This window comes from Ambystoma mexicanum, chromosome 12 (assembly GCF_040938575.1).
Source record: "Ambystoma mexicanum isolate Mex_15411 chromosome 12, UKY_AmexF1_1, whole genome shotgun sequence".
Lineage (NCBI taxonomy): Eukaryota > Metazoa > Chordata > Amphibia > Caudata > Ambystomatidae > Ambystoma > Ambystoma mexicanum.
Genome location: NC_090936.1, coordinates 1,015,406,352 through 1,015,478,440, shown reverse-complemented (window position 1 = coordinate 1,015,478,440; position 72,089 = coordinate 1,015,406,352). Strand labels below are relative to the sequence as shown.

The following is a 72,089-nucleotide window of genomic DNA, read 5'->3' as shown; positions in this document are numbered from 1 at the left end:
TCCACTTTCGAAAGCCTTGTCTGCAGGCTTTCTCTCTCTCCTAGCCATTCTCTTACCGTGGCTACTCTCTACCGCCACCTGGGCCCAATCACCCCATTTCTCTCTGAGTGGGCAGACCTATCCTCCTCCCTTCTGTTCTCAGCCACTCAACTCCTCCTTCTTGGTGAAATCAATATACATCTAGACTCTCCTTGTTCCTCCTCTGTATTCTTCTATGACATCTGTGATTCCCTCTCACTTTCTATCCTCCCCTCTGGCCCGACTCACTCTGCAGGGAACACCCTTGATGTCTTGATCTCCCCCTCTCCATCCCTCTGATCACTCCTCTTTCCTGGAGCGATCACTCTCTCCTCTCCTCCCATCTCTCCCTCTCTACCTCCCAGGCCAAGCCAACCCCAACACTGCCACCTACCTTCTCAGACATCCGGTCCATGAAGCGTGTGTCATTTGAGGCTTTCGCTGTCACCTTCTCTCCCACCCTCCACCCCTGGCTGACTCACATCCTGACACAGCCCATCCTGACACAGCCCTGTCTATGCTCTACTCTTCCATTTCCGATACTCTTACTCTCACACTAAGAAGAGAGCCCACATCCAACCCTATGTCTCTGCGGCTTTTAACAACTCAGCCGAACTCTTTAAAATCTGCAAGGAGCTGGCCAACCCTGCTGCAGTTTCTACCTCTCCTGTCGTCTCCCAGGCCCTTTGGATGGCCCTTGCCTCTCACTTCATCTCAAAAACCCAGGACATCCTGTCCCCCCTCTCATCCCCTCCCCCTCTTCACCCCTCTCCTTCTGTGAACTGGCCCTCCTACAGCCACCCCCACCCCACACCTTCTCGTCCTTTCCACTTTTCTCCCCTGGCGAGGTCTCTAGACAAGTCTGATCTATGAAAGTCTTGTCAAAACAGGTTCCTCACTGTTCTTCCAAAACCATCAAGGACCACATTGATACCCTTGCTCCTGCCCTGGCTAATTTCAGCAACCATTCCTTCGCCTCAGGAGCCTTCCCCTCCCCTCTGAAGCACTCTCTTGGGCACCCTCTTCTAAAAAAAACCACAGCTGACCCTTCTTGCCCGGCTATCTCCATCACTCCTTTTCTGGGCAAACCCCTGGAAAAGCTGGCCATCTCTCAGCTTAACCTTCACTTCGATTCTGTTTGTTGTCTCCATGACCATCAGTCTGGCTTCAGAGCTGACAGAAGCACAGAAACTGCTCTCCTGAATATCCGTGAAGATCTGCTCTCCAACCTTGACTCTAACATCCCCTCTGTCCTCATCCTACTCAATCTCTCTTCTGCCTTTGACACAGTCAACCATACCATCCTGCTCAACAGCCTCTGTGACAACCTGGGCATCACTGATCAGGCTCTTGCCTGGCTGACCGCTTTCCTCTCTGACCGACCCTCCCAGGTCCAACTTGGTCCTTCCTTTCATCTACCTCCCTTTCTACTTGCTTTGTTCCCCAGGGATCTAACATCTCACCCTGGCTTTTCAACCAATGCCTGGCAACTCACGCCCACCACATTGCCATTTTCTGCTCCACCTTTCAGTGCTATGCTGATGACACTGAACTCCTTTTCAGGCTTTCCTCTGCCACCTCTTCTCCTTCTCTCATCTCAGACTGCCTATCTGCCATTTAGGAGTGGTGTGCCGCCAACGAGCTCTGACTGAAAGCCAGCAAGACTGAGATCCTCCTCATCGGCACACCTTTTGACTCTGAAAAGTCAAACTTCCTACTGCACCTACTCAGAGGTATTCCGCCTTTCCTCCCCTTCCCCCAGAAGCTCACTGTCTCTCGAGCCCTAGTACTTTCTAGGTTGGATTATTGCAACAGCCTCTTTCTAAATCTACCTGCTTCTACTCTCCGCCCTTTGCAACTTATCCAGAACAGGGATGCAAGACTTGTCCTGGGCCTCAAGCCCTGGGATCATATCTCTCCAGCCCTGAAATCTCTCCACTGGCTCCCAGCGTCTGCAAGGATTAGTTTCAAGACCGTTTGCATTGTCCACAAGGCTTTCTGGTGCCGGTGTCCAACATACATTCAGCTGTCCCTCCGTAAATACCTTCCCTCCCGAGCTCTTCGCTCCTCCACCTCTAACTAACTCAGGGTCAGTCGTTTTTCAAAGATTCAAAGAAACGGTTACGGAAGCACCTCAAGACCTTCCTCTTTGCTTTTGCCTTCTCTCCTCCTCTCCCCTGATGTTCTGTTCTGTCTCGGCATTGTGCACCTGGTCACCTCCTGACGTTTGGGCCCAGGTACCTGCTCACCCTGCCACCCACCCGCACTGCCTCCAATCCCTTGCACTGGTGTCTGTATCTGTAACCCTACAGTGCCCCCCCTTTTTTCTTCTGCACATATCAAACACACCCTGTCTGTTGCCTTAAACCTAGCACTTGCCACCTGCTGGCTGCACTACCACTGTTTGTTGCTTTTATTTATTTATTTGTCTTATTTATTTATTTGTATTCCTTTTTCTCAGCACTTTCCACTTCGAACCCCCCTCCCATGCACTTTCCACTTTTCCCTCTCCCATGCACTTGTGCATACTCAATGTCACTGGGCCTAGTAAGATTGCTGTTTCTCCCTTGTTCCCCTCCCTTGCCTCGTAGCGCTCTGAAACACTTGTGTACGAGCGCAATACAAATAAAATATCAATATCAACATCCAAGGCATTATGTATCATTCATCGAGCCTTGAACGGAAAGTTTTTTTTTAGCCATACCGGATAAGTTGCAACGTTATTGTCCAGGGCGTATGCTTAGATCTATGGATGTGGCGCAATTGAAGGTTCCCAGTTACCGTAGAGAACGACTGGGAGGCACAGTATTCTCTGTTGCTTGTCCAAAGCCTTGGAATGCCTTGCCATTGGCTCTACGGCACCACAGAGTTTCATCCTTTTAAGTGCAGATTAAAAACCTATTTGTTTGCCTAACCTGATGTCTTCCTTCTGGTATCCTATTGAGCCATGATGCCTTTGGGGATAGTGCATGTTATAAATACATGATGATGATTGATTGATTGAAAGTCTTGAACCGATTTATCTAACGGAATAAGGAAGGGAGACAAAAAAGAAGGTTGAATAAAATGCTTGATTGTCCTGAAAAGTTCCTTTGGTTTATTACTTGCTTCTGAATGTAAGAGGCTTTTGAGGAAGTATTCCCTTTCTTGTAGGCTGACTGTGCGTTTCAAGCTATCTTCAAGCAAACAGTACTGCAATGACGTTCTCAATTTTTCTCAGCTTTCTTAGCTTCTTTTTTTAACAAGCAGTAAAGGTGGTCAATACCATGATTTAGAGTATATTGTAAATACCTGGCAGGAATACTATCACTTGAAGTCATTTTAGTTTAACCACCAACAAGGTTCCTCATCAGATACGAGTCAGTTTAGTTCAGGTAGGTCAACGGACAGTAGGCGTCGTCCAATTGATAAGGTGACTTTATCACATCGCGAGACACAACCTATTGATATAGAACCTCCTGGCCCATCTAATTTTGAAGAACAAAGCACAGTTTCTTTTTTTTAGAAAAAAAAACAGACAAGGGGGGCGCTTTTGAGCAGCCCGAAAATGGCTGCCTAGCCACAGACCTCTGTGTGGAACAGACACAAATCCGGTTATATCAGCGGTCCGCATCGGCACAATCGTCTCAAACTGGCCTGGATTACTAATAACACCCTGCTCGAGGCTCAATCTTAATCCTGACTGTATCCAGACTTCGGGGGACCCGCAACGGCTGGCAACTGGACGCAGCCTGGCCGCGCGTGTGGACCCCGGTGCCGCCTTGCATTCGCCCTTGGTCTGCCCTCTGTTGCCACGGCGAGGGGCTGCGCCCGCTGTCGGCAGCGTGCCGGAACTTTGCCCGCTTGTTCCCCGTACCGCATCTGTGAGTGTGGCTGCATCTGCGGCCCCCCCCTTGGGCCCGTGGCAACTCGGCTGTCTGACTGGGCTGTGACCAGGAGGGTGCAGCTGCGTCCGGACCGGCGCCGGCGGCTGCCTCATCTGCACACTCATCGGTGCTGCGGGCCGGCCCTGCCGCTTTGGAGACGGCATGCCTCTGCTGGACAGTGGACCGCCTACTCTGGCGCGCGCCCGGCGTTCCTGCTGGTGTCAGGCCCCTCGCCCCGTGGAGCCATCTATGCCTGCCGCTCTCGGGTGCTGACGAACCCAGGAGGTCGCACTCCGCGAGCTGGGACCTGCACGCTCGTGGGGCAGGTGAGGAGCTGGGGAGGGATTCACTCTGATCCACAATAGCTGCCTGTACGGCCGACTCCCCCGCTGGTCCTCTATTCATCATTACTCCTTCCCTAAAGTAAGCCCAGCGCTGCAATTGCCTGTTCCATTGGGGTGTGTGCGGGCTGAGTGGGGACTTGGCCTGCCTCATCAATATCTGGCCCCTGCTGACTGGATTGGACCGTGGGGGGTGTTGCTACACCTCACCCCCCAGCCCCAATATCTACTGAGGCTTGGTGGGCTGGCAGGGCCCTGGGCCCCATCTGCTTCTGTGCTTGACTGCCTGAGGGCCCACAACCTCGTTTTCTCAACGATCAAGAGCTGCTGGGCTATTAGATAGTAAATCTCTGACACTACTACTCATCACTACTCCATTGGTGGGACAGCACAACACATTACTATCCTTGTGTATCCGACGATGGAGGGCTGAGGCAGCTACTGGCCCCATTGGGTCTTCACTGCAGCCCTATTAACATCTTAACCTCAAACTCCGACGCTGCCCACCCCTCGTCCCCCTATTTGACACCCTATTGCCCCGTCCTGCGCTTGCTAGGCACCGTCACGCCGAGCTACACCCCTGCTCTCCACACCGCATCAGGCTTCGCCTACTGGGGCACCTCGTACTGCATCGAACATGTCTAAAAGATCCTGAGGGGCCAATAAGGTGGGGGCCATGGACAAGTTCACGAAGGCAACACCGAGAGCTGAGCCGGGGTCTGCGTCCTCCATCCAGGAGGAACCCAAATCCAAACCTCACCCTAGCGCACTGACCCCAGATCTCACTACGGTGATGGAATCAATGGCCAAGAACTTTGCCTCCTTCCACGAGAAGCTGGACGATATCATCGCCAACATTGCCTCACTTAAATCACGGGTTGACCAAGGTGGAACTCGGATCACTGAGGCAGAGAACAGAATTGGCGCGAATGAGGATGGGCTACACACCCTCCAGGACACAGTTGCCACCCTAACCCGAGACATGAAGATCGTGAAGGCGAAGTGTGACGACTTGGAGTCCCGCTCGCGCAGGAATAACATATGCATCATTGGGGTCCCAGAGAATGCCCTTAAGGGGTGCATGGAGGTGGCAGTCGAGAATTTACTTAAAGATCTACTGGGTAACTCTGCCTTGTCCCCATACTTCACAGTCGACCAAGCCCAACGGGCCCTATCACTGCACCCTAAACCGGGAGACTTCCCCAGGCCTATCATCGCTGGAATCCTCAATTATAGGGATAGGGACCTTATCCTCCGCCTGTCACGTGAGAAGGGTGACCTGCGCCTCGACTCACACACCATCTGGATATTCCCTGACTTCTCTGTTGGCGTGCAACAGGAGAGGCGCCAGTTCCTCGGCGTCAAAAAATTGTTAAGAGAGCGCAACGTCCCCTATGCAATATTGTTCCCGGCCCGGCTGAAGATTACCTATAAGGAAAAACTGTCCCGGAGGAAGCTGTGAAGTTCATAGAGTCTCAGATACCACTCCACAATCCAACAGGGGACTCCAAGGACAACGACTGAGCACTGGCTTGCTAGATGACATGTAATCTGGTCACTAACGTTTGCTTCCTAATGTGATGATGGTAATAACGACTCACTGGTTCAACTACGCATATGTACTTGATTCCTGCGGCCGTCGCACCTAGCTGGCTCCCTCCCGGAGGCCATTATCTGCTCCTCCCCCTATACTGCTCAATTTGACACTGGCTTATACTTGATTCTAAGTTTCAACCAATTGGTCTCATGGCGCTAGGGGCCGACTGTTTATGTTTATGTTGCTCAATTCTTCGATCAAGCCCTGTTTTTGCTACACTCAATGGTGTTGTGTAATATGCGATTGCTATGTGTACCGCTGACTCACATACCACCCTGGTACTTAATGTTTCCCAGATTGTTTATGTGTCAACCACACGGCAACAGCGCGCCCCGTTGCGGTTGCAATGTTCACTCTTGTAGGGTTGTTGTTGGGTGTGGGTCCCTGTTGGGCCAGTAGCGTGGTAGATCCATGTTGGGATTTGTCCGCTAACCCCTGTTGTATGGGAGGATTTAGTTCAATGGGGAGGGGTTAGGCTGGGAACACTACCTGCCAGGAAGGGGTGGAGGGGGAGAGGGGTGACGATGGGCGGGAAAGTTATATTGGAAATGGCGGAGGCAGACTGGCATATCACGCTGCATCAGGGCACCCTCAGAGTGGCATTATTGGCTGTAAACACATTCTACGACAACAGTGCTGGGATGTGCTCTAGATGACTGAAATGCCCACTACCGTAATGTCCTGGAATATCCGGGGTTTGAGTAATCACACTAAGGCCCGGAAAATCATGGCCTATGCTCTCAGACACGGTTGCAAAATATTATTTCTACAAGAAACGCACTCTAAAGGCCCCCTGGCAATGAGTATGGCACCGTCATGGGGTCCCAACAGATATTCTACTTCCTATTCTACTCGGGCCAGAGGTGTGCTGACAATGATTCATAAATCCATTAAATTCGTACTACACAAGAGCTACATTGACCCCGAGAGTAGATACGTTATACTACACGGCACAATTACTAACAGAGAATACCTTTTAATGAGCACATACGGTCCCAACGTGGACTCCCCCAACTTTGTGGACTCAGTGGCATCTATACTGCTGGGATATGTGGGGGTCCAGATCATCTGGGGAGGAGATATGAATTTTATATTAGACACTAAGCTGGACAGAACTGGGACCGCTCCCAGACCACTGTCGGGCACAGCACGCAGGCTGCTGGTACATGGCGCAATACTTGACATCCGAGACGTTTGGAGGATACTACACCCGTAATTACGGGAATACACCCATTACTCCTCCGTTCATGATAGCTCCTCCAGAATTGATCTGTTCCTGGTGTCAAGCGGGATGATGGGAAGGGTGGGGGGAGCGCAAATACTTACCTGTACCCTTTCAGACCATGCCCCAATCACCCTGTCGCTGGAATTGGGGGGACCTGCACCAACATTTAACACATGGCGATTTAAGCCCGCCGCCCTACAAGACATTGTGTTTAGGGCTGACATCCTAGCCGACATCGAGTCCTATTTTGAGCACAACACTCCTCAGGCTACTAGCATTGTTGTCCTTTGGGACGCTTTCAAAGCCTACATCAGAGGAATGTCCATATCTAAGGAGGCGGGAGTACTAAAGACAATAAGAGCAGCCCTCAGCCGCTCCGAGTCCAGACTACGAGAGCTGGTACGGGAACATCCAACATCGGTCGACCCTGGTACGATTGCCCTAATTAGCGAGGAACTTCAATTATTTAACAAACACACCACCAGGGAGGTCCAATATTTTAGCCATCCACAGGCTGCACTGAGGTATGGAGAGGGCGATAGACCGGCAAAACATTGGCTACCTTAACTAGGGGAGAGTGGGGTCATGCCCAGATTACTTGTGTCAAGGACGGTCTGGGTCTGGCGCAGTGGTCGGACCAGCAGATACTGGACGTCTTCACTGACTTTTATACAGAACTCTATTCCCAACCCCCTGAACATAGTGAACGGCATATGAGGGATCGCCTTGAACAGATACCCACGACATGTATCTCTCCCGCAACCAGGGACCAACTAGAATCCACGATCCTACCAGACGAAATAGTTGATGCCATATCGAATCTCCCTAAAGGTAAGGCCCTGGACCCCGATGGGCTCACGGCTGAATTCTATCAGGAACATATAGCTATACTGGCCCCCAAGCTACTGGAGGTATGGGACGAGTCACTCTGGGTTTCTGCCCTCCCCCACCATTGCATGAGTCTGTCATAACGGTGCTCCTTAAACCTGGTAAAACTAGTGATGAGTGCGGCTCTTACAAGCCCCTCTCGCTCATGAATCTGGACACCAAGATCTTCGCCAAAGTAATAGCGAACCGCTTCCTTCCAGTTATGACATACATGGTCCACGAGGACCAGGCAGGCTTTGTACCGGGGAGGTCCACCTCCCATAACATTAGGAGGCTGCTCAACGTCATGGCACGAATCGATCAGGGCTCGAATGCGGTCACACTTGATGCTCAAAAAGCATTTGATATGGTATCCTGGAAGTACATGTGGTTGGAGCTGGAGACGATGGGCATTGGCCCCAACATGATTAGATACATTCAATTATTATATACCTCTCCAGTAGCCGGGATCTGTGTCAACTCCCTGATGTCCACTCTGATCCCGCTCTTCAGAGGCAACCAACAGGGCTGCCCATTCTCCCCGATTCTCTTCGCCCTGGCGATAGAGCCAATGGCAGATCACATCAGAGCACGCCACTCTCGCAAGGGGATACGTCTGAAAGACACCGCCGAGATCATATCCCTCTATGCAGATGATGTATTATTGTTCATCATGGACCCCGCTACCCACCTCAATCCAATTCTGCGGGACATTACTCGCATAGGCGCCCACTCCGGATTTACAATCAATTACTCCAAATCTGAGGTCTTCCCTCTCACTTGTTGCACTCAACGACCTGCCACTGAATACCCACTCGGCTGGTCACCCAGCAGGATTAAGTACCTGGGGATCCATGTGTCCCTAACCAAAGACACATTGCTAGCGGACAACTACATGGCCGCAGAGCACCTAGCCAAGGCCAAAATGGTGCGTTGGCACTCCATCCCATTGTCACTTGCTGGGAAGCTTTCACTCATCAAGATGGTATTGCTTCCCAAGTTATTGTACACATTTAGTAACATACCCATCATGCCAGGGAGGGAATACTTTACAAGATTGCACAAACTGTGCACGCAATTCCTGTGCGCAAAAATGGTCAGATATGACGCTCCAATAAGAAAGAGGGGGATTTACTGCCCCTGACCTGACGCTGTATTGGTTGGTGGCACAGGCTCAATACATCTCCTATTGGTATCCTCACCCCCATGTCAAGCTGGAGATCCTGGCAGCAGCAGACATAAATGTAATGACACTAATATTACACCAGCAGTATGTACCTGACTCGCCCATCGATCCAGTCGGAACCACCGTGCATGCCTGAAGCTGCTTATTTAGTACCATGGCTGAACAGCACCCGTACTACAAGTGGCTCCCTGTCTGGAGGATCCCCGGGCTGGAGCCTACACATGACATGGCCCTGGCGCGACACTGCGGAACCCTGGGCTATCACGCACTAACAGACTTCTATCCCGATGGCCAGTTCAGAACCCCACAGACATGGAAGCCAGGTCATTCAGGGTCGGCACTAGAATTTCTGCAGTTCTATAGGCTTCGTGCTGCCTTCCAGGCCACCTGGCCAGGTTTCCCCAACGAGCCCCCGGACTCCCCAGGGATTGCATACATCGCTAATTCAGGTGGAGCCTGTGGTGTTGTCTCTTCATTATACAAACTGTTACTGACGAGTGCCCCGGCCCGACCCACCATGGCGCATGATGAATGGGCAAATGAGCTGGGCTTGGAGGTTTCTAACCACCCACGGGGGAAAATGTGTTTGCATACTAATAGAGTCTCCCTCAATTTTTGCTACCGAGCCATACAATACAAATTGTTGAATAGGCTGTACTACACCCCTCTCCGGATCTCTAAATTTGCTCGTACCATCCCGCAATCCTGCCCTCGCTGTAAGGCAGAGAACGCAGACCATCTACATATGTTCTGGGAATGCCCAAAGCTGGCAGAATTCTGGGAAAAAATTCTAGGGACATTATCTGAGATCAGTAACACTATTATTGACCCTGACCCGAAGGGAGTCCTATTTGGGGTCTGGAAGGCTAAAGGGGCTAAATGTATGGCAAAATTTCTAAATATAAGTTGTATAGTGGCCAAGAAATGCGTTCTTCAAAGTTGGAAGAGTCCCTCGCATTGCTACATAGATATGTTTTTGGAGTGTGGACTGGAACATTGGAAGATTTTTAAGTGTTCTTACAATATCCGAATACTAGACATCCAGGTGTTTGGTTTACAGCTGTAGTGGATAATAATGGTATACATTATTTGTGATGTTTTTTTTAAATGGGAGAAAAGCCAGCTTAAAACAACCCTTAAACACAAAAATAACCGATAAAAATAATATATTGCACGCAGCAGGTTTTCATCCACCTCATGTCCTGCAGAGTCTACGTATTCCCAGTTTATACGGCTGAAAAGAATTGTTTCTGACAATCATGTCCATGACATTGAAATACCACAAATGCAAGATAAATCTGTTGAGAGAGGTTATTGCAGTGTGATGTTGACGGATGCTAAATTAAAGGAAAATACTATGTGTAGGGATCCATTACTAAAAAAGATGGTTCCATCATTGGTTCATGTACTTGTTTATGCATGTTAGAGTGATAAAGTCTGTAACACGATCAAAAAACATTGGAACCTGTTCTAGAATGTTGTGATGTTACATAAAGTGTTCCCTAAACCACTGGTGTTTGCATTCAGTAAGAAATGTAATCTGAGCAATATGTTGGTTAGAACAGACATTGGGCCTCATTACAACTCAGGCGTTAAGGGTTAACGCCGTCGTTAACCCTTAACGCCTGATTCCGATTTTAACGGCTGCTTTTAGCAGCCGTTAAAACCCATGGCGCTAAACCGACTTGGTGCTAATTACGCCACCGTAATTTACGGTGGCGTAATTAGCGCCTTCCCCACTCCCATTATGCCCTATGGGGCAAAAATGGGAATGGGGAAGGGTAACATGGGAAATGGGGATTTACCGCCCCACTCACCTTGGAATGGGGCGGTAAATCCGCCATCCACCATGGTGTAAGCATAGTTTACACCATGGTGGTAAAGTTGGCGTACTTACCGCCTGGGTCATAATGACCCCCAATTGTGGCATATAGGCATATGGAGACTACAAGAAAAGGTACATGTTCCTGTCAGTCATGTGGCGATTGTAAAAATGTTATAAAAGGAGATGTCTTTCATCATCTGTGCACTGGCCAAAAATGTACTTACATTCACATGCGACTTGTGACACACACAGTCTCATTTATGTTATCATTTGCCCTTGTGGTAAAATGTATGTAGGGATGACTGCCCAGAAATGACTACAAACACGTTGCAATGAACATAAGAGTAATATAAGGACTGTGAAACTTAACTCATCTGTTGCAAGACATTTCTCTGAGTATAATCCTTCCATTGCACAGACAAGATTTATAGTGCTAGAAAGGGTGAGAATTGGTCAAAAGGTGGAAATATGGAGCAAAAAAAGATTATTGCAACGGGAGGCCTTTTGAATCCACAAACTAGATACTTTCTTTCCAAAAGGAATGAATGAAATGTTGTCTTTGCATTGTTTTCTATGAGTTCTTAACTGAGGTAGCTTGATAACTGTACTAGTTTAGGAGTAAAGTGATTTTCATGTATTTTCCTACTTTGCATTTTGATTTAGCTTTCAAGTTGTTTTTAAGTACTGGCTGGTATCCTTTAGCGACTTGAGATTCGATATATGTATAAATGTTTTTAAATCTATTGGTTTTATTTTAATTTGAGTATGAGTTTGTGATTTAGTAAATGTGTGTTCTGTATACATTTTACAATTATTAGGGTAGGTATAATTGCTGTTGTATGAGAATAGGATGTTACTTCTTTATGACTATGTATATGAAGTTCCCAAGATGCCTGCACACCGTTAGTTTCAATTCACTGTCTCTAAATTATTTGTATCGGAATTCACATTGAGACCCACTTTGTCTCTTCCTCACTGGGTATAGGATTATTCTTTATTTCTGCAACCACTCCTTCACCTCGGGAGCCTTCCCCTCCCCTCTGAAGCACTCTCTTGTACACCCTCTTCTCAAAAAAGCCACAGCTGACCCTTCTTGCCCAGCTAACTATCTACCAATCTCCATCGCTCCTTTTCTGGGCAAACCCCTGCAAATGCTGGCCATCTCTCAGCTTAACCTTCACTTTGATTCTGTTGGTTGTCTCCATGACCATCAGTCTGGCTTCAGAGCTGCTAGAAGCACAGAAACTGCTCTCCGGAACATCTGTGAATATCTGCTCTCCAACCTTGACTCTAACATCTCCTCTGTCCTCATCCTACTCGATCTCTCTTCTGCCTTTGACACCGTCAACCATACCATCCTGCTCAACTGCTTCCGTGACAACCTGGGCATCACCGATCAGCCTCTGGCCTGGCTGATCTCTTTCCTCTCTGACCGACCCTCCCAGGTCCAACTTGGGTCTTTCGTTTCATCTATCTCCCTTTCTACTTGCTTTGTTCCCCAGGGGTCTAACCTCTCACCCTGGCTTCTCAACCAATACCTGGCAACTCTCGGCCACCGCATTGCCATTTTCTGCTCCAACTTTCAGTGCTATACTGATGACACTCAACTCATTTTCATGTTCTTTTGGGTATAATAGATGACCCATTTTTGTATGTTTTTTTTAGTGTATCAGAGATGACTCGGTTGTTTTTTTCTGCATTGGGAGTGCAGGCCGCTTGCGGGCAATAACATAGCTTTACACTATGGGTTTAAGAACTATTTTAGGATTTCTTTGGTGTTTATTGTAGTTACTTTAGTCACCTTTTTCCCTTGGTATTTAAGTGAGTGGTAGGACTACCTTCGGTCTGACTGAAACCTGCGAGCTGAGAAGATGAGCTGGTTAGCTCTGAGCAGTTACGGTAAAGCGTGCTGCTGATACACTATGGTGAAAGTGTTCATTATTTTTTTATTGGCGATTGTAAAAAATGCGGAAACGCTGGTGGAATATTGCCCTTCAGTAACACAGGGGATCAATCAGGAGAGAGAGGGATTGTTATACCAGATATAAGAATTCTGGAGAGGACTCTGATTCTAATTCATTTTAATCAATCTTAAACCCTGTCTTGATGAGGACCGAATGTGGTCGAAACACGTGTTGACATAGGGGCAACTGAATAAATAATCAATCTTTCATTTGGCCTAAAATTATCAGAATCAAGTCAAGTAATTCCAACCAAGGTGGACAGGCGCTATACAGGGGTGACACAGTGTATAATACAATGTTTATTGTATCATGCTGACTTTTCGATTTTGCCGTTTATTTTTAGCCCATTTTCCATGTAGTTTCAAGATTTCTGTGTGGCTATTTCATCATATGATTTACCTACCTACAGGTGAGATTGGTGTAGTTGGACTGTTTGTGTACTAACTTCCACACTTAATGACTTCTGAAATGTTAGGATATTTTTAGGAGGTTTTTTGTTTGATGGTGACTAACACGTTTATTCTGGTTTTTCTAGTGCTATATTTTGGTGGCCATTAGGATATAGACATAATGCACATGCGGTAGAGTACTGGTTTACTTTATTACAGTTAACCCTTATCTCAAGTCACCTTTCTTTTTTATGCTTTGGTTTGTTTTTACTCATCTACTTTAGAGTCAGTCATTTTTATCCATATAATTTAAAATATACAGACTACCATACGTTTTGTATTTTACCTACATAGTTTCTCTGTCAAACCTTAGATGACATTCCCTGAAGACGAGTTGATGAACTAGAAACGTGTTGGGCCTTGTCATGTCAAATGACTTGTCATCTTTACTCAGCACATTTGTGTGCTCTGTCAATTACATTAAATACATCAGAGTGATGTTTATTGGATTAGTTACATTTTGGCTTTCGAGTGTGTAATTTTAGGGTTTGAATTCACTCAACGTTTTTATAAATGTAAGGAATCCTTCCCAAATATTTTCAATTTATTTGATACTTATGGGCAGTGTGCAACAAGTGTCTACAGCAGTCCTTAGGTGTAGCCACTTATTGGCTGGCCTTGCAGCCATAGACGACACAGAGCCAAGGGTGTCCATTACCTTCTTTTATTATTCCTCTACAAAACTGGTTTCACTTTCCCCTTGCCCCTCCCTTTCTTCTCTCCTCCCACGCCCTCACAAATTCACGTGGTTCGTCTATGGCGTGGCTTAACTCTATCGTGCCCTGCAACACATCCCCCGCGCTTATCATGAAAGTTCTTGCCCACAGATTTGCTCAATCAGCCGTAGTGGCCTCTGCACCATTCGATGTGGTCTACCCATTGACTCACGGGTCTCTCACGGTCTTTCCCCCATGTCCTGTCGATCTCCATACGCTTGGTCCTCCCTGACTTTCTGTTCTTCCTCTGCTCTGTGGTTTCTGGTACAGATTTGTGGAGCCGGCAGAATAACGAGGCGCTTTGAGTTATCTCACGTCCCTCTCCTTTTGCAGTAACCATTGACCCTTTGATTTCAGTCATGAGGAATGGTGCTGGATCATATCAGGAGTCTGTTTTCTTTTGTTGCCTTTGCCGTACCATGACAGGCTCCCCAATTGGCAGTTGTCGTTCCTTTGCTCCTCTTCGCTGGTCCGTCCATTCCTTGGCTTTCCTTTTCTTCCCAGTGTCTATCTCTCTCTTATGTCTGCATCTTGCTCTCCAGTGTAGTTCTCCAGTTGTATTGGGTGCGTTTGCGGTTTGTATGTTATCATTATCTCTATTGGTGTCTTCCCTGTGGCTTCATGCGGTGTGTTCCGGTAGCTTCTAAGCATTTGGCACACTGCTTGGGGAAGGGGCGTTTGGCCTAGAAGAGCTTTCTGTCTGGTCCTCTTGATGGTGGACATGAAGCACTCCAAAATCCAGTTGGTATGTGGCCACATGGGTGTGATTTGTTGATGCTGAAACCCTAACTGCTTTGCAAACTTCCGGAATTCTTGTCCTTGGAATGGGGGCCCATTATCTGTCTTCACAATGTTTGGCACCAGCGATTCGCTGAATAGTTCGTCTATTACTCCTACTATATGGTGGAAGGCTGTGGACTGCACATGTTTGACTATTGGGAATCTCAAGTATTCGTCCATTGTTATTAGTAGGTGGCCTTCTTCTTCTAAGGGACAGTAAAAGTCCATTGCTACCCAGTGCCAGGGTCTTCTGGTTGTGGCACTATTTGGAGGGGGCATGACGGTGCATTTGTTGCAGCTTTTTTGGCAGGCTTGGCAGTGTGTTAAAATGTCCTCAACTATTGTGTCCACATACGGCAACCATACTTGGTTGCGTAGGATCTTTTTGGTGTTTGCAACACCTCAATGTCCTTCATGTGCTATGTTTAATATTGTCTTTCTCAGGCATTTGGGGACCACTTGTCAGTTTCCTGACAGAAGGATGCCTTGGTGGCTAGTTCGCCTTGTATTTTGGCTATCCTTTTTAGCTCTTTTCTGTCCACCTCCCCATTCTCAAATGGTACCTTATGGTAGTTCTTCCTCCTGCTCATGTTGGTGAGTTTCACAGCTGCCTGTGTGGTGTCGTCTGCTCTACTTTTGGTAGCAAACAGTGTGATGGTGAGCGTTGTTGGAGTGCGTTCTCCGACAGGTAACTGATGAAGTGTTCCGCCTCCCTCCCCAACGTTTCTTCACCTTGCCCTTCTGGGTGCCGAGATAGATAGTCTGCCAGGTTTGCGTCCCCTCCCGGTTTGTGGATGATGCAGAAGTCATATTCCTGGAGCCTGATGCCCTATCTTTCAATGCGTGGAGGCATTTTCGTTTTTGGGTCGCCGAAGATGGAGATGAGTGCCTGATGGTCAGTTATGAGCATGAAAGGTTGTCCTATGACAAAGTGGTGGAATTTTTCTCATGTCCGTACGGCTGCCAGGCTTTCTCGTTCTGCTTCAGAGTATGCTCGTTCAGTGGAAGACAGAGCTCTGCTAGCATACGCAACGATATGCCTCTTCCGCTGATCGTCATGTTCGGTTTGGGCAAGTATTGCGCCAAGACCCACTGGGCTGGCGTCGACCGTTATTTCTATTTTTATCTCCAGATTGAAATATGTTAATTTGCGATTGTTGACAAGCTCAGTTTTTATTGCCTGAAATGCTTCTTGGCAGGTCTTGTCCCATACGAATGGCGCGTATTTCTTTAGTAGTTGTCTTAATGGGTCTGTGAGTGTGGCATAGTTGGGAAGGTAGCAGGCACAATATCCTGCCATGCCCAGGAACTAACGTAGTTCAGCTTTTCCTGTCGGGGAGGTTAGGTCAACTATTGCACTGATCTTCTTCGGGTCCGCTTTTATCCCTTAGTATGAAAAAAATGTGTCCAAAGAATCTATGGCTGTCTATGTTGATGTCGCATTTAGACCCGTTTAAGGTGAGTCCCGCTGTGTTTAGGATTTCACACACCCGTGTCCGGGCCTGATTGTGTTGTCCTTGAGAGGGGCCAAATATGAGTATGTCATCGCTGACAGAGTCCACAGCTCCAAGGTGCTGGAGTAGCATGAACCAATCTACCCCCACTACAGTTTTGGAACCTACAAGTCCAAGCTTACACAGGCCTCCGCAACCCCAGGAGGGAAAGAGGGTTAGGATCCCAATGGCTGGATGGGTATGGGGGTTCAAGGGAAACCGGAAAGAGGTGTGGGGAGAAGGAATGGACAGGTAGGGGGAGTTGGGAAAGAGCTATCTAATGCACACCTCTACATACATCCCTGCCCACACATATGACATTCCCCCACAGTGAGCACACACAGGAGCATAACGTAATAATGCATTCATGAGATAAATCACATAACAGTAGAACACTTAGTTCTGGATTCTGCTGGTCGGATTGTACCCTGTTGCTCCTGCAGCTCTTAGACTTGGGTTGTCTTGTGGTAGCAGAATAATGGTGCAAAAAAGCACCACGGTTAGTGACCAAGAAAACAATTGCTGCACTTGGCTTCACACGTGCCTTCTTGATTAGTAGTCAACAGTATAAGAGCACACACAGTTAGTCTGTGTGCTTAAAACATGCAGTTCTTCTATGGTGGCCGCACGTGGCTAATTAACATGCATCACAGTTGGGGGCTAGCTGCATGTAGCTACTGGCGTGCAGCGTTAAGAGCTTTAAGAAAGAAACAATTCCCATGTACTTCCACAGCTCTATGCCGCTTCCAGCAATGACTATGGTAAGTTACAAGGTAAGTAGCATGGTACGGGGGCGCTGGTTATTGCTGTAATGCGCTGCAGCTAGGGCATTAGCAAAACATGCAGCGTGACTTAGCTCCGCCTAGAGCAGGGGCCAGTGAATGGGTGGGGCTGGAGACCCCTGCGCATTCCCTTGCTCCTGCAATGCAGATGAGGTGCTGCAAGACTTATCTTAAGTGAGCGGGGGGCCGGGATGGCTATCCGGTAGAGTGTGGCCCCTCATGTGTGGTTCCTGGGCTGGAGCTGCTCACGGCACTTCTTGTCAGGTCGGTGTCTTGAGCACAAGTCCTGTGCCTTTCGTGGCACGCATACGCGTAGGCAAGTCACACCCAGTGTGGCTTGCGGCAGTAGTTTCTGGCCCAGGTGCTGCTGGGAAGTGCAGTCTGATAGGCTTTAGCTCTGCAAGGAAGGCAGAGAAGCCTACGAAGTGGCTTTAATGTTGCCTGATTGCTCTTCAGTCTGCTTCCACCATTACTGGTGCAAGACACAGTCTGCCTTAACCCCTTCCTAACCCTGACAGTTGCTGTAATTGAGCGCAGTGGGTACTGGTGCGATTAGCCTGTGGATAGTTTTCTGGAATATTTCTGCCGCGGAGGATATTCCAAAGTTGAGCTGCATATAGCGGAAGGGTCCTGCATATAGCGAACGTGGTGATGGGTCTTGAATCGGGGTGAATGACCAGCAAGTGGTATCCCTGGTTGAGGTCTAATTTGGAGAATCCGTTTGCCTGGTTGAATCTGACCATCAAGTCCTCTATATTTGGGTCTGGGTGCCTTTCTCTTTGGATTGCTGCATTTGGAATGCGCATGTCAACACAGAGGCGTGATCAGCTGTTTTCCATGGGGACGATGACCAGGGGCGACACCCATGGCGTTGGGTCACTTACCTTTTCAGTAATGTCATTGGGCCTCATTACACGGACGGCAGTAAGGGTTTACCGGTACCGGTATTTTACCGGTACCGGTAAACCCTTACCGCCTTACTACGAGGTCCCTTTGCGGGTTGGTGAATTTAACGCCTGCTTTTTGCAGGCGTTAAAAACCAACCCACAAAGGGACCAAGGAGCTAATTACGGCACCGCTATTTGTGGTGCCGTAATTAGCACCATCCCCATTCCCATTATGCCCTATGGGGCAAAAATGGGAATGGGGAAGGGCAATGGGGGAAGGGGGAATTACTGCCCCACCAACCTTGGAATAGGGCAGTAATTCCCCTTTCCGCCAAGGCGGTGCCGGTATTTTACCGGCATGGACCAAGGTGCTAATAGCACCTTGGTCCACCGCCGTCCATGTAATGAGGCCCATTGTCTATTAGGATTTGTAACTCTTGTGTCACTTGTGCTTGCAGGTGGAACCCTACCCGGCGTGGGTGTTGAGGGACTGGAGCTACCCTCTGGTCAATGTGGAGGGAGATCGCCTAGTCTTTGAGCATGCCTACCGCTTCGAATAGTGCAGGGAACAAGGATTTGATTGTGTCAAGTGACATCCTTTTGTGTGCCATCGTATTCACTTTGTGTGCCCCCCGTTGGGAGACCTTTGACAACTTCTGATTGGTCATAGTGGATGTCTATCAGGGTTAGTGCCCGTGCTGTGTGATAACTTAGTAGGCATTACCCTGCCGAGGGGCTTTCTATGACGTGGATGGTTGTAGGTACTTTCTGTCCTTTGTGATGCAGATTGCATTGGAATTGTCCAATGGACTGATGTGGGTGTGCTGCACCCCATTGGAATATTTGAGCTTGGGACGGTTGTAGTGGGTAGTCGTCTTTGATGGCTTGGTATAGGGTTTCGTTCATCACATTCACAGTTGCCCCCGTGTCTACGATGAACTCATGGTTTAGTCCTCCAATTTGGACATTGACCTTCTAGGCTGCACTGTCGTCTGTCGCCTCCCTAATCAGTCTTACGTACTCTCTGCTGTATCTGTCTTGTGGCTTGTACCTTCTCTGGTTTTGTCGTTCACTTTCTTAATCCTTGGGTGGGTTTTCATATGGATCCGGTCCATGGCTGGATTGTGGGTTTGGATATGGGTCCATGTCATAGTTGCTGTTGCAGTTCCAGCTTGGCGAGATTAGTGCTCTGTTGGACTTGGTGGGTAGTCATAATCTTCAAAGTATTGCGGCTGGGTTTGAACTGCCAGGTCTTCCATCGCTCTTACCATTCCAGCCTGGGGTTGGAATGTGGCCGTGTTCCTTCCTAGGTTCAATCTCTAAGAGTACTGATCTGGATATGTCCTGTAGCTGGACGTTGGGTTTTATCTTGTCGTCTCATTGTTCTGGGGTTTGTGGGTGGCCTGTAGTTTGAGAGTGCAGGGGTTTTCTCTCGGCACATCGCTTGGAAATGATTTTCCTGGCCACCTCTTGCACATTTGTCCTATAGCTGGGCATTGCCCCCTGTGAGGGTACTCAAACCCACATCGGTGGCACTGTCTTTCTCCTTGGGGGCCTTTGCTGAGGGCTTCTGTGCCCGGGTCTGAGTAGTAGTACTTGGGTTCTGTTACCTGTAGTTGATATGTTCTGCATCACTTCAACACTGTCACTTTTCGGAGGGTTTTCAATGGCTGCCGCTTGCAAGTCTACTCTCTCGTAAACTCTGGCTAGGTCTGTGCTCTCTGGTAATGAGAGGGGCTTTTTCAGAAGATGTTTCCTGGAGATTAAGGATGTGCACCCTGCTATTATTTTCATTCTAATTGCCTCTTCGTCAGAGAAATTCGCAAAATCACAGTGAGTTACCTTTCTTTGCAGACGTATGACGAATTTCCCAATGGTTTTGTGGGGGAGCTGCGCACACTGATTGAAGTACGTTTCGTAGTATCTATTGGGTATGATGACTAACTTGATGTTGATGGCTGCTATCATTTGGGCATATGTGGTCTTGTCTTGCGTCGGGATGGTTTTTAGGATGCTTTTGATTTCTTTCCCAGCCAGATTGTCAAATATGTCTGTTTTGTTGGGCAAGTCGTGATCTTCTATGGACCTCATGAAGTCTTCAAATTCTTCCATCCATTCCTCCCATCTTTGACCCTGATCATGGTGCAGTTGTAGCATGAAAAGGTTGGGCCGTCTGAGGAATGCTGCCCATGATTTAGTTCCTGCCACTGCTCCTGCCCCTATGGGCACTTCTGTGTTGTCTTCCATGGTGCCTCAATGACTCTGCCTGGCTCTCGTGGTGGCACTTGTCCTTAGTTAGCGGTGTTTCGGATGCAGGCTGTGGGCCTATGTTTATGTAATAATGATGGGCCTCTGGTATTGCTGAGGCCTTCTGTTATCCTTTCTCCTCCTTTGCTTTCCCTCTGTTGGGCTTGCCTTCTCCACCAGAGCATTTCCTTCCCCTTGTGCCATTCTTCCTGTGTCCTCCTTCCTGTTATTGCATTTGTTGGTGGCTGTTGTGCTGCCTTAACTCTAATTAGTCCCTCCTTGCTGGTGCCCCTGTGGTGCGCACGTGCCGCCCTCCTCGTGGTGTGATTCACTCTCCGGTCACTGTTCTCACCTTCACTCGATGTGGTGTTTGACTGGCCTGCCTCCTCCAGGTCCTTTCTCTTCCCACGTGCTGTTCAATATTTTCTTTCAATTTCCCCCACCACAACAGTGCCATCACGCGCCGATCCTTCTTCACCGCTGAGTGACCTACGCCACTCCGTTTTTCCCTCATGGCGCCGCCATGTGCTGGGCCTTCTTCTACGCTGGGTGCACCGTGCTACTCTGTCTGTCCAACATGCCATGGCAACTGATATCGCTGCGATCAGATGTTTGAGGGTGAGCGGGCTCATGAGCCTTTGTTGCCAGTTGTACTGCTGGCTGGTCCTGTGACCATACACGACATGGAGCCAAGGGTGTCCGTTCCCTTCTTTTATTATTCCTCTACAAAACTGGTTTCCCCTTACCCTTGCCCCTCCCTTTCCTGCCACCTCCCGCGCCCTCCCGAAGTCACGTGGTTCATCTACGTCATGGCTTAACTCTTTCGTGCCCCGCAACACTTATGCTGTTATGTTATGTTGGTCTCTTTGCTCTGTCAGACCTGTTCTTGTTAGCACCCCGTACATTATCATTGATAGTAAATAGCAGTGTATTTTCCGTTTGCTGAATTTGGTGAGCAGGTACACCCTCTTTTGTCTTTGAAGCAGAGGCACATGAATATTATTCAGCTGAAGGACGTCCTTAACCAACGATCAGATCGAAGAATGGCAGGATTTGTTAGAAACATTTACTCGGTAGCACGGAAATTGCACTTCTGTGACGATATATTTTACGTGTGTACCAACTATACAGTAACCTCCTTTTATCTGCAGTATAATGGCAGCAGATAAGCAATTGTGATGAAAAATGTTTCTTTTTGTACAATATGGATTGTTCCATTGTGTAGAACTCTTCATTGCCCTCAAAGTGGTGCGTGGGAGCTAATCAGGCGTCTTGGAGAATACGCGCAATAACTAATGGTAATGGCTTACATCCAAGCATCCAGAGCCGCATGGCACAGCCCCGTTGCCATTAGCCTCTCGTGGCGGCTGCTGTCGGTGGGCTCGCTGCCCAGAACTTTCTGTCTGCAGCTCTCTTCGCTCCTACGCCATCACATAAATGAAAGAGAGGCTCCTTCTTTGCTAACAGGGCTCTGCTTTCTATTCCCTGTGGAGGCCATGTCTGGATGACTTTTCTGTTTTCTTGACTCACTAGTGTATGTTCCAAATGCACGGCCATGCTTCTGTTTCTACTTTCTCCGAATTATCAACTGGGCACTCTTGTCCCATGCTAATAGCCTTATTGCCTACACATGCAGGCTATTAATGGCCTTCGGCCCTCCTTAATGACCCTGCATCACTCAGGACACTTAGGGCCGAATTAATGGAATTTTTGCACGGTTGAAAGTGACTTTGCACTGCTGAAAAGTGACTTTGCACTGCAGACAGAAACTCTGATTCATAGTGTATGTATTTTTGCAGTGCAACGTCATGTTGTACTGCAAAAATGACTTTGTACTGACTTTGCACTGCAAAAATACACTTTTCAAAGTTCCATGAATCAGGGGGAGTGCAAAGTCACTTTTTAGAAGTGCAACGTCACTGTAAACGTGCAAAAATTCCATGAATCGGGCCCTTACTTGGGCCTGCAGTCAGTATAGCCCGAAGGTGATGCTATAAGGCTTCGTCATGAGAGCAAAAGTATGGCAAATCATTGCAAACTGAACAAGGGAATATGCGTGGAATTTAACACCTAACCAGCATGAATTGTTTCCCAGAAATAATTACTAGCATCTCACCTGACAGTATTCAATTGAGTTCCTGGAAGTGAAATGTTTCATCTTGGAGTAATTAATTCAATGCGATAATCCACTACACCTAATGTGCCAACATTTGATCAGTTAATAGACCGCCCTTTGATTAGCATAGTCTGAAATAAACCTGTGGCCTCATTTATTCCTAAGAAACTAAAATTATGAATTATGCTTTGTATCTGTTTTTTACTATTAAAAATCGGACATAGTTAATTACTTTTTATATCTAGTTGGACATTTTTTATAAACGGTATGGAACAAATCTTGTTTGCTGTCACTTCTGAGCCTCTAACTGTAGCTTAGTTCGTCAATTTTATATGTTTAGTTGACGTCAAATTCCTTGAATGTTGGTTCATGGTTCACTGGTTGGTTCAGGAGGGACCTGTTTTAAATTGCTGATAATAAGTGCATGTAAAATGTGTCATGCAATGTGCTTGCTAAGTTCACAAAGTATGTTTACATTGCACAAATGGAAAGGGAGGTGACGACAGGCTGAAATGACATCATCTTAATTTAATTGTGCAAAGAATCGGAGAGGCATGGGGCAGATGGCACGTCACATTAGCATCAGGAGTGAATGAGGCAGAAGTCTGGTGTGACTTACACGCTGGAGCAGTCTCTTGTATGGTGTCATTCTCCATGAACTTTTCAGAAGCACAGACTAGACAGGGTGAAAGACATCTCGCACAAGCTGCACGAGAAACTGGGATACGGACGTGAACGAGCTGTGCTGGAAACTGCTCGGAAAATTGTGGTTGGATTGAAAGCCTGACCAGACCATTAAAGGACTAATATATCAGGATTTGGATAGGAGAGGAAGGACAGTGTCTCTCTCTCTCTGCTGGTGTAATACATATCTGCACACTTGTAGATGGTGCTTTATATCTGCACATGGATGAAGTATTCCCAGTGCCAGTTTTTGCAGGCAAGGAAACTGAGGCTGATCCTTCACTCTGTAACTGACCGGCTTAGGACCAAACACCCTCTGCTGAGGGAAAACATTCCCAGGGCCACTCTCCTTTAACCCATAAATCCATATTGGCGATCCGATAATGAATGCAGTGACTCTAAAAGAGATTCAAACTTCCAGCTTTGCTACCTCGGCAAAGTGGACAATTGGTTTAAATTGTCTGCAAGGGGACGTGCAACACCAGAGATGGAAAAAAAAAGCGCTCCTGGGTTTCAGGCATCACCCAGTGAACAGGCGTTAGCATAAAGTGCGCTTCAAACCTAATTCTCACATGAGATGCTCACTACAACTTCTTGTCCATTACATGAGACACAGTATGCTTTAAGTATACAGTTATTGTCAGATATGGATGTTTGAATGGTACCTGAGAAGTCAAAAGTAGCTCCTGGTAACTGTTGGTGTCAAGAAAACGAATCTCTTCTAGGCTAAGGGCAGGAGCTAAATAGCACACATAAAATGCAAAGCGTAGACAGGGTAGGGCCTGAGCAGTCATGGCCCCTCCAAAATCTGCAAATGTCCACTCAGCAGCACTGTGTGGGCATTTACAGAAGGTTATCTAACTGCGATGGGCCCAACTACATTAACTTCAGCCCACACTTGTTAGACAATCCTGGCTACGTCTCTGATTAAATGTGGTCTCTGAATGCGCAACGAACAACACCTAAATACATGATAAAACAGAGACTAAACCACAGCCATCCAGATAGCTATTTTTCCACATATACCCTAATATAACAAAGGACGTTAATAATGTCTGCCCAGTATCAGTATGCATTACATTAGGAGTGCACAGGAACACCATTTGTGCGATTTGTGGTCCTGCTGCCACTCCCTGACCATAGACACGATATGTGGCAGCAAACTATACTTGGAATGCACTTCCACACCATATATAGCCCCTCCCATTTCATCCCCTTTGTCCTCATCCATCACACGTGATGAAGCCGCCATTTTGAAAAATGCTTCCCTGCTTATACAGATTGCTAGTGTTTGGGATTGCAGCACTTTTGAAACAAATATGCTTTTTCTGTGTGTGTCAGCATTGCCTTGGTCTGTAGGTGTGAACCCATTTCACGTGGCTTTCCTGTGCACACCCATTTTGTGTAAGGCAATCTCATTAATCATACAATTCCAACCCTTTGGAGCAGCTTGGACAAAAGATGCGGGAGAAAGACTGATATGCAAATAGAAATTCCTCCTTCTGAAAAGTACAGTGAGCAAAAAGCGATGGCTGCAGACTCTCAAAGTGGGAAAAAACAACAGAACATGTTATCATGCCATGTTCTTTCTAGAGAGGGGCGCCTGCTACCTTTTTTGTATTTATGCAAGGAACTTGGGGTTTGTCACCCTAAATTACCGGGGGGTACCCAGACGTGGACCCCTTGCTCACTGTCCTCAAAGAGGCACAGCTCCACCTCAAAGATGATGAGGCCCAACATGGCTGAAAGGTGTGTCTGGGGTTGCTGTTGTTACTCTTGCTCAAACGAGGTTTGCCTGACATTTCGGTGCTGGACTGCCCTTGTGGGCGGGACAAATACTGATATGCAAATGGCTATTCCTCCTTTGTGAAAGGTACAGTGAGCAAAAAGCGGCTGCGGACTCTCACAGTGGGTAAAAACCACAGAACAGGTTATCATATCATGTTCTTTCTAGAGAAGGGCGCGTGTATTTATGCAAGGAACTTGGGGTTGGTCTCCCTAAGTTACCTGGGGGTACCCAGATGTGGACCCCTTGCTCACTGTGCTCAGAGAGGCACAGCTCCACCTCACTGATGAGGCCCAACAAGGTTGAAACACGTGTATGGGGTTGCTGTTGGTACTCTTGCTCAAACGAGGTTTGCCTGACATTTCGGTGCTGGACTGCCCTTGTGGGCGGGACAAAGACTGATATGCAAATGGCTATTCCTCCTTTGTGAAAGGTACAGTGAGCAAAAAGCGGCTGCGGACTCTCACAGTGGGTAAAAACCACAGAACAGGTTATCATGCCATGTTCTTTCTAGAGAAGGGCGCGTGTATTTATGCAAGGAACTTGGGGTTGGTCTCCCTAAGTTACCTGGGGGTACCCAGATGTGGACCCCTTGCTCACTGTGCTCAGAGAGGCACAGCTCCACCTCACTGATGAGGCCCAACAAGGTTGAAACACTTGTATGGGGTTGCTGTTGGTACTCTTGCTCAAACAAGGTTTGCCTGACATTTCGGCGCTGGACTGCCCTTGTGGGCGGGACAAAGACTGATATGCAAATGGATATTCCTCCTTTGTGAAAAATACAGTGAGCAAAATGCGATGGCTGCGGACTCTCAAAGTGGGAAGAATCCACAGAACAGGTTATCATGCCATGTTCTTTCTAGAGAGGGGCGCCCGCTACCTTTTTTTTACACACCCATTTTGTATAAGGCAATCTCGTAATCATACAATTCGAACCCTTTGGAGCCGCTTGGACAGAATATGCACATTTGGCAGTAACTTATTGTGTGCCTGTGCTGGTAACAGATTCACAATTATGTGAATACAGCACACAGTGGTGCAAGTTTTATTTTCGCCCATTTCAAAGACATTTCAGGAAAACCTTGGCTTAATGAATGACCCTTAGAAGTATGACCACACAGACGTCTTTAAATAAGGGCTATTTTGTTTGTGGGAAATAATACATTGGGCCTGATTCAGCAAACTCCGTTCAGATCAGGCAGTGCAAACCGTGCTGCACAACTCGGCACAGAAACTACACAAAGCCTGCATCCTCTAGCCACTAGGGGGATTTCCACATTGCAGGGGGGTCTGGCTGTGCAGCACATATTGCCTCTGCCTGCACGCTCAATGATATGCTTGAGACCGGAATGCTGCCAATGTAGCCTTTCAATTGCTTTTCAGGCCATCTGCTGTCTGTTGCCACGGGTGGTCGAAAGAGCAAGCAGGGGAGAATAGGTCAGTCAGTGGTAGCCTGGCGTACAGAGAACGCTGGAGATTTCCAGATGAGCCCTCACACCATGGGCATCTTGAGTGGCATGAAGTAAAGGATGTGTTACAAAGCTTCCAGTATGTGTTAATATGGGGGTTGGGGGGCACGGTGAAAAATATTTCCAGGGCTACTTTTGGCTCCCAGTCCAGTCCTGCATACAGTGTCCAGAACAGGACTAACACCCAGTTGGATTTCTTTTGCCCTAAACGTACTGCAACTTGCCATAAGTAAAAGCCTATTGGGGCCTGTGCTGACAAGGACAGTCTGCAGCTAAATGCCATGCCTTTTCCCACTGTAGCATTGTGCGCACAAACTGATCCGGCGAGCTTAGCCACAATCATTGCATGGGCAGTAGAGTATCAAAATCCGACTCGATGCCATTGCAAGTTTGGCAACAATAAAAAAGCATGCTGTGTGGGCAAAAGAAACAGGCATTCTTTTTACATTTCTGAATTGATCTCAGCAGGATTTCCATTCTCAATTGGATAAACCGGGTCCGATTAGGTATTTTACCAAACTTAACTCGTGGTTATTTGCAAATCTTCATTGACTGGTCGCCTACCACGGGCAGAAAGAACATGGCACCTATATGTCGCACAAACTCACATGTGAAGACATGAGAAAGACAACATGGAGCAAATGAATCAGTTATTAAGATCGATGTTACTGTTATCGCAGTCCTGTGCCCAATTTAGCAAACAAGGTGCGAGGGTTCCACTAACTTACCCTGACAAGGCAGTCCACCCAAAAAGGCTGTGGCTAACACCAGACCACTACTCCATGGCCTCAAATGACCCGGGTTTCAATGTAAGGAGCTTTTCACCCAACCCAACCAACCCTGCCAATGTTTAATGGGGGAAATATGGATATTTTCCATTTGTTTTACTTTTCACTAAATAAAATGTACTTTCCTCCAATGCAAGTCAATGGAGGAAGTCACTCCTCCCTCTTGCTAGTGGAAAATATCTCACTAAACTGTTTTCAAATGCTGGACAGTATGGAAGAAGGAATTAGTGCAGGCTGATGTTAAAGCCCCAAACTGTAAGATATAGTCCAGCACTGAGGGAGTAATACAAAAAATATTGAGATTTGATTTGAATTATGACAAGAAATGATGAAAAACAATAACCCGGCACGAGGAAATAGAAACATAAGCTCCTTTTGTATCTCACCAGTGGCCCACCGATTCCCTTAATCCCACTCCCTCTTTATTTCGCTCCTTGTGCTCGGAGGCAGCTGTCAAGTGAAGTGAGAGCCGGGCGCAGAACTCAGGCAATCAGAAAACATCCTGGGAACAAATTAAAACTAGTGCATGAAAGCCTCTTAGTAATAGAACGAGCTCGACATCCGGGCTGGCTGTAAACTACAGTGGCTTTCAAACACCACAGAAGGGGGTGAACCAGAATCAGACTTGCCAAGTGTCACACATCTAGTGTGACAGTCATTCCTTTTTATCCACACTACCTCATTCCAACAAGCAAAGCAAAATGTCCCACATAAGCAAACATGCCAACATTTTGCAGCACCTGGAAGGGAGATTTTGTAAGAGAAAGCGGGAGAATTGAATTTCCTCATTGGATTGCATTGGGGTTAGAATTATTTTAGGTGGGAGAATGTAAAAAATAGTAACATTTTTGATTTTAAAAAAGTTGGGAGTCCCCTGCCTAATTTGGGAGTGTTGACATGCATGCATAAGAAAAGTGCAAACAAATATAGCTAGATGTGTAGCTCATCATCAAAATATGCTCTGTTCATCAGCAATCTTTGCTTCCGCACAATGCCCTTCCGTAGCCCATATCTTCAAACTTGCGTACTCTCTGCTCGTTTCCCCTGCCCCGATACGCAGAAAACCAGCTGCTGAACCACATTAGGTTCAGCTGTGGCATCAGCCTTCTTGGGCCTAAGCTCCCCCATATGTCACTAAAAAAACATGAAGATGCTGCTATACACCCATTACATGCATGTAATTGTGAAGCATTCACACACTGAAAACCTGCCAGCTCTGACAGACTTTTCCATTGTTGCCAGTTACTCTTCACTGTTCAGTCTTCAACGTTTTGACAATTACCTGCATTGGAGCATGCCCAAGGGAGGTCTTTTCTATTTAATGAGGTGCCCAGGCTACCCCAAACAGGACCTATGCTCAATGATTGGTCGCAGGATGATGCACCAGACTCAGGCTCGGTCACCTGACAGAGACTGGGCCCTTACTATGTGGTCCTTCTCAGGATGTGTCCCTCATTTGACAAGGTTCAGAGAATGGTCTCTTTCTGCCACTGTAGAGTGGACTTGGCTGATCATGCCTGTTGCTGCAACGCTAGTGTGAAACTCATACATTTGAATGTTCTGTGCCACATTCCAACAAACCAAGGAAAATGCCACAAATGGAAGAGGTGTCAGAGCAGGGATGGAAGACATTGATGTAATGTTCATGCTTAAGTCACCTGCTTGTTCATCAGTAACTTTCTTCTCCAAGATGTCCTTCTGCTTATCTGCATCCTGCCGATCCCATTCCTCATGTCTACTGCCACAAACCCCGCAAACCAGCTGCTCTCTGCCCTATTCTGTTTGGGTTGTTGAAATCAGGACGCTACTGGCAAACCCCCTTCAAGTGTCATTTAAAATGTCACATAAACAAATATTGAAATGTCACACATAAGCCTATTGAGTTTATAGTTTTGTGCAAGGTGCGACTCAGGTTCTGCTGTGGCCCAATATTATGCTGGGCTTATCAGAGGTGTCGCTAGGAGGGGTCTGTGGGGGCTATGGCCCCAGGTCTTTAGGTTGTAGCCCCAAACAGAAGCTCAAGGGATGCAACCAAAAGGCTAGCTAGCCCTGAGTCCCAACATTAGCATAGCCCCGGATCTTTTCCAGACCTAGTAGCAACACCCCCTGGTTTATGCCCCGTTTCCGGTTGTGAACAGTGAATTCGGTTGCTGGGTGTATATTTGCCCTTTAATGTCTGTGCAAATATACACATGTGCAGTGACACCACTAATCGATATCAGCTCTAGGCAATAAGTAATTCCAAAACAATCCCACATGTGCACATGTGGTAACATTAATAGGCCTGATTAACAGAAGCGTTTTAAAATGGTGCAATACCAATTGAAAAACGCTCTGTGATGAGCTGAAAGACTATTTTTCAAGCCGGGTGATCCTGTTTCTCAGGTTTACTGCCCGTGCGAATAAGCTTTTCATCACTGTCTGGTTTTTCTAACTAATGATATTTTACAACTCAGATTTTTAAGGAAAAGGCTGCAAAATAGGTCTTAATCTAGGTGTATTTAATGTAAAGAGGCATTCAGTTCAGTAGTTTTTAACAAGCGTCTACTTGAATTGTGACATCTCGATGCTGCATATAGATCGAACCAATTTCTTAAAAATGTGCTTATATTTAAAAATAAAAAAAACACACACACACAATTTTACAGAATATTTTCCGTGAAGCCTATGTCGTGAGCAACTTTCGATTCTAGAAGAATTCTCCAAGAACAGAGAGAAACTGCGTGGATGGGCTTTTCGGAATGATTTGCTTGACAATCCCGTCCTGGTGCCCTTACTGGCCTGCTTCTTGATCCACGTTCACTTTTTTGCATTACATCGTCTTTGACGATTTCCTTCTACATGTGCAATGTCCTTTTAAATTCCTTCCTTCGTTCTGTCTTTCTTTTTCTCTTTCTTCCTTCCATATTTATCCCCGTTCATTTTTCTTGTTTATTTCTTTTTCTTCCATTGTACTTTTTCTTCTCCTCTCCTTCATGTCCTTTGTTTCTTTCTTTCCTTCTTTCTTTCTTTTCCATATTTCTTTCATTGTGTTTCTTTCTCTTGTATCTCCTTCATTCTTCTCTTTTTTTGTCAGTCTTTCATTCATTCTTTCTGTCTTCCCTTTTTTTCTACCGTTTCTTTCATTCTTTGTTTTTCTTTCCATCTTTTTTCTGTAATTTCTTCCTTTCACACTTTTTGCTTGCTTTTGTTCTCTCTTTACGCCTTTCTTTCATTCCTTCTACCTTCATTTCATTTTTTTCTTTCATTCTTTCCTTACTTCCCTATTTACCTTAATATATCTACCCACCAAGATGTGCAGCAGAGAAGGCTGACACAAGCGGAGGACAATGAAATCCACATGCAAGCGGGGTCACCGGAGTCCTATCTATTGGGCCTGTTCATAAGAGGCGGCAAACAAAGGACACACATAGCAAAACGGAAAGGTGTCCGGTCAAATGGTCGAAAATAAAAGATCGAATGACCATTTGATCGAAGTAAAATGGTTGGAAAAAGAAGGTCGATTTTTTTTATTTGTTTATTTATATTTGTTTTTTTAGTTTTGGTTGGTTAAAAAATATTTTTAATAAAGAAAAAGAGGGGCTTTTACTTCGACCAAATGGTCATTCAATCATTTGGTTTTCGACCAAATGACTGGTAACCAAACGGAAAGACTTAATGTGCATGTTAGCGAAGCAACGCATAGCAATGACATGTAACTCAAGCATGGGGCCGACCGTAGAGTCATGGTGGGCAGATCTTGGGAAATGGACAATAGCGGAAACATAAGTTTGGACAAGAGCGTTGCAGAGGGGAGAAAGCGAGAGTGGAGCAAAGCCACTCACATGGAACTCACTAATACAGGAACTGTTCAAACACAAAGCGAGGGACAGCACAAGTGACACTAGTGGGCTGGAGGACGGCCGGCAAGCCGGCAGAGATGTGGGGGAAGAACCCTGTGAGGAAGGAGGGGGCAGAGGCTATCTAACCCAGACAATGAAGGATCCAGGGAGAACAACCTTGAGGCAACGCAGAACATTGAGGACATGGGTGGAGAGGCCACAGAAGCGCGCCAAGGAAGCTGATGATGAAGAGCGGAATCCCAACGTGAAGTGCCAGTTTGTGTGTGATGCTTGTGGTTGGTGGATGTTATATTGTAAAACAATAAAGAGTTTAAGATATATATATATATACATATATATATATATGTAAATATATATATATATATATAAATATATATGTAAATATATATATATATAAATATATATATATATATATATATATATATATATATATATAGCCACGTTTAACAGTCTTGTATTTCTCTTATGTCTTTAAATTCCGTTTTTTTTTATTCCAGTCCTAGCCCATCCTGCACTGACCAGACTTGCTTTACATTTCCCACTCAGTCTCTCGGTGAAACGAAAGTGCAGCACAGAAGCCCTGGCAGGAACAGCAGCGGTTTCCACAAAAGCCAACAAGTCAGGAGCTGGAATTCATAAAACGGTGAAATCACTAAAAGTTTTTACTACACCCATGTGGACTAGCCGCAGCCTTCAGACAGCTCTTTCCTGCCAGATTTTTTTTTTTCAGAAGCATCTTTTTAACACCGTCTACAGGAGCCTAGCATGAGAAAGCAGAATCGGGCATCCGTGTGTCTCCTGGGGGGTTGAGGGGAGGGCATAGCTGCAGTGGGGCCTGGTGACTACTACCTGCTGCCTGAAGCAGGAACTGACAGCCTGCATGAGTAAGCCTCTATTCTTGTGCAATGGCAACCCCTTCCTATAAAAAGGCAGCAAAGTCATGGAGATGTGACAGAAGGAAAGCCAGGGAGTTTAAGGTAAGACACACTCGCCTACTTGCCCAGAAACTAGATCTTGCTATGTCTGTGTTGTTCCTGCTAGATGACAGCTCCCTCCCCAAGCAGGCCCCCGGGGGGTAGGGGGGGTTGGGCGGGGGGGTGATTGACTCATTGCCCTGGATTTTTCTGCACTGTGTCAGCATGCCACGTGTGTAGCTCGCACGCTTCAGCAAAGTCAGGCTAGCCCAACCCGTGGAGCAAGTCTGAGATCTACGCCGGGTTTTCAAAACTACTGCCAGCACTGCATTCTGGGTCTAATGGTTCTGTCATACCCATACACAAGCAGGGGTAAGGTATGACTTAGTGTAGAGGAAATGCCAAAACCAGGGATGGCCGAGGGTCGGAGGGAAGAGGAAGGGGACATGGGTGCATGCTCAGCTGCTGTGTCATTTTGACAATGTTTGTCAGTGTAGTGGCAAATCGAGTCAGGACTTATGAATATTCTATATTTTTCCCCTGTGAAATTGAAGAGATTCGTTCGTGGTTTTGAAATGTAACTCAAACAGGCTTTTTGGACGAATGTCGATTTGATTGGTCAGCCAGATCTGCCAATGTCTAAATCTCTTCACGGGGCAGGTCAAATGCGACATCTTTTTAAGGCTATAATAGACTGCAGTCTAAGCAGAAGGCAGGGAGTGAGAGGATGTGTGTGATTATTTCTGTATGGAATACACTGTGAACCGAATCGAGTGTGTGTGATTTGGGGAATATAGTGAGCGGCATTGGTGCTTGTGAAAAGAGGCCACATAGATAGTACTGGAGCTTGAAGCACAAATGTGTATTTCTCACACTGCCCAGCACTGGGTATGTATGGCACCTACTCAGTAGATTGAGAATCGAGTTCATATTCCATGCACATACATTTATTGGCCTCTCTACTAACACTTCAAATAGGGGTGCCTTTTTTGTACCAATTTGAGATGGTAGTTCGTGCTGGTATTTGCTGTATCTGTTATTTAGTGAACAATGACACTGATTTAAAGATAAAGCAGAAGATCAGTGCTTAAAATATTTCTGTTTATAACTCAATGTATCTGTGACTAATTCGTGTTTTATTTATTATTAATTCAGTGCCCTCTAATGGACCCCAGGTATACAGAATTCTTTAGAGCACAGAATGTGCAGTGCAGCTTTGTCCTGGGCTTACTAGAGCCTTGTCAAGTTTCTCCATAATTCATCTCACCAATTGCTTGTATTGATTTCTTATAGCATATAGGTAGATTGAAAATATATGAATAGGCAGATTACTTATCATATTATCAATCATGTTGTCAGCTGCCAAGTAATATTCATTACTGCTTCTGGAGAGACATGACAAGTTTCCGGATTATTTTTAGTTTGTTTTTGGTTCAATGGGGCAAACTCTTCGAAAGTTGGGATGGGGAAAGAGACATCATCAGAGGTGTTTACTTTTTTGATAAGGTTGTTCGTGAAAACTCTGTAAAGGTTTCTTGATAGAAATGGTGTTGAGGACTTAAATCAAACTGTCAGTTTCGTCCTAAAAAGGTGACCTATTGGCATATTTAGGTTTTTACATGCAGCAATGAAATCACATTGGATATACAGCCGCATGGCTAGGTCTCCCTGCTGATAAACGCTATAATCTGTGTTTTTAACTAATGTAACGGTTCTCAATGTATTGACCTTGTAAGGATGAAAAGCTGCGGAGGCCCTAATGGGATTCACACCTGTGCGGCTGATGAGAGTTGCAGAGCTCTCTTGCTTGCTGAGCTATCCCTCGCTGCAATAGTTTATGAAATGATCTGATTGCAAGGGATTAGCTACTTGATCAAGGCTGCATGATGTTCACAGCTGTGTGGCTCGGTTTTGGGTGCGTTTTTGTTGACATAGGATGGCAGGAAGAGACCTAATTCCAGGGTCAGGATATGCCTCATACATGTCTGCAGGGAAAGTAACAGAATCACCTCCTTACAACCTTTCAATGCCCGGCATACGTTTTACAGCCACGTGGCTCATATAGCTTTGGAGTCGTATTGGTGGCTGCTGGCCCGGGACTATTACAATGGACTAGCCCAGTTGTGACCAGCTGACTCTAACCCCAGGCCCAAGCCTAGTAGAAGTCACATATTGATACCGGTGTTGGTGCGGCAGCGGGGTCTCCAACTGGCACGGATTTGGAAGGTGTATCAAAAGCCTTCAGAGTACAAGCTTTAGTCAAGTATTCTCGCCATTCTGGCAATGTTTCCCAAACTAGGGGAGACGCTTTAGCATAAATGCCATGTCTTTATGTCAAATTGCTTATTTAGCGCCAAACACATACAGATGCTTTTCCAAAGTGTTCCAAGAGAAGACGGGAGAAAGGGAAGGAGTTAGGAGATGAAAGGCTGTAGCACCAAGCTGTGTTAAGTCGGTTAGGTTGCCTCTGGTCCCCGAAGCATAAAGCAAAGGCGGAAACAGTACGAAGTTTATGAGAGCTGGGAGGAGAGAGTGGTTGGATAGGAAGTCAGGGAGAAACAAGTACACGCGACTGCCTTCATGACAGGGTTACATCGCATTCATGAATAAAATGCTGCTAATCTCTATTTAATTGCTAGCTGCTGAAGACAGCCGCCTTTTGGAGATCATGCGGCGTCGCCTTTGCAGGGGGCATGCCCAGGTGTACTTAGAAGTTCTATGACCGCACAGTACCCACTACAATCACCATAACTAGCTCTACGGTTTATTCCACAACGTGCCACGCTCGGTTTGCATTTCCTGGTATTTCCTCATCTGCATGCTGCATGGAAAGAACCGGGCAGCGTCTGGGAGGTGGCCCTGCAAAAATGCAAGCAAGATAGCATAGCTCAGTGAATTAAACCTGCAATGAGCGAGTTGCCAGTGCTGACTCAGCACTTCATCCAGCTGAGATACCCAACGTGACAAAACAGCTATTCTTACAGCATTTAGATGCAGCAAGAGTCCAACAGGACGCACTATATAAAACGTGGTATTACTACGGCAGACTTATTTTCAAGCAGCTAGAATGTTAGTGTTTACTGTGATCACACATCCGCCTTTTCCCGTAATCGAGCCTGGCACGGAATGCCAGCGTTTCTCTTGAGGGTACTGTCTCCAAGCAGGCAGCGTTTAGGCAGACTGGCGATGACAGCAAACAACCTCGTTGTTGAGTCAGGGCGTTTTAGGATGCACTTGTTTAAATGTGCGCCGTAATGCAGACCTTGTTCCTAGAGGAAGTGACGCGCCTAACAGGGGTCATTTAATGCAGCAGAGCATGTCTAACATGCGGGGAAGAACGCGGAACATCATGGTACACGTGGGTGACCTCGAAGCCGCATTAAGAGCAAAGAGAATGCAACTGGCAGGCGGCGCAGCCACGTGGTTTTTGGAACCGTGTACTGTACGGGCGTTGTTACAGTACACATATTTGCAAAAGGAGGCAGAGAGACAAATGATTGCCTCAGGATCACACATTTTCTGGCGAAGTGCCGAAGCCGGAATTAGAAGCCAGGACAACTCTTTCGGTTACTAAAGCACACGCAACGATCAGCTATGCAAGTAGGAGCAGCGCACCAGGCGCTTTTAACCCGACCGTGCCCGGAGCAGTTTGTCGCCTTGCAGCTTGTATTCATGCAGGTTTTAGCCCTTTGTTCTCCTTTAATGGAATCCAACAAGAGGCACCCAGGGCTCATTCCACCATCCCATGTAGACACACGCGGTGTCTCTGCTAGCGAAACATGTATGCAGAAAGACAGCCAGAGCACACAGGGCGTCGTTATGAGTTAGGAAGAAACAGCAAAAGCAGGCGCCAGGCGGCAGTTTAAAATACCGCTGTATTTGGCCTTTGACGAATTACGAGTTCAGAAATGACTCATACTTCCGAGTTGGAATTCCGCAGTGAATTTCTGCATTAAACACCTACAAAAAAGTGGTGGTATAGATAAATATACTCCTTTCTGCCACAATCATGTTATAAAGTGTTTGTCCTTTAAGTGCCTTCACTTCGAACTTCTCTGCATGTTTCTTCGCGGGACATTAACTATCCTTTTGTGTTAAACTGGAAAACGGCTCTAGCCTGGAGATGCCTACAGCTGATTCTGTGGTAGTGTTGAACCACACGCGTGTCCTCTTGTGACTATTACCTTGCTAGACTCGAGTGCCCAGTCACCATTACTGGCAGAGGGAAAGCTTGGTGAGAGCCGAGCCGACCGACCCAGCCGCAGAGCGAGGATGCTGCTGAGGGCAAGGAGGCCTGGTGACTCCACGAGTCCGTGTCACCAGGATACCACTTTTGCAAACCATCTTCTTTCCGTTTTCAAATAGTTGGTTTCAGGTGCTGACATCCCATCTGCCCAATTAAAGTTAACACACACTACAAGTCCCAGAATGCATTCATTTGTTTTTTTTTAATTTAAATATGTATTAGTTTTACAATATACATAGAAAAGCAGTTGAGAAGATGGCGTATGGCTTCCTAACCAAAGCGCTCCTAGAATTATTCATTTATTTTTTAAAAGAATGTCAGGGACTGGAAAAGGATCTTCCAATAACATAGGGTCATCTGGTCACCTTGGTCAGTGGGCCCCCCTTTGAAAAAATAAGTACCCTACTTCGTTGGCAACCTGGGAAGACTCCACCGAGGGAACAAGTGATTTTCTTTTTTTTTTCCACACGACAACTTTATCTAAAAGAATGCAAATGAGAAATGCACCATGGTACATAGCAAAAAGGCACCAGACCTCTCCCCTGCTTTCACCCCCTCATGTGTGGTCAACTCTGCTGCTAATGTCTGTATTTTATGAATAGTGAGATCATTTTTGCAGTTTTGTCTGTCCACGCTGCCCCCACCAAGCCCCCCGAAGAATGATTTGTCTTTTTTTATAGTGCTTTATATCTGACTCCTCCGGCTTCGAGTACTACAATAACAAGCGTTAGCATTACCCAATTTAATGGTACTCACTTTATCGAATTCGGAAGGATGAAGGGCTGAGTCAGCCAGAAGCGGTTTGTATGCAAGATATTAACACTGTATGAAGAACCTAAAATCGCTTTAAGGTGGCATTTTGGCCTATATAAAACGAATTACTTTACATATGTATTTCGAAATTGAACACTGTGCCAAGAAAGTCACCACATGGACTCTTCGTACAGAAAACGTGTACAGAAAAATACAATGGTCTCCTCGAGTGTTAGGATTGCAATAGCACCTGGAGCCAAAATCAGTGCTGGTTATTGATATGTTTACTGTGAGGTCCCACCACTCACATACAAGGGGGGAGGGTATAGATTGTACCCCCCCAGCACCTGATAAACATTTGCCTCTCAGAAGAATAATCATGAACATATGGAAAATAACCCCAAAGGAGGAGCTTTTCCTATAAAGTTGCCAGTTAAGTAGCAAAGGTGCACACTTTTAAAACTAAAAAGATGTGCTTAAATATTGTCATATTTCAGAATTCCCTGCAGAGTACAAGCTCAATAAGCCAGTTCGGGCCCAGTTCCGATACCATAGCAGTCCGAACAAACTAAATGAAGGGTACAAATGGATTTCCAGATCCGGGGAGACATTTTTTCCGGATCCCAGCTCTGGGAAAATCCAGCCCAAACGCCAGCACTAGACTAAATAAAACGTAGACTCTGATCGGATGCAGTCTGAGGCCGTGGAAATTGTCTGCACCATGGTCATTCGGTTTGTACCTTGGGCTCGGCTTTAGGCCATTCAAGAGCATGTGGAGCTGGGGTGCGAGGGGCTGAAGCGGCGCCCTGGAACCGGTAGTGAGTTGGCCAGAGCATAGCTCCAAGCATGAGCCTGAGGCATCCTACAGCAGTTAGCACCAGTGGGGTCTCCAGGAATTCAATTTAGGGGGGCACAGAGGGGGCCAAAGGCAAAAGTAGGGGGGTTGCCTATAAAAGGGCAATGTGTATGCTTTTCCCAAATTGATGCAGGCAAAGTAGTCCAAATTGGTCTGGGGTAGGTAAAAATTGTCCATTTATACATCAAGCAATTCTGTTGTATACTTATATATATCTTGATGTTAACAATATTGTCTCATCCTATATCAATATTGAAAATATATATCGGTATATCTCTAAAACTCGATATATCGCCAATCACGCACACAGCATCAGTTAAGTTCACTCCTGGTTTTGGGGCTCCGTGGGCTATTTGTTCAGATGTTGCCTGTTGACATTGGCTGGTAATGGACACCTGCCATTTTTAGTTACTTTGAAATGATAGTGTCCATAGTGTGTCCTAATCGCATCCGCTGTAGGTGGCCTTTCACAAGTGTGCCATTTATACCCACAGTTCAGAATGCCTTTTTGTGCATCTCGCATCTGGCGGCGGGTGCTTTTCTGGAAGGTCTGTGCAGATCACATTGGTGCTGTGGGTTCCTTTCTCAGTGTCTTTGTGTGGATATTTTATAGTGCAAATGTAGCAAGAGCAGGAGAATATCCAGAGCGCACATATGAACTAGAGGAGCAGTGTGTGTTAGCGTACGCGCTATAACAGAGGTCAAGCAGCGTCAAGATATGAACCTTTAAAGCAGTGACTTCTGCAGAGATGGAGCCACTCTGATGTCTCAAGTGCAGTGTGTCCCTTTCAGGCCAGAAGAAAGAAAACAGGCTAAGCGAAAAGCCAGCAAACGAGCAAGTGACGGCTGGGGAAAGGAGAACAGCAGATTAGATAATTGGGGGCTCAGTCAGGAAACCCTTGTCAGGGGCGAACTACGGCCAAGACCCCAGTTTGAATGTCAACAATCGACGGTCGGGCCGGCCTGATTGTTGAAATTCAAATTGGGGTCTTTTTTAAGTGTGCCCTCACTCCCCCAGGCAGGACAGGGCTTGCCTTTTTACCTAACTGCGCATGTGTGCGCACGCATGCAGCAGCAATGGTAAGCTCTGGACCCTGACTGCTGACCCTCACCCCGTGCTGCTGTCCTGTGTGCACCTTTATGGTGCGTTCTTCACTGCATTTGCTGTGCCCGTAGCCTGCCTTGACAGCAGCACTGAGTCCCTGTGTATTGCTGCCTTGTGTGCGTGCCCTGCGGGTGGACACCAGGCAGCACTGCAGAGAGAGTAGCCCAGGCAGGGGGGCAGGGGTGTATCCAGCATTGCAAGAGTGGTGGCGGGGGGGCGGCACGAAAAAAAATCATGCTACTTTTCCCTCCAAATGCAGTGCGTGCAATTCCATATGGTCTCATTCGCTCCCCCAAACCGCCCACCCCTACCCCAATCTACTTTTTGGGTAACATTAGTGGCAGATGGCATTTTAACACAACAACAAAAATAAAACTCTAGAATCATTACAGATGCAGGAAACCCATCTATTAGAGCTCTGTCCAGGCGCCATGGGGCAAAATACATGCAAACATCCTAATTTGCATATGGATTGCACCAACAGAAATAAGTTCTCAGAAAAGGAGTGTCATCAGTCTTTGATACTTGGAGGCACCATGGAAGTGACTTTAGAATAAGTTGCCATAAGTAAGCCAAGTAGCAAATAACATTGTGGTGCAAAATACCTTAATTGCACTATTATTATGTATGGTGCAACTCTATACCCATTAGGCTTTTTCTAAATAACAGCGTGACATATTAACATAGGCTATGAAGTGAAACATGTACAAGCTGTAGATAAGACACAGTGTGATTAAATGATTTGCCCAGTATCACAAACTTTGGTTAAATGGTGAAACCGGGATGTGGACAATAGAAGCAATTTCCCAGGTTTAGTTGATATAGATATTTATAAAGGTTTTCTTTGCATTTCATGTGCTTAAAAATAATAAACTAACTATGCACTATATACATTGTTATAGAAATATGTTGAGCAATAAGAAATAAGAGTATGGCTTTAGTTTTATTCTCCCCATCCTGCATGCAAAGTCACTCACAATAGCATTATGTAGATTAATGTGAGCCTAACAAATCCCCCATGGGTTTTAAAGCCACAGTCATTTAACATTACACACCCTTCTCACTTATGATTACTCCCTCCCATTCCCATTTCTAAAGGGACACAAGTCCCTGCTAAGAGTCCCCCTCGACCCACCATCAGTGCCTAATGGCTCACATTGAAATGCTTTGTTGACACAGAGCAACATGAGCGCCCCTCTGCTGTGCAGAGCTCCTTGGGACATTGTCCTGGCAGCGGGACACCTCTCCCATTTGGAAAGGTAAGGTCTTCTGCTGCCAGGACAATCGGTGTGCTGAGCAGGAATTGCTCAGCACACATTGAGGCGCCTAACGGGAGAGGTGTCCCACTGACAAATGTCCCGGTCCCTCAAAAGAGCCTCTGGGGGGGCAGCTTGCCTTCCCTTCCCCCTGCTCGGTACGCCACTGTATGGGGGTGCAAGAGGGGCACAGGATTTCAGAGGAAGGGCACAGGCCCCCCCCCGGCCCCACCCTAGCGACCCCAATGGAGCACAACGGCTTCGGCAGCCGGGCGAGTTGCTGCTGCATCCGAGAGTGCTCCCAGACGAAGTGGTGATGAAGCAGGGAACGAGCGCTGGGGGTGTCGAACAAGCCTTCCCGCCAAATGGGCACTACAGATGTGCCTTTGCGCCACTTCCAGAACTCCCAAGTCCTCCGGGAACTAAAAGAAAGAACAGATGCAAGTCCGAGCACCCACATCATCATGCTAAGAAATACCCAGCAGGGCAACCACACCGGAAGACAACGACTTGCTTCCTGAGAATCCTATGGCATTAGAATACTGCAGTCAAAGATTCTGGAAGCAATACATGTGGTCTAGCTATTACACACACAGCCTTAAGTGCGTGATGGCACGGATCTGTGTACCGCCTATCGTTTTCAATCATAGTAGGGTCCGCTCAGCCTTTCATCCCTTTGAGGGTGATTAAGTGAGTAACATCAGGTTTCAAATGAAAAGCACTACATTTAAGGATGTAAGTAATTAATTGCATTGCAAAACAGATTCTCATTTCCTAATCCTGGCTCATTGCTTGACTGAATTGTGTGATGACGGTCAAAAGATCTCTCTATGGGACTAATTCACAAAGCATGTGTATCATTAAAAACGCTTTGTGAATCAGGCCCCATGTCTCAGCTCTCATGACTGGCAAAATGTAGATTTTTTTTTAGCTTCATTAGCTTCAAGCAGGGCCGGTCTTTGCATAAGGCAATCTAGGCAGCTGCCTGAGGTGCAAACATTAAGGGGGGGCAACAACATGATGCAAAAGGAAATTACTCTGCGAATGTCAATTTGACTAATAAGGTACAAATAAAGTTCCCTTTCTAGCTCACTGGTCGACAGCTTTTCACAATGCTCGTGTTGGATTCCGAAAGCCTCTCCCTGAGAAGGAAATTCATATGCAACATTGTTGCGTGTTCGCGGGCTCCGCGCCGCACGTGCGCATCAGTGAACGCATGCGCTGTGTGGGGGATACAGGGCATGCCACTTCAACTTGGAAAGGTTGGCCTGCAGTGTCTCGCCTGAGAGAGACGAATTGCGAACAGGCAAGAAGAGCTCGGACTGAGCTCACGGCCTCAGCTGCCCGCTCTGTGCAGCTCTTAATCTCAACAGTTGACAGCTGGACCTCTGAACCACTGAAAGGAGCTCCATGCAACTTGACTTTTCGTCCTCTTCTTGTCCCACCAGGTAAGTATTTATAAAATGTGCACATTCTAATCATTCATAATTTTTTTAAAGTGCAAACTTCCCTACACAATACCTCCAAACCATTAACATCTTCATATTCCTAATTCCATTTATACATTTCATTTTTTCGCTCACTCCATCGTCTGGCAAGTTATATATCCCATTTCAAGAGTTTTAGGCAATTTTCATCACACGAAAATACCAAACTACATAGGGGAAAAATATCAAAATTGTGAAGGTAAAACCACTATTTTCCAGATGTAATAGGCTACCCCAGTTATAATCAAAGACCGGCCAGAATATATTGCCGCCCAGAATTGCTCATGGGAGACAGAAGTTATTTCACTAATCAGTTTGGCATAAAGCACACGGGAGCAGAGCACATTAGAGGCAAATGTCAAGCTCGCCACTCTGAAAATGGATGTCAGTTCAAGTGTTTACCAAAGCTTGCAGAACTGCTTAAAACATGTTGCAAGAGACCAACACAGATCGTGCATCCTGTCTCTGACCAGTTCTCCCCACTCTTGCAGGCCTCTGTGCTGGCCAGTGCAGGGTGAGGCCGCCAATGAGGTACAATTCCTTGAAATTAGTAGCAGCTCGCTCGTTTCCACCCGATTCATATTTTACTGCATAAATGTGCAGTAAACTGTAGTAGGTTGTGCCGTATGCACATTGGGGACCTATGTGTGTTCTCCCACTGTATAAACATTTACCAGGCAACATGTTGAGTAGTGGCATGTTTAACCCCATGGACTATAAGCAAGTTTGTGTGCAGGGAATATTATGCCGCATTTGCGGGTCGGAGGCCAGTTATCAACATCGTTTCTTACACTATCAACGTAACTTGCTAGGAGGCCAGTGGAGGTTTGTGTTTCTTGCACTTAGTCAGTCTTTGCTTCTTCAATCCGCTGGTGAATTTTGGGGGAACTGATTTCTGCCTGTAAGATCTGGATGCCTTGTTCAATTGCATTAGTTACTGAATGTATTTGATATTTCACTCAGAACTGGGTTTAGAATATCCTGTGGCTGGGAGTTTGGACTTGAACTGGTTTTAGTTGCCACTTTCAGGAACATTTATGACTATGTCTTGTGGTATCTCAAGATCATTAACCACTTGACTGCCCTAAAGACATATTTACCCGTCCTAGGAAAATGGTCTTGTTTTACCTACATGTGGTAAGTTACTATGCTTCAGTGCTGCGCCAAACCACCAGAGTAGTAGTTTCTTTCTCTCGTGTGTATGGTAGTCATTTTCCTTAGCAGTCTGGGACTATGGGCCCTTGTGGGGACCAGAACGGACGAGTTAAGGAACCAATGTAAATCTCACTGGTGTCGACTGCATCACTCCTATTTACTGTCACTGTGTCACATCAGGGTTCAAAATGGCTGGGAGCTACTTTTGTCTCTGCATGCCATTTGGTGCCTTAAACATGTATATGTGACATTAACTTTGAGTGTTTAAGAATGTAAATAAAGAGTTAGCAGACATTTAAAAATAATTGAGGAAAATGTTAAGGTGTGCATTTCATGTTGAAGTTAGATTTGCAATGAGCTGCATACTCGCTAGTGGCTCCAGAGAGGTAACTCTTGCCTACACAGTGAAGCCTGACATGCAGGAGCTGGTATTAGCTCTGGCTCATTGAATCTTAATTTCCAACCCTGCACATGCTCACCCAGTGCTGCATTTAATGTATAGTGATCGAGTATAATTATAATACCCAAATGTTCGAGCTTAAACTGAGCAAAGTACCTCTTTTTTTTGCATATCACCACTTTTTACACATAGCTCCTGGTCACTCTGGCGACTTTTAAAAGCCAGTAAGATAGCTCTGCAAGCAGTAAGATAGCTAAGCAGGTTGAGAGCTTGCTCCTGCGAACTCAAAGTCAACTCCACCTTTCATCGTTCTGAGGTCGATAAATGCATACCAGCTTCGGTTGGGTTATAATTGTATGCAAATTATGTTTAATGTACAGCACTTCTATCCCAATGAAGGCCTCATTTTGTCACCCAGCGGGATCCATTGCCACTATATACACCATATAAACAACATATCATTATTAAAAAGTAAACCCGCACCAACTTAGCCATGTGTATGCCTGACACACGAGGGAACATGAATGAATGTATACGCATGGCATACAAGGGATGCAGCATTTAAAATAACACCACCGTATGGTAATCTGCCATCAGTCCAGGCAAGATGTATAAGGTTTTACAGAAAAAAGCAATAGAAAACAGGAGAGTGGCGTTATCTTCCATCAGAGGACACTTAGCAAGAGTGAGACATATACAGTGCTGGGTCTGGGATTCATAAGACCCTGTGTTGACACAAACGCCGGTGCCTTTTACTTTGCATAATGTATTATCCTCACAAGAAATGACCAAACAGAAATGGCATAAGAGGGAGTGGCATCAGTCTTTGATTCTGCAACATGTGAATGGTTTGTATTATTATAATGTATTGAGTAATACTAACTGTGAGGCTACTTCAATAGCCTTCAGCAGGGGTCTGCAACCTTTAGCTCTGCATGTATTTTGGACTACGACTCCCATGGTCCCTCACCATTGACTGTGCTAGCTAAGACTGATGGGGGTTGTAGTAAAAAATGTCTGGAGAACAAAAGTGCACATCCCTGGCCTAGAGTATTGACAGAAACACTTATAAGAGCTACTTCTTTGTACAGACAATGCACAGGGAGGTAAAGGTATGTGCCCAGGATAACACACTTCAGTTAAGTGGGGATCTTTGGATTTGAGATCAGTCTGCAATGTAGACTCTGGACAACATATCTTCTAAAAATACACATAACAACCTGACAAATGCACATTTAAATATACCAAGCAGAAGAGTATGAGTTTACCCATCTTGAGCAGAACGTACAAGAACGCAAACTAATGAAAGCCTAATGCATTTCTCTGGGTTCTTCAGATCTACCTTCAAGACTCAGACATGCAACACAAAATACTGGGCTTCATTCACAGAATGTTTAGAATGGAGCAACGTGAGCACTGCAAAAATACACTTTGCACCAGGCCTAATTTTCAGAGCGGAGCAAAGTGACTTCGCCCTGCAAAAGTACTATTGGCCTCCATGCTAAATTGGCTTAATTCACAAAAAAAGCACAAAGTCGACTTAGAGCGCTGCGTATTTCATTTCAATAGGGCGCCTGCCGCGCCATGGAAAGACCTTGAAAGACTCCCCCGAGCTGGCTTGGCGGGGAGCTAATGGCAGGCCGAAGAAAGCTTTAAATAAATAGGCCCATACTAGCATTTCTTAGCCAGTGTTTTAATGGGACAGTTCCAGAAACTCTTGGCAGAAGTGTGTCTCGTTTTTTCAGGCTAGTTGCACTATATGAGATTGTGCGTTTACCACTGAAAATAAGGGACATCTTGTTCAGGTGCCGAAAGATTTAGTCTTCGAGCCTGTTGAAGACGTGTAAATCTCCACTGGCTAAAGTTATGTGCACCAGTGAGTCTACTGTAGGCCATCCTAGTGAAACGGACGCCAGTGGCCTGATTTACAAAACCTTTTTCAATAGGATTTCCTCACTGTAAAATGCTTTTGTAAATCAGGCCCCGTGTCCACAGAGGAGAACTGGACCTCCCCGGCAAGTTGTCTGTCTGGCCCATAGGAGAAAATGCAGGAAGACCATTGTCAGAAATGCAGCTTTTTCAATGGGGCATCCTGGCACTTTTCAGCAGCATTGGAATGCATTTAATGTCTTAGTACCAGCATGCCTCAGATACATTGCAACATTTCTAAAATGGCAGTACAAGCAATTCTCAACATTGTGCTTATTTCTCAATTGGTTAGTCCTGGCGCTTCTCAACAATAATATGTTTTTAATTGGATAGCACTGGTGGCACTTTTCAGAAGGAAGATTGGTGGTGGTGTGGGAAAGTTTGCCAGCAATCTACTGGCACCACTTCAACGACGACTTCATTGTTTTCATTTTTCTCCAAATAGCACCATTCTTGAGACAGTCTAGGTCTTATCTGAAAGCTGTAATGTTTTATTTAATTTGTATAAAATGTAAATCACGCACGAGTGCATCGAAGCACCACAAAACAGAGTAAAAAAAATACACTGAAACAGTCCAAAACAACTCCAGGTTTAAGCTATTTTATTTTTTGCCTGAAAGCCACCATTGCAGCATGACCGAATTGATCACTGTCCACATTTTTCATTTCGCAGCGACAGGTTCACAACTCCTTCTGCGCTATTGAGTATCAAACGTTACTCTCGACTTCCATGCTGAGGTTTAATGTCTACATTTTTAAATTTTAACTGAAAATGAATGAACGGAGGAATGAATGATTCAAAGCCCACATTTAATGCCCTCTCTGCATGTTGTCTTTCATCCCTCACCACAATCCCATTACACAAACAGCAGCTGATTCAATAATACAATCTCATCCAACACACCCACACACAATTCTAATAGAATTTATTTTTAGTGACTCGTGGACGCTTTTTCTAGAAATTTAAGATGTCGGTTCTATTCTCGTGATTTACAGATTTTCAAACCATTCTTAAACATAAAGTGAAACTGTGTTCGTGTGTGCATGAACATCTGCATATACGCCAATCTCATGACCAAATTACCAAGGACCTTTGTGCTCACTGAAGGAGAAGAGAGCAGACCAGCCCACAGCCTACATTTTGCCCATGCTGACCACTCGCTGTCTGACTCAAGACTTTTCTCCCGTGGATTATATCTTGAAAAGAGAGCTTTTGCACTCGAGCATAACATCATACCATCTGCGTGGACTGCAGACCTGTGACGCAAGTGTATCTAGGACTATCTGGGTTGTTCTCAAGATTGCATTCATTCCAGATTCTAAATAGAATCTTTACTGATTATGCTTTCTGTAAAATGCAACACTGTGAACTGAGCAGCCGAAGGCAAGCTTGTTCTACCCGAGGAGGGAGCCAAAATGTTGCAGTGTAAATATCATTTTTGTACTACAGTGGATTTATTTTTCTGTGTCATTGATTTATCGAATGTGCATAAGTATATGCATATTTTTTTTTAACCAATTTAAGTTTTCTACAATTTCCAAAAGATGCTCCACTTTTACTTTTGATGTTTGGTGATTTTGCTCGAAAAGCACCAGTTCTAAATCAATTAGATAATTCTTAACTAGACGCACTGTGCGCCCATTTTTATTTTTATGCAGCCAAATATCTTTCAAAATGCTTTTTTTTCCTTCTACAAATTTATGGTTCTAGTGAGATTGGGGCAGGGCTTACTTTGCCAGGGACCACTTGTTTTCTAGAACACCTGTGACACTACTGAGTGGACAGCTCCCCACCCACTGTGTGCAATAAACACAGCTGCTCTAAACAGTGTCAATCTATTTGGGGGTCAAAGCTGCAACTCCCACTGGTTCAGTGGGAGTGATGGAGGCAGTGACTATGGCAGTTGTGCGATTTACTGATACCAATCAACATACACATTAGTTGTATCTCAAAATAAGATAAATGTTTGTGTTTTCTTTTAAAACATCATTGTTACCATTTTGCTCTGATTCTATCGGAGGCAAGTGGAACATGTTGGCCATCTATCCACAGAAAGCAAATATCAAACATGCTTTCCTCCTATGATAAATTGATGCACAAATGCAGGCAATATCCTGACGGTACTGATGACCTTGCCTGTCAAACACTGCAGCAAATTTTTCTTGTATAGCTTGGAACTCGTCTTCGACATTGGCCTTTTCACTGACCTTGCGAGTAAGTTGGGCTGCCGACTGGTGACTGTCCTGCTTTTGTGACCCACACTCTTCTGTGGCAGGGCTGCTGGTTATTACAGGAGAGAGTTTGCACCAATGTCATGCAAGCAGAGTGGAGCAGTGTGCGGGCATGATCAGTATGAGTGACCATCATTGTCATCTTCCCAATCATTGTTATTTTTGAAAATAGATCATTCGCATCTGGGAAAGGCGGATTGACGAATCACAATCCGCCTTTCCAGGTCGCGATTGTGCCTTCACGGCCCGCTGCGGTTAAAAAAAATGTCAACAAAAATGGCCACTGCCGTTAACATAGAAAAAGGGACTAGGTCCCTTTTCGGATGACAGCGGCCATTTTGTAACCTATTTTACATGGCCGCCATCACCTGAAAAAGGACAAAGTCCCTTTTCCATGTTTATGGCCGCAATTTCCCCCCCATTTTCTTTTCCCATTCTGACGAGAGATGGGCTGCCGCTGAGCTGATCTCCCGTCAGAAGGATAAAATAAAGGGAAAACTATTTACAGCCCGCTCGGGACTAAAAAAGCTCAGGCTGGCGGGCCGTTAAATCCCATGTCTACCTCGCTACATTTAACCTCCCAGCCTGGGTCATCAGGTCTATGAATAACAAGAAGGCAGCCCAGGATGCAGAGGCCCTGACCAGCGCACACTCTTGTTGCTTGTTGTCCTACTATGACCGACTCACAATTAAAATAATAACGATGCCAAAGAACCACATCATCACGAACTGGGCTCAGCAATAAGTGCGGGGGTTCAGAAATAAGTGCCAGGGCTAAGCCCTGACAAGCACCCCCACAAATTAAGCACTGGAGTCTAAAAACATTGTGTGTGGTTGCAGGCTGTGACAGCTTCCGTACTGCATACACAATGTCGCCTGAAAACGGCATCCGTTCAGAGGGGGATCACATCCTGTGGTATCAACCAGACTACACCCCCATACTGCATGCACTATGTCGAGCATCTCATTTTTGAGATGCTCCTTCTTCAATACATTTTCTCCTAAAGGCGCTTGGCTGCTTCTTAGAATTACGTGTGCACTAACTCAAATCAAATGAAATGGCAAAACTATTGTTTCCAGTAAGCAGCCTTTACCCCAAACGTAACACCTTTATTCACACTTGAAAAGTGTAGCAAAGTAGGCTGCTCTCTCCATAACGGGAAATAAGAAAAGAGTGCACAACATTTATTTGGCAAATGTGTTTTCCCCATTCAAAATGTTGATGTAATAGTAAGCCCCAGTGCAAGCCTGAAACACATTTTGCTTTCTCCATTCTTCACTACACAAGCAGCAGGAACACTTACTAGCTGGTAAACTGTATTTTACGTTTTAAAACAAAAAAGTGAGATTTATTTGGCCTTGCACATACTTATTCCTGATCCTAAAGTGTGGCGTTGAGTCTCCAAAAAGTCTATTTACTAGCAGTCGAATGCACTGCAGCCCATTCACTGTTGGGTGTGTGGTAGAGGGGTTGTAGACTCTCCATTCAGACAGGGGTTCTAATCCTGTCTCCCCAAATTGTACAGATTGTGGAGTCCTGGCCAAAGAACTTTAGTCTCCTGATGTTTCCCAATGACAATCACGTGGGAGCCTCTTGGCGGTTCTGCTGGGAGTGTGAGACATATAAATCACTGTATGTGGAGTAAGAGGACTTGAAAGTAGCACAAAGTACAACCAACTCACATTATAAGAGTATTTCACATCTGGAGAAGCCTGTGTGATCTGGACATATCGTTTATAATAAAAACATTGCTTACGTCAACCACTTACGTCAACCATACAAAGGGAATAAACTTAGTATCAGAAGTAGAATACAAGATGCTCTTTTACCACTATTAGGACATTTTCTGGGAGTTTTTTAAAATAACTTTGCTTCCTTGGTCCCGGGTGATTTGTGGAATTTGCTATTGAGAGGGGATCGGACCGCACTTGTTTTAGCCGCAGTTCAATTCGTAGAAATTGTATTCAGGAAGGTTACTAGAGTGGTATCCTGAACATGGGAGGATGGTTCCTTATAACCACGTGTGATAATTGATAATGGAAACAGGACTAAATGTACATTACATGTTTGCATATCTGACTTGCAAGGAAACTGACTTTCTTTTTGAAGGTTTTATGGTGTGATTGATTATGGATTAAAACGTTCATTTGCCAAAAGGTTTGTAATAGGCCAAAAAAATGCAAACACAAAAAGTAAAAATATGCTCTACGTACATTTCAGTCCCAAAAGGGTTGTACATTTAGGAAGTTATTTGGATCTAGGAAAAGAAGAATTGGAAGGATCCAGAGAGCACATTGAGCTTTCGTATGGCTGCTTCCAGGCCTCAACGAGGACCATCATTCTTGCAATCTGTCTGTCCAGGACGCCCTGAGAACCTTCACGTGTTGGGGCTTGTTGATCTCCAAATCCCAACCAGGCATAAGCACTGGCACACACCATCCAGTATAAACTGGACCGGGAGGCAGCCTAAACAGTAGGAAACTCTTGCCCTCGCTTTCTTTGTCTCACTCTCACACAAATTCTTTCTCAGCGGAGTCATCCTTCTCTCACTCCCAATCTATGCCATTTTCTCTTCTCCTCTCCCTCGTCATCTCTCCTTTTCCCAGTCTTTTTACTCACTTCTTTTCTCTGACCTTTTCAGACATTGTCTCTCCCCATCTCCTTCTCCTCCCTATAAAAAATGCTTCACTTCTTCTCTCTCTGACCCCCTCTTTAGCTCTGTTAATCTCTCTCTCGCTATCTCTCATTCTTTCCACAACCTTTTCTCTCACTTCCTTTCACCCCCTCACATTTTCCTACACTGTCTCTATCCACCCCTTTGTCTCACTCTTGCTAGACTTCACTTCTGCTCTCTCCCTGTGTCTCAGTCCGTCTCTCAGTCTTATACTTCTTTCACTACATCCATATCTCTCTTATTATCCAGCTGTATTGCATTCTCTGCATGTGGCAATCCTCATCACTCCTCAGGAAACAAGATGATAAGGTGGCTCTTCTCTGCTGCCTCCTCACAAGCAAAGAAAGAAATAATGGCCACTGTGCTGCAACCCAACCAGAAGTGACCCACTGTAAATCAGTCTAGATTATGTGTAGAATACATGGACTATGTCAATTGTGCACATACTGCTTGAGCATATTTCTCTTGGCTCCACCGATTCCCTGACCATGTGTAAACCTGTAGCACCTGCACTCTTCTGTGGCCATTTGGTGGCATATTGTATGCTGCACGAACACTGCAAGCAGGTCAATAACATGAACCCTATTCTCTCTCACACGATTAGGCCTCTCCAGAAACATCTGTGGAAAATGCGCTACTCTGGCTTATCTCTCCTTGGATTCCTCTGGATGTGGATCCCAACCTTCCACTGTCGGCCAATCATGGTGGACCAACTCAGAATGGATGCCAAAAACCTCACCAGAACCATCATGGCCAGACTCCAGGAGCATCCAAGCCAGGTAGGAGACGGGCCAATGAGACGAGACCCCATGCGTGCTGTACCCTTTCTAATCATCAGTCATTCTTTGTTTACCACAAAACCTCCAGTGTCAGACACCCTGCCTGCATAGCGTCTTCTGAGGGACTTATACTTTCAAGGGGCTGTATAGTCACCAGTAATGATAATTCCATAATACCCCTTTGTTTGGTGATGTGTGGTCTGGGCTGGAGGAATATTATGGCATTATGTACTGTATGACCCTCTTTAACATGCCTACCTAGTCAAACAAGACACTGCCAATTGCCATTGAAACTAAGGATTACAGAATTGTCATTTTTAAATTATGTTTGCTTCAATTCGGAGTCCTATTGTGGTAGCATTCACTACTTAGCCCACTTTAAAGATAATGGGGCTGATTAACAAAGTGTTCATTAATGGGATTCTCCCATTGAAAAATATTTGTGTAAATCAGGCCCAATCTCTACTTAAAAGAAATACTTCCAGGTCTTGTTACACAATTCTGCATCACCCAAAATAACAATCCCATACATTCTGTTGGTTTGCTGTTGTCTCCCTGTATTTTGAAAACTAGTGTGACATTATTCTCAAAATAGCACTCTAAAGACGGATCCACCCATGTTAATGGGTAATGGGAGATAAGGTCTCCCCGGCCCATATAGTGTTGATATTTCCCTTTCTGCTGAAACACAATTCACTAGACACAACTCAGTCTCCAATTCTGGCTCTGCTTTTGCATTAGGACTCTCATGTGTCCTTAGTATTCATTGTTAGATGTTTTTTGCATTCTTGCTGGAAAGTGATCCTGTGTAATTCCTGCATTTTCTGCTCGGGACCTCTTTACTTTCGTCTTGAGCCTCATTCCATAACTCCCCTAAACAGGTCAGGCATTAGATTGTGTCCCATTGTTTGAGAGCCTCTCCTCCACTAGCCCATGATCACTTCTTCTGCTGTATTTTCGCCCCAGAGGCATATCCCTTTACGTCTCCCGTATAAGATTGTCTGTTGCAGGCCTCGCAACATCTTCATAGCTCTCCTTTAACTAGGTTTGAACATTACTTTTATTAACACAAAAATAGACAAACATGTTCAATAAAGCATAAAAACATGTGCATGAAAATATCAAGAAGTTGACACCCATATTCAATAAAAGCACGAGAAAATAAACCTGTAAATATCGCAGTCATGTAAAAGCAAATATGATCATTTCTGAATCTGGCTAAAGACAAAGCAACACGGTCAAACTAGACACAAATTACCTTTAGTTCCAGATTCAGACATTGTAAGACGATGACTAAAGCAATGTTTTGACAAAACAAGACAGTCAAATAAATAAATCGAACTATAATAATATTTAAAAAACATGTCACGTTTTTACAAAGTGTCTCTTGCTGTATTCCGGCTTCTAAGAGCTCTAACAAAATATGCTATTATTACCCAATTTAAGTAAATTAAATCTTAGAAGGATTTAAACATGTATCAGCCCTGCCGTGGTTCAAATCTGTGTTCTGCAGGCAGAACACAGGTGACAAAGAAAGTGACTAGCTCTCTTCAAAGTTTGTGTCCATTCTATTGCCATGCTCACTGTTATATCGGTAATACCTGAAAATACAAAAAAAAAATGCTGAGAAAAAAATGTAGAATCTCATAATGCAGAACAAAGGGAGCAGGGCTTGCGGGGGTGTCCCGGTTATCGAATTCGGAATTTTCTGATTCAAGATTTTTGGCACCGCAGTAATCAGGTACATCAACCCCTCCAAGACTGAATTCCTACTGCTGACTAACAATACAGAACACCCTGAGATCCAGACCGGGCTCTCTGCTCTCAACTTTTGGGGTTTCACACCCCAGCTGGCCCCCTGTGCCAAGTCCCTTGGGTTCAACATCGACAGACACCTCACGTTCAAACAGCACATAGCAAGTAAGACACAGAGGGCCTGGTACCAACTTTCTCTTGTGCGGAAAATCAAGCCTTTCATTCCAGAAAACAACTTCAGATTCGCTGTCTAAGCCTTGGTCCTCTCCCACCTGGATGTTGGCAATGCCTTTTCGGAAGGCCTTTCAGCGACAACCCTAGCACCCCCAAAATGTGTCCTGCATGCTGCATAAAGCACTCTGCAAATTCAACCACATCACCTGACCCACATCGAACTGCACTGGCTCTCACTGCAAGCCCCTGTCATCTTCAAAACCTCTTGCATCATCTACAAGGCTGTCATCCTGAAGTCCCCAAGGTACCTCACTGAGAAACTCAGCATCTCTGGAGGCCTGCGATCCACCAGAAGAAAGGAAATGTGCAGACTTGAATTACGACAGTGCAGGAGGCAAAGAACGAGAAAACAGGCCTCGTCTGTCTACACTCCCAAGACTCTGGAACCTCCCCGTAAACATCAGACTTGCCACGTCACTTCTATAGTTCAGGAAAGAGCTCAAGACCTTCCTCTTCAAGGAATGGCCCCTCCTTAAAACCTAGGTCCACAAACCCTGAACTCCCCACTCTACCTGAGATTTGATGATCGCTCCACACTGTCTTCCCCCCATACTGCCAATTGCCCGCATTCCCGTCAACTCCCCGCTTTTTTCTCTCCCTCACTGTATTCTTCCCCCTATGATTGTAAAGCGATCTGTTGCTTCCCGAAGCTAAGTTGGCGCACAATAAATATGCTAATAATAATAATCTGGCAAACCACATTTTCCACATAATAGGGATCTATCTTTGTATTTCTCCATGCAGCATATCAAACGTGTGCTGTTTGTAGTCAAAGCTGTGTATGTAAGACATGTACACCTATTACATGTTAGTCGTGTTCTGCATTGCACAAACAGCAGTGGTTTGAAAACTCACACTTCACAGGATGGATGTCATCCAAGTGAATTATTTTTCATAATTCACGTGGATAACATCATACACATGAAATATGGATTTCAGCTACTGGAAAGTCTTGAATGTGAACTTAATCAATTAGATCCAATATTCTCTAAAAATTTCAGTAACTTCAAATACTCAAAGCAAAGCATGTGCTTAGTGTCCATGAAAATCTGTTCATTGGTGCACATTGCGAACAGGACAATGCAGGGAGCAGCTGTGAACCTCGTAAACCAATTTCCTTTGTTTAATCAGGAGCTGTGAACCAAGGAAATACATTCCTTTTGTTAAATCGGAAGCTACCTTCCCAGGAAAGGTAAACAAACCATCTTAGTGGCCCACCATTGGCTGCAGGGAGCTACAAACCGGGTAGTTCTACAGACGAAATCCTTTTGAAAACTGCTGTTTGCAAATGGAAAAGATCTACTGTAAAACCTCACCTACTGAATAGTTGAAATGAAGTGTAGGTTATATATTATTTGTATAACAATCTATCATATATGATACAGAATTATTCAACTTCCTGCTTTCAAACAGTATAGGTTGACCAGGCGGCAAGACCTTAGACTCCAGTGCACAAAAAACAAAACATGAAATCAAATGGGGATGCCGAATGATAGCACAACCCATGGCATGAGTTACTTTTACATTATCCAGGTTGGCTTGGGGGTATTTATCAATGCAAACGCTATAACTCTTTACCTGGAATGGTAACTGGCACTGGCATTTTCTTCTGTCTTGTCGTGGAAACTATTTTATTAATCCACTACTTAAATATTTTGCCTCAATATGTAGATGAACATCATAAATATATACATAAATGCATGCATATACAGATGTATTAAGAACATTTATATAGTGATGGAGTGACACCATTTTGAAGGATTTGCATTTACGTATGTCCAAACCGCAACCATAGTTTGGAAACCGATAAGATCTCTTATGCAGAGCCCACTGTCATGCCCTAGAGAGTTCTTCAAGCAATCTAATAGAAATGTCTTTTTACCATTCCACAGTTCCTTCTCCCGATGAACCTGAAGGTGAGCGGCTTAGACTTCATTCCAGGAGAGCAGTCCCTGGAGAGTTTGGACTCAGTAGACGAAACCCTAGAGATCTTCCATGCCATCCTCTCCAGCCTACACATGGACAACATGGAACAGATCCTCAGCGACATTGAGAACCTCCGGCGCCTTCTCCATGCCTTAAGTTCTCTGCTTGGCTGCAATGCCCGGAAGAGCGTGCATCCAGACACTCTGGGGAACCTGACAGAAGAGTATGCCAAGTCTCCATTCACAACGGAGAAAGTTGCGTTGGATAGGTTTCAGAAGAACCTTCACAGCATTGTCAAACATTTGGAGCATACCTTGAGCTGCTGAAGGGAACAAAAACAGACTCTGGGATATTGAACCCCACCATGAACATGGTTGTGTCCAACTCCACAATGCTATTGTAAGAAAAAGCACTCTAAACCACAGACCCCCAAATTGGGAGGGCTCGTGGTTCCTTCGGCCCGCAAACATCTTCAAGGGAAAAAGTGAACCGAAGCTCTGGCAATGTACCCCCATACTAACAAAGGGGTCAAAGGCTCGGGAGGTTACACAGCACTCATGACAGCAATGGGTTTCCAGTTGACCTGGGAAAACTCAAAAATCTATATTTTTGTGTTATCTAAGTTGTATTTATGGACATGTTTTATATGGGTTATTTATTAATTGTGAGGCACTGCAAGTTATACTTCCCATCAGATATCCCTGTGGCGCAACACCAAAGTCCTCATATGTCTTATCTTTCAGAAAGAAGGGCCTCACGCAGGCGAGAGGGTAACACTTCAATGGAATGTTCCACGGTATTGATGGGAAAACATGTTTTTATTTATATTTAATACTAAACAGCATTGTTGAAAATGCTGAATTAAGGGAGTCACATATACCGTTTAATCAAACTGCGAAAAAGAGAACACAGTCAATGTCTTTGAATAATCATGGCGCCGATTGTGCTTGGCCTTACAGCGGTCACTCTGAATGTCTTCATTAAATGATGGCATATTTCAAAAGCATTAAAGGGCTATGATATCAAGTCCCCAGGTAGCCTTTTATAATGGCAGCCATCTTGGAATGGGGTATCTTCATTTAGTGTGATGGTAATCTGCCAATTATCCGTAGTAAAAGAATAGTTTTTATTTCAACATTACAAAGTATTCACACATTTATCAAGAAAAACAATGATCAATAGTTCTTACAGAAAAGCAGAAATGTTCATTTTAGAAGAATATTGGTCTCTGGATTATTGGGAAAATATTGTGAACTTTAAATTGTGTTACATTTCTGTGGCGATATCTGTCTTCAATAGTCTATTTATTATTGTCAGCTGTAAGCCTTATTCTCTTCAATTCCTAAAAAAGCATCAATTTTTCTTAGGTGTTTTTTCAAGACAGAGGAAGCAAGCAGTTCTTTTTTTAAAAAAAATAAAATGTATTTATTTATTTATTCTGTGAGGTATTTTTAAATTAAAGTTTTTACTAGATTATTTGTTTCTTGTGACATCTATTTGGCGTCTCAGGGTCTTCAGACCCCAAACGAAAAACAATCTCAGGTTCTAATCCAGATTATACGCAGGCCTTGGGACAGGAGGCACTGTAACCAACAAATCATTCCATTCAACACAGCAATGTATTTATTTATTTATTATTGTTTTTTTTAGAACGCGCTTAATACCGGACGTAGGTTTCTAAACGAAAATGTGGGATTCGAACCTTTATTGATGTGCGTTGTCTTGTTTCCAAGACCAGCGTTGCCCCTGTGCTAATGTAGTCAAACTGTCCACCTCAGCGTTTGAGACTTCTCTCACTAACACACCACTACACACCCATAGTATACATCATTTCCCGCACACCTAAGTGGATGGCAGCACCTCTTAACAGCATGCAATTAATTCCCCAGCAAAAGCAATACAGCGCGTCTGCAGGTCTCAGTGGCTGCACACTAACACACCATGTTCCACTCCCAAAGCAATGGAGTGGGCACACCAGAGGGGCAGGGAGCACCTCTTACCAGCACCCCATTCCCACCCCAAAAGCAATGCAGCGTGCCTGCTGATCTCAGGGGCTGTTAGCTAGCACACAACCTCAACACCCAAAATATGTGCACATCTCAGGGTATGAGAGCGCCTCTTATTAGCACTCCATTGCCATCCCAAAAGCAGTGTGGCTGCAGATCGCAAGTGTCTTCAAGCATCTGTGACTATGACACCATTCCCACCCCAAAGGAACCCTCAAAATTGAGAGCCTAGGAGAGTTCCTCTCACTAACAAACTCAGAGGCAAATTCAGTGTGGCTGAACGCTTGTGGAACCGGGAGATTCTTTAATTAACAAAGCACCGCCAATATATGAGCACCATGCAGTGTGCCTGCAGAGCAGGGGCCAGATGATATCATTTTTGCACTGGTGCTAACAAATTAGCAAATGCACTTAGCGTCCATTTTGCTTCTTCAGTAATGCGGAACAGAGCGAATGGGGTTTGCCACAATGCATAATATAATTAATACAGACTTTTACAATACAGTGATATGGTTTTGGGCCTTTCTTCTGGAGGCGTGTTAAGGAGTAGAGCAAATAGCGCTTGCCGTATGCAAAGCAATGTCCCTACTTTATTATATATACATTTTGAACCAAGGCAAGAACAACAGTCACATACACAGATTTTTCATTTTTTCTCTGCATGCAGTAACAAACATATTTTTTCTACTTTTCAAGAGTAAAAGAAAGGTCTTGATTCAAGTCCAATCTGTTTCTTTTCATGTCCTGAAGCGAAACTCAAAGTGCTTAATTTGTGCCAGAGTGAAAGGAACTAGTTACTTACCTGTAACTCCTGTTCTCCAGCATGGGTCTTACATGGATTCACATGCTCATGAATATTCCCGTCGTCAGGCTGGAAAACTTCAGTAATATTAAATGAATTTCACTTTAAAACTAAAACTGCTTGTCACTTCTATAGCCTATTGCTGTTACTTTGGATCATACTGCCCCAGCCAATGACATTCATCCTCCTAAACTCCACCGCTGGTGGCCATCTTCATATGTGGTTGTGCAGGTAAAGTGGCAGAAGGAACCAAGAAGAGCCAGAGAGGGAAGGAGGGAGCGTTTGCATGTGAAGCCATGTAAGACTCATGCTGGAGAACAGGAATTACAGGAAACAACTGGCTGTTGGCCAGACAATGGCAATGCCTGATACAGCCAAGAGAGCCACATGGAGATGGAAGCTTTGGACAGGGCGTTCCCTTCTCCCATAGATCCAAAATTGACGAAAAGCTGAGAAGTCTTTCGAAAGTCCTTTGTGCGTGCAACATAGAACTTTGTGCGGATGGGCCTTTAACCACCATAACCCAAATAGGTGTACTGGGGAGACCCCGGCCGGCCCATAGAGTCGGGGTTTGCTCCGCAGTACTTTAAGACAAGATAGCTGCACCTTTGAGATGGATGGGGGTGCAGGTATATTACTCCAACACCAATCAATAAGGACAACTCAATGGTTTGGCAAAGGGGAGTCCATTTAATGACAAGTACAGAAAACGGGGAAATATGGAAATCAACAGTGATGCGATAGTCCGTCTCGCTTCAACTCCCGCGAACTTCATACAAACAATAACATTTATACCCAAAACTCGTCATCATTGACGTGTAACGCTCAAAAGTTAACATGCAATTATATTGGTTAGTAAAAGGTAACTTTACTATAGGTACTATATCTGTATATGGTAACAGAGTGAGAGGATTGGATAAACACTATCAAGTGGGCGTCCAAACCCTTCCTTCTAACATTACTCTTGTAGACGTCAATAAGAGTATGACGTCCCATTGGTTCTACTATCTATAGGACCCTAGATTATTTGGTCCATTGTGATTGGGTTGGCTTCAACCCCATGCATAAATCTCCACTTTACTTAGCAGCACGCAGAATGGTCAGCCAGGTGCAGGGTGCCCTAAAATTCACCCGGCCTCCCTTCAATCCATCATTACTTTAGTGGCTATGTGTCAATTAGTTGGCTGTGGTCGGCCTCGAAACTGTGTCTTCTTGTCAGGAAAAGTTATGATATCTCTGTCTGGGCGATGGCCAGGCGTAGGTTTGAACCTGTGCTTCTTCTTGCTCGGATGGTCACGTGCTGCTCACACCGTGAATCTGCTTAGTTTCCCTCAATTTGTGCATTTAATTCTTATTCAGCTTGCCAATTGCCTACGCCTCCTTATCTCGGCCTTCCTGAGATAGGCTATTCTGTTCTTAAGTTTCGATTCCGTGAAGCTACTGTTCGATCCTTCTATTGGTTTGACCTTGGCTCTTCCTGGCTCACGTTACCTCTGCTGAGTTTTGATTCAGTCATCTCTTCTAGTTTTAGCTGGAATACGAATCCTGTCCTGTTTGACCTCTAGTAACCTGAGTTAATTCTGCTTTTGTGTAAAGTGGACTCACACTTGTATAGTGTGCTTCGTTGAGGTAGATATGTATAGGTGGCGCTTTCCGCGGTCCATCTTCTACTAAGCATAGCAAGCCGCACTGTTTTCTTAGCTTTCTTGCGGTTTCAAGCATATGTACAGGCGTTAGCTGGTTTGAATGATTTCATCCTGCTTTACAGCTTAGGCTTCTTTATATTTCAACATCGTCTCTCCTTCTAGGCTCACAATATCCTTATTCATGGCATTTCGTCTCTGTGTGTCATCTTTGGGTCATCTTATCTTCTATCTGCAAGTCTGTCTGGGCCTTCGTGACTTCACCATTCGTCTTCAATTAAGGCCTTTGTGGTTTCTTCCAGGACGGTATTTAGGCTATCTTCATTTCGTCTTACTTGCTGGTAGGGTTTTCTCAATAAATACCTTACTGTCCATGGTTTTATAGGTACCGGTACTTCAACAGATGTTGTTCTCCTGATAGGCACTGGGCAGAGCCCTACTGCGGCTCTCTGCTGATTTATTTGCTCATCATACATCACATATCTCGGTGTGTTCAAAATGGGCGACTGGAGAACAGGCTTTGTTTGGGACCCCCTCTACATAGGCCCAACACTTAAAAAGTGAGTACACAGTTGTACATATTTATTTATTTATTGGACATTTGTTCCGCGCCTGTACACAAGTGTTTCCAGGCTCCACAAGACATATTGGGGGGGGACATAGGAAAGAAAACTACAAAAAACAGCAATAACGGTTATATTGGCCTTGTGACAATCCTACCATGCAAATGCAGACAATGAAGGTAAGTGCAGGCGAGGGGAAGAAGCACAGGAGGGGTGCCCAGTGGGTATGGGGGGAGCAAGTGCTGGGTGGCCAGGAAGGCCAGTGCTTGGGGAAAAAAGAGAGGGAAGGGAGGGTAAGTGCGATGGACAGGGTGGACCAGGTTGGGCTGGTCCAGGGAAAAGTGCCAGAGGGCAAGTGCAGGCAGGGGATGCTGGGAGGACTGGTGTGGGTGGTGGTCTGGGCCCTGTGGGATTCAGAAGGGACTAGGCCCCAGTCACAGCGGCAGAGGGGCGTTTGCAGAGGGGAATTAGCAGGAGAGAGCAGGAAGGGGAGAAAAGGAAAGTATTGAGAAGTTTCCGGAACTTAAGAAGATCCGGCTCAAATCTGAGAGGGGCATGGAGGCTGTTCCAGAGGGAGGAACCTGCTGAGAAAAGGGATCTACCTCCCATTCACTGCTCGGAGAAAAGTTTAACCAGCAAAGAGTTTGAGCCAGAGGACCGAATAACTCTGGCAGGGAGATATTTAGAGAGGTAAAGTTGGATGCAGAGAGGTCCCAGGCCCAAGACATCCTTGTGGGTGGTGCAAAGGGTCTTGAATTTGATCCTTGTGGTCACCGGGAGCCAGTGGAGAGACTTTAGGGTCGGAGAGAGGCAGTCCCTGGGCTTGAGGCAAAGTATAAGTCTCACAGTCCTTTTCTGGATTAGTTGAAGGGGGCGGAGGGAGGAAAGAGACAGATTGAGGTGTAGCTGAAAGTTGGACTTCTTGGCGAGGTCCGATGTGTGGAGAGAAGAAGAGAGAGGAGAGAGAGGAGTCAAAAATAACCTCAAGGATTTTTGCCTCGCAGGTGGATGAGGGGAGGGGGCCCAACGAGAGTGGCTAGAGAGTGGAGTTGGGAGGGCAGGAGTCCCAATGAGAATGATTTCTGTCTTACTGGCATTAAGGCAGAGATCGTTGGCAGAGCACCATGCCTGAATAGCAGTCAGGCAGTTAGGTATGAGAGAGGAAGGAGAGGAGAACAAGGTTGGCAGATTAACAGAGAGCTGTGTGTCGTCTGCATAACTCTGAAAATGAGGGGAGAAGGTGAAGATAAGGTGGGATAAAGGGGCCAGATACATATTGAAAAACCATGGTGATAGAATAGAGCCCCAAGGGTCTCCACAGGTAGCGAGTGAGGTGGGGGAGAGAAAAGGACCTAACTGAACTTGGGAGGCTCTGTTTGAAAGGAAGGAGGTCAGCCACATAGTGCACTGTCCGTGATGCCAAGGGCATCATGGAGACGGTTTATAAGGATAGAGGGGTTGACTGTGTCAAAGGCACAGGAGGATCAGGACAGAGGGAGTGTGAGTCCAGGTTGGAGAGCAGGTCTTCACAGGGGTTCAGGAGAGCAGTTTCCCTGCCCCTGGATGCCGAGAAACCAGAATGGTGGTCATGGAGGCAGCCAGCCATTTCAGTGTGAAGGGTTAGTTGGGGGATGACCAGCTTCTCTATAAGCTTTCCCAAGAAAGGGGTGATAGTAATAGGGGAGTAGTTAGCCAGGCAAGAAGAGTCAGCAGACAGCTTTTTTAGGAGGGGGTGCACAAAAGAGTGCTTAAGGGGTTGAGGGAAGGAGCCAGTCGCAAAGGAGTGGTTGCAGAGGTCAGCCAAGGCAGGGGCCGAGAGAGGCGATGTTCGCCTTGATGGCTCTGGAGGAGCAGTGGGACACCTGTTTAGAGGCAACTTTCATAGAGCGGACAACTTTAGATATCTCTCCAAGTGCAATGGGAGAGGAGAGTATGGGGGGGATAAGCGTGTCAAGGGAGGCAGGAGAAGCATGATGTGGGAGCAGATGACAGAGGACAGGATGTTTACTGTTTTGGAGGAGAAATGGTCAGCCAGTGCAGTGCAGAGGGCCTGGGAGGGAGGATGAGAGGATGAAACTGCAGTAGGATTGGCAAGTTCCTTGAAGATTTTAAAGAGCTCCTCCGGGTTGTTGGTGATTTCAGAGATGCGGGTTTGGACATGAGCCCTCTTCTTGGAAGAGATGGTGAGGCGGTACTGCCTTTGGAGTAGGCAGCAGGCCAGTTTGACAGAGGATGCGCTAGATGCCTGCCACTTACGCTCTGCAGCCTTACACTTGCGTTTCAGGGCTGCCAAGCCAGAGTCATACCAAGAGTTGCATTTGGAGGCAGGCTTCATGCAGATCCTCGTGGCAGGAGCAAAGATGTCCAGGGTGTTAGAGATAGAGAGCTGGAAGTTAGGAAGAACAGATTCAAAAGGAGAGTCCAAAGAAGGAGGGGAAGGAGAAGGGATGAAAGAAGAGGTAAATGCAACAACTGACACTCGCTTCATCGGTCGAATGACGGAGAAGGAGACTGGCTGTGTGGACAGAGGCATCAGGGGACAAGGGAGGTCAAGGTGGGAAGAGAGGAGAGAGTGGTCAGACCGGGAGAGAGGGGTAGTAACAGGGTTGGAAAGTGGGATGTCTGTTGAGATGATAGCATCCAAGGTGTGTCCGGCATAGTTGGTTGGGCCAGAGGGAAAACGTGTTGCAGTGATCACGAAAGAGTATAGTAGCCACACCCGGGGCGTCAAGATGGATGTTAAAATCTCCAAGGAAGATAAGTTTGGGAGAGGAGGCAAGCAGAGAGGAGGACAGGTCCGCCCATTCAGTGAGGAAGAGGGAAGTTGGTCCTGGAGGCCCTGAAGATGGTTGCAAGAGTGATAGAGAAGGTAGGAGAGACAGAAAGCCTGCAGGCAAGGCGTCAAAGGATGAGTAGGTTTGGGTGGGGATGATGGAGGCAGGCACCTACTCAGGGAAGATCAGAGCCTCTCCGACTCCAAGCTGGGAGGGCCTGGGATTGGACAAGATCTTGTAACCCTCAGCAAGAACAGTGTCGAAAGCAGTGATGGAGCTGGCCTTGATCCACGTCTCAGTGAGAGCAAGGATGTCAATGTCCAGGTCTTCAAGGAGGAGACAGATGTCAGAGGCGTGTTTGACAGCAGAGTGAGAGTTGAGGGTAGCTAAGTGAAGCTGGTTGCCACATTTACATTTTTCTGAGGGGGGAACAGGGGTGGGGTGCAACAGCTGGAGAGAGAGGGGAAAAAGGGGGAAGGAGGGGTGGAGAGGGGGGGAGTTGAAAAGAGATGGCAGACTGTTAGGCAGAATCACCTGCAGTACCCTTTGGGAACACTACAAGTAATTAGGACTACAAGTGTAAGCACAATTTCACCTTTGGTACAAGCCTGCACTACACAGTAAAGTGGTAGTGATGGCTGAGCAGCCAGACATATCTCAAGAGTTTAAGTGAGCAGTAGAACAAGTTACACAAAGGACCAATATTACAGTGATTCAAGTAAACACTTACTCAAGGTTTCTTAGTAAAAGAATATACATTTATTTACTAAAACATTTATAAAACATTACACTAGCATAAGCAGCTCAATATCACACACTAATACATCACAAAAATTCAACTGGTAAGTAACTAAACAAGTTTAGCTCAAAAATGAAGTGTGAGCAAAATGGCACTTCAGTTACTTAATAAAGGAGCGAAAAGTAAAGGTTATAAGAATAGACCACCCAAGTACATTCATAGGCAGGTCAAAGGATTTAAGTTAAATACAACCTGCAATTCTTCTAAACCGGCCTCGGCCATAGTCAATGGTTTAGAGTCTTTTGTATAGGATAGCACAGTTCTGGTATATAACGGTTAAGTCTTTGCCACAGATATTTAAAGAATTTGGCTAGGCGAAAAGTTTGATGAATGTTTAGGGAAGGACAAGCCTTCGTAGTTGAGGAAAGTTTCACGCACTTTCTCGATGGCCGAAAAGATTTCCGGACAGCGGTTGCACAGTACCTTTCAAGTGAAGAAAGCGATTGCTGAGGCAGTTGTTCCTGGCAGTTCGGGCAAATCTCACTGTTCCCGTGCTTCAGTCGTGGGGACAAAAAGGAGGACGTCGGGAGGTTCCTGTGCTGCCCAGTGTAGAGGCCAAAAGCTGTAGCAAGATGTCGGTTTAAGGTGTGAGTGCCTTAAAGTCCACAAGCTGGTTTCCTTCCCTCTGGCTATCCGGTTTTCAACAGCACTCTGATGAAAATTCGACCACAATAGGACGGTGTCCAGGTGGCTTGCGAGTTGGTTGTTCCCACCAAACTCAAGGGAAGAAGTTAACCTTGAAGGAGTTTCAGGCAATTCGGACCTGCAGCAGAGCTTCACTGGTCGTCCAGGAGTTGCAGCAGTCCTCTTCCTTCCTCTCCTCTTCGGTTCTTTTGTTCCGGTGGTCGACTCTGCTTTCCAAGTCCCAGAGACCCGCTTTTAAACAGTTTTCCCCCATTCATTCAGCCTGGCTGTCACTCACCCAGCAGGGTGGCTGTCCTTGCCGGACAGTCAGCCAGCCAATCACACCAGAGTGCATTCTGGTCTCCTAGGAGACTAATCAAAGGGAGTTTTGGGGACCTCCCTCACATCCTGTCCACCCCAGATACTCTGGCACCAGAGGAGGGCTTCAGCACAGGTTTGGCGTGCAGAGTTACACACAAGAAGGACTTTTCCTAAAAGAAATGGCGAAAAAAGATGGCCGGAATCTGTTTTTACAGATAGGTCTGGGGCGCCATCTTGAAAAACATGGCTACCCCAGATTTTTAGGTACCGTTGTTACCGGTCGCGAAAACTGCCACCAGCCATTTAAAATAGGAAAAGGTAACATTTTATTGTTACATGAGTGTTTTGACTCAGGGGAGCTAAGCAACCCCTCCAGCACTCTATAGTAAGATAGGGTGTGCTGGGTCAGTAAATTTAAAGATACTAGTAAAGTCAATTTAACTTTTCATGCCCTGGGAGACAGTAGGCAGTCCCAGGAAAGGTATTTAAACCTTGGGGAGTATGAAAGATACCCCTGTGCCACTGCACTGAAGGTGCTGCGTGACACATAGAAAAAGATGATGCCACTGGAGTTTATTTAAAAACTCCATAACCAAAGAACACAAAAGTAAAACACATCCAAAATACATGAAAGAGTGGGAAAAAAAGGCTCACACTCTTTCCAGGTAAAAAAATCAAATCCAAGAAATCCTCAAAAGGTAAGGGAAATTAGCACATTTGGAGAATTCCCCCTAACACAGACGCCTGTCAAGAAGGAGGAGGTTGGGCGGAGAACCCTAGGCCATGATAGTGCCATTGTGATAGACATTAATTGTGCATTTGGAAGAAGCGAAGTGAGCCAGGAGAACTTCCCATCTGGTGCCACCTGTAAATGGTAGAGGAGGAGAAGAATAAGTTACTTACCAACTGTAACATTCTTTTGATTGGATGTTCCTCCCACTTATTCCTCATCTTAGAGATATCCTTACCTTCAGTTTTGCTGCTCCGGAAATGTTTTCTCCCTCCACTAGAGGGCGCTCCACTCGAGGCCATGGCGTCGATGTCCCTCGGCGGCATCCGTCGAGCCCAGACGTCATCCGCTGTATAAATGCCTTGAGCGCGCCCGTTGGCCTCAGTTCTGTTTTTTCATGTATTATAGCCCATGGATTATAGTTAAAGAGCGTGCCTCTTTTGACCCAGGTCTTAAAAGAATTTAGAGTGTAAATCACATAAACTGTACTGTGCGGTAGGCTGGGAGGGTCGATGGGGAATACGTGGGAGGAACTTCCAATTGAAAGAACGTTACAGTTGGTAAGTAACTTGTTCTTCAAATGGAGTGTGTCCTCCCACGTATTCCTCATTTTAGATAGACTCCCAAAGCAGTTTTGTATTGGAGGTGGGAGTACAGAAATTTTAATCATGTACAGAATGAAGTACTGATTTAGCGAATAGACCTCCTTGAGAAGAAGTCGAATCTAAAGCATAATGTTTTATAAAAGTGTGCATGGATGACCATGTGGCTGCTGCACAAATATCTTGCAAAGGGACACCCCTTTGAAGTGCTGTCGAAGTTGCCATACCCTTGGTTGAATGAGTCCTCAGCTCATCTGGTAATTCTTTCCCAGCCAATCTATAACATTCTGTTATAGCTAAAATTATCCATCTAGATAATGTTTGTTTAGTTACAGCAAGTCCTGTTTGTTTAGTTACAGCAAGTCCTAGTTTGCGGCCAGTGTATCCCACAAAAAGTTGATCACACTGACGTATTTTTGCCCATCTTGAAATATAGAAGCTAAAAGCTCTTCTAGGATCTAATCTATGTAGCCGTTCCTCTTCCTTACTTGGGAGGGGGAGGATAGAAATTAGGCAGTGTTCTTTTTTGTGACAGGGGAAAATCTGAAACAATTTTCGGCAAAAAATATGGTTTTACTCTAAGGACTACTTTATCTTTATAAAAGATGGTGTGAGGAGGACCGCTAGAAAGCACCTGTAACTCACTTACCCTGCGGGCTGATGTTATTGCCACAAGAAGTATTGTTTTTAAAGTAAGGAGCCTCAATGGACAAGAATGTAAAGGCTCAAATGGAATACATGTGAGGAACTTTAGAAGCAAGTTTAAATCCCACACAGGAACTTGAAAGGGTATCGGGGGAAACACATTATTTAGGCCTTTTAAGAATTGAAATTATTAAAAGGTATCTTAAAGTAAGATTCTTCCTCTGAAGAACACTTAAAAATGGATAGCGCTGCTACGTATCCTTTTATCGTACCAACCTGGAGCCCCAGATTATCCAAATGTAATAGAAAAGACAATACTGTGGGAATATTACATTGAAATGGGTCCACATTCTTTTCTCTGCACCAGTTACTGAACTTGTTCCAACGACATTGATACAGAGATTTAGTTGCTGGTCTTCTGGCCGAAAGCAAGATCTCCATTACCTCACCCGGAAGGTCCCAATCCTTGTATCCCAACCTCTCAGAAGCCATGCGTGAAGGTTGAGTGTGTTGACATCTAGATGGAGAACGTGACCTCCGTCTTGCGAGAGAAGATCCTCTCTTTTTGGAAGACGTATTGGAGGGCAGATGGACATGTCCAGAAGGTCCAGGTACCACGTTCTCCTGGCCCAATCCGGAGCAATTAGGATCATGGTTTTCCCGAACTTTCTCAACCTCCTGATTACTTGAGGGATCACAGGGACTGGAGGGAATACGTATAGAAGTGGGAATTCCCATTCCACCACGAACGCGTCCCCTAGATCTCCTCTCGGGGGAAATTCCCTTGAGCAGTACAATTCGCACTTTCGGTTGGCACCGGTCGCAAACAAATCCACTTGAGGGGTTCCCCAAAGATCTTTTGAAGGTCTTCCTGAGCTAGCTCCCTCTCGTGGGACACTGTGCTCTCCCTGCTCAGAGCGTCCGCCGCCGTGTTTTGATCTCCGGCTAGATGAACTGTCGACAGAGAGATCCCTTCTTGTAGTGCCCAAAACCAGAGCTGCATTGCTTCTCTAAACAGTGGCAGTGACCCTACTCCTCCTCTCCTGTTGAGGTAGTACATGGCCACTGTGTTGTCCATCATTATTGGGACATTCTTTCCCCATACAGAGGGCAGGAAGGCCTTCAGCGCTAGTCTGATTGCCTTCAGCTCCAATAGGTTGATATGTAGTTTGGACTCCAATGGAGACCAACGACTGCTGATTGTCAGATCGTTGGTGTGAGCTCCCCACCCCGTTAGTGAGGCGTTTGTTACTACTTTTATCTCCGGCCATGGTTGCCAAAAAAATACTCCCTTGAGGATATGTTTCCGGCAAGCCCACCATTGCAGATCATGTTCCACTCTGGTTGGAACTTGCAATAGATCTGACATTTCCCCTGAAAATTGAGACCATTGAGTCCTGAGAGCCCATTGAAGGGATCTCATCCTCAATCTGGCTTCCAGCACCAGAAAAATGCAGGATGCCATTAGAACGAGCAACCTGAGAAAATCGAAGGCCGGTAGATACTGGGCATTCTGGAATTTTATTACCATCTGCAGAATGCGGTGAGCTCTCTCTTCGGGAGGCAAGGCTTTGGTCAAACAAGTATCCAGGATTGCACAGATAAACTGGAGTTTTTGAGATGGTATCATTTTTGACTGTTTGAAATTCAGAGAAAACCCTAGTCTGTGAAGGAAGTGGCAAGTTTTGGACAGATGATCCTGGGCTTGTTCTGGAGAACGTGCCCTGATCATCCAATCGTCCAGATAGGGGTAGACGTGGATACCGCCTCTCCTGAGACTCGCTGCCACTACCGCCATAGACTTGATGAAAACTGCTGGGGAGGAGGTCAACCCGAATGGCAGAACTCGAAATTGATTGGCACATGAAAGTAAGCATCCTGAAGATCCAATGACACCAACCAATCCTGGAGTTGGAGAGCCTGAAGAATCTGAGAAAGTGTGACCATCTTGAATTTGTCCTTCCTGAGGAACTTGTTCAAATCTCTTAAGTCCAAGATGGGTCTCAGTCCTCTATCCTTCTTTGGAATGAGGAAATATGGGGAATACCAACCCTTGTTCCTCTCCGCTGCAGGTACATGTTCTATTGCACCTTTCTGTAGCAGGGTTAAAACTTCCTGAAACAGGAGCGGATCTGGATGTTCGACAGAGTGTCATGACTCCTGCCGCTGGCCTTGGCAGTCAGGCCACCTGGGCTGCACCACGGTCTTCCATGTTGGCCCCAAGGGCCACATTATGTCCCCCAAGACTCTCTTGGAGTCAGACGGCGCCAGGCTCATATGGGAAATTGGAGAACTGGAACTCACAGTGGCATTTTCACAACATGGATGTCCCCCGCATGGCTCAGTTCCAGAACTGAGGAGAGCACTAAGGGGTTGTTGGGTCCACAAGGGAGGTGGGCTCCGGGCTAAAAGAAACAATAAGCTAAAACCAAAACTCCTGTGTTTTCAGACTTGCTCCTCAGCCGAACAAGTCCAAGGGAGTGGGTTCAAGATCGGAAGCAGTCCAGCCAGATTGGGTGGCGTCCCCGTGGATACCAGGTGAGCGTTACAGAACGCGAAGCCTCACAAACCACAATCCACCTGAGCGTCATGGAAACCTCGGAAACCGACCAGTTAGCTCAGATGCTGGGGCAGTTACGCGCTGAGGTGCTTTCAGCCAGGCAGGAGACCAACGCCTTGCAGAGAGAATTGATAGTGGCTAAGGAACGCACTAATGAATTAAGTAGACAACTCCTTCAATCGAAGGCTGGACAATCCCCATTGCTTGGGAACGTTCCATCCATGTCAGCACTGCCGATCAATCCAGTACAGATCACCCTCCCAGGAGCGGTTCCTTTAGCTCCACCGGAGCGTTTCACAGGGGACCCTAGGAAGTATGCAACCTTCATGAACCAGTGTCGCCTCCATTTTCTTTGCAGACCTGGGGCCTTTCCTAATGATCAATCGCGGGTGGCCTTTGTGTTGTCTTATTTGAGTGGCAGTGCTGCAGACTGGTCTGTACCTTTCGTTAGTCAGGATGACCCACTGCTACGTGACTTTGGGGGCTTCCAGCAGGAGATGGAAAAGCTCTTTGCCCGTCGTACTCATGGACAGGCACTAGACAACAAACTCTTGTCCCTTCATCAAGGAAACCAAGACTTATTAACATATATATTCAACAGGCTCGTGGTCGAAGCAGGGTGGCCGGAGGAAAAGAGAACCACGCTATTTCACCAGGGTCTACGGGGGGAGCTAAAGGATGTTCTGGCCCAAGTGGTCGATCCACCAAAAGACTGTGCAGAGTTATCAACCTTGTGGTTCAACTTGGTCACAGGTTGCAAGACCGAAGGGCAGATCGGAGCAGACCAGACACTCACCCTATGTTCGTGCGGTCTAAGGACCATGTTCCACGAGAGGCAGACAATTCGGTGGAGCCAATGCAACTGGGAGGAGTAAGACCTCCTTTAACCAAAGCTGAAAGAGACAAGAGAAGGGAACAGCAGCTATGCCTATACTGCAGAAAAGCAGGTAATTTCCTCAAAGAGTGTACAGTAAAGCCACCAAGGAGGTCCGTAGGAGCCACGGATAAGGAAAACACGAATGAAGAGTCGGAAAACTACCAAGCCCGGCAAATGTAGGGGTCCATTTGTCGAGCGAAGAAAGTCAACTACAGACCTCCCATTTTGCATTGCCTGTGATCCTAATCAACTAGCAGCAGCTATCTAGGATGCATACTGTAGAAGCATACATCAACAGCAGAGCCGTTGGGAATTATATGGACCAGGATCTTGCAGCAAAGAAGGGGCTCTCTCTATGCCCTAAGTCGACCACCGAGACAGTTACCACCATTGATGGTACAGAAATCGCTTCCGGTTCAGTATCCAAATGCACAACAGTTATAACCCTTCTATGTCAGGACAGCCACCGGGAGTCTATCGCTTTCGATCTCATCAAGGCGCCGCAGTTCTGGTTGATCCTAGGGATGCCGTGGTTGGTCGCACACAATCCGCATATCGATTGGCGTGCAAGGGAATTGGTCTTTTCCAAAGGCTGTACTCGCACTTGCTATTACAAAGGAAGGAAGTCAACGAATACAAGCCCATCTGTCCAGAGAACAGCGGCAATTGCCCTGGGTGTGATCGCTACCCTAGCAAGTGAATACCAGGACTTCAAGATGTGTTTCAAAAGCAGCAAGCTAACATCTTGCCACCACACAGACCCTATGATTGCCAGATCGATCTGGTACCTGGTGCACAAATCCCTTGTGGTCGAATCTATGCGCTTACAGAACCAGAGAACCAACATTTGAAGTCCTACTTAGATCAATACCTGGCTAATGGTTTTATCCATCCCTCGAAGTCACCAGCAGCATCTCCCCTATTCTTCGTGCCGAAGAAGAAAGGAGATTTGAGGACTTGCATAGACTATCGCGTACTGAACCAAATCACTGTTAAAAATCGTTACCCCCTGCCGCTTATTCCGGAATTGTTAGACCATGTCAAAGATGCCCAAATCTACACAAAAGTGGACCTTAGAGGAGCATACCATCCTGTCCGAATTAAAAAGGGGGATGAATGGAAGACCGCGTTTCGTACCAAATATGGCCTATATGAATACCAGGTAATGCCATTTGGCCTTTGCAACGCCCCCGCCGTATTTGAGTATTTCATGAACAATGTCTTGAGAGAGCTGATTGACGTCTGTGCCCTGGTCTATATAGACGATATCCTAGTATACTCAGCCTCGAAACAGAACCACGTTAAGCATGTTCGCTCCGTCCTTACGAATCTCCGCCAACATCACCCCTATGCCAAACTTGAAAAATGTTCCTTTCATGTCACCGAGGTAGAGTTCCTCGGCTTCATCCTCACTCCAAAGGGAATCCGAATGGATGTGCACAAGGTTGACGCCATTCTAAACTGGCCAGCCCCAAGTTCATTCAAAGGGATCCAGAGCATGTTGGGCTTTGCAAACTTTTACCGCCAATTTATTTTGGGATTTTCTCAAATAGTACATCCAATCACATCATTATTGAGGAAGTGCAACAAGAAGTTCCAGTGGATGGAAGAGGCAGAAAAGGCCTTTCAAGAGCTCAAGGTGAGATTCACTTCCGCCCCGATCTTACGACACCCTCGCCCAGATGTTCCATATGTGCTGGAAACAGACGCCTCCAGCTTGGCGATGGGTGCTGTTCTCTCGCAAAGGGACCCACAAACCAGCCAGCTACATCCTGTAGCCTTCTGGTCATGTAAGTTTTCAGCACCTGAACTCAATTACGCTATCACGGACAAGGAGCTCCTAGCCATCAAATCTGCCTTCAAGGCCTGGCGACATTATCTTCTAGGTGCCAGGCACACTATCACCATGATAACAGACCATTGAAATCTACAATATCTAAAAACTGCGAAGGCTCAATCCTCACGACAGCTACGCTGGGCCCTTTTCTTTGCGGAGTATGATTATGTGATCACATTTCGACCCGGGGTCAAAAACGGAAAAGCCGATGCCCTTTCTGCATAGTTACTGATGAACTGGTATACACGACCCCCGATCCTGTGGCCATCATCCCGAGTGACAAACTCCTGGGCATTACAACCACGATGACTCGGGACAAATTATTGCAAGGGATCCGGCACGTGATGTCTTCTAAGTTGTTGCAAGAATGGGATTCGCGGGGAGAACACTATGCAGTCAAGGACCAACTACCATATTTCAGGAACCGTCTATTCTTCCCCAATAAAGAACTTCAGCAACAGGTCATCTCAGGGTATCATGACTCCCTAATTGAGGGCCACCCTGGAATTGCTAAGACTCTAGCCAAGGTGAAGCAAAGCTACTGGTGGCCTACGTGGCATAAGGACGTCATTCAATTCATCATCTCTTGCGGCATATGTGCACAAAATAAGTAATCTAAGCAGAAACCAGCTGGACTCCTCAGACTACTGGAAATTTCGCCAGCACCTTGGCATAC

General features: G+C 45.8%; 1 protein-coding gene across 3 annotated transcripts; it reads left to right on the top strand.

Moving 5' to 3' along the window:
- The first annotated feature begins 31,713 nt into the window (after positions 1–31,713).
- On the top strand, positions 31,714–56,104 carry LEP (leptin). 3 transcript variants are annotated; one of them, XM_069629561.1, is made up of 3 exons: positions 31,714–31,905; positions 50,541–50,715; positions 54,597–56,104. In XM_069629561.1, the coding sequence occupies exons 2-3, from the start codon at positions 50,566–50,568 to the stop codon at positions 54,954–54,956; spliced, it is 510 nt and encodes a 169-aa protein (XP_069485662.1). In that variant the 5' UTR covers positions 31,714–31,905; positions 50,541–50,565; the 3' UTR covers positions 54,957–56,104. The 3 variants fall into 3 exon arrangements, with proteins under 3 accessions (XP_069485662.1, XP_069485663.1, XP_069485661.1); XM_069629562.1 differs by lacking the exon at positions 31,714–31,905 and adding an exon at positions 32,090–32,214; XM_069629560.1 differs by lacking the exon at positions 31,714–31,905 and adding an exon at positions 41,356–41,506.
- The last annotated feature ends 15,985 nt before the right edge of the window (positions 56,105–72,089 follow it).

Excerpts from the sequence above, each read along its gene's own strand:
- LEP (XM_069629560.1), top strand. The coding sequence starts at position 41,469 with ATGCAACTTGACTTTTCGTCCTCTTCTTGTCCCACCAG. Across the intron at positions 41,507-50,540 it reads TCCTCTTCTTGTCCCACCAG|GCCTCTCCAGAAACATCTGT; the intron begins GTAAGTATTTAT and ends TCACACGATTAG. Across the intron at positions 50,716-54,596 it reads TCCAGGAGCATCCAAGCCAG|TTCCTTCTCCCGATGAACCT; the intron begins GTAGGAGACGGG and ends ACCATTCCACAG.